The sequence below is a fragment of the Ailuropoda melanoleuca genome, chromosome 14, assembly GCF_002007445.2.
Source record: "Ailuropoda melanoleuca isolate Jingjing chromosome 14, ASM200744v2, whole genome shotgun sequence".
NCBI classification, from domain to species: Eukaryota; Metazoa; Chordata; class Mammalia; order Carnivora; family Ursidae; genus Ailuropoda; species Ailuropoda melanoleuca.
Genome location: NC_048231.1, coordinates 90,189,600 through 90,261,014, shown reverse-complemented (window position 1 = coordinate 90,261,014; position 71,415 = coordinate 90,189,600). Strand labels below are relative to the sequence as shown.

Here is a 71,415-nt window from a genome sequence, read left to right as displayed (position 1 = left end):
TGAGAAGTGGTCAGGTCTAAATGCCTTCTACAACTTTGGGTCTTTGGAGGAGCTTTCAACCTTTATCTTTCCAGATTAAGTTGTAGAAAACTGTTCCTTCCCTTTGTTTAATCAAGATTATTTTAGGATCTTTAAATGGAAAAACCACTGGAAGTACATTAAAATGTAGGAACAATTGTACAAGGGCAACTCTTCTGCTAATTCAGGCAAACTGCTGTTTCTTGGGTCTCTTGCAGGCCAGGGAATACCTGGGTCCCTCCATCCACTCCTGGTTTTCCTCTAAGCAGCCCAGCATACAGGCTGTCTGCACCCAGTCTTGGGCGTGGACATGTGACCTGCTTGGCACCCCATAAGGGCAGTAACTGTGTCAGTCTTACTCAGGGCTGCATTCACAGTGCCTGGCCCGGTCCTGGGCACCGAGAAGAGACTCCATAGATGCGAATGGATACACTGTTGTGCAGATATAAGAGCCCGAGTCCTACCCCCTAACCAGAAAAGACAATGGATTGTTACCAGCTAGAGAAAGAAACCATACCATGTTTGATTTGGCCAGTGTTGAATGAGCCCGGACAGATCCTAGCTGGGTAACCTCTTCTATGCCTTTTATTTTTTATTTATTTTTAAAGATTTTAAAAATCTGCCAGACAGAGAGAGAAAGAGAACACACAAGCAGGGGGAACAGCAGACAGAGGGAGAAGCAGACTCCCCGCTGAGAAGGGAGCCCGATACAGGGCTCCATCCCAGAACCCCAGGATCATGACCTGAGCTGAAGGCAGACACTCAACCAAGTGAGCCACCCAGGTGTCCCTCTTCTTTGCCTTTTAAAATCGTCACCACAACCCTGCCAGGTAGAGATGATTAACCCCACTGACTTAGTTAGGGGAAAGCTAAACTGCTGTGAGAAAGAAACGTCACAGTGCGATGCCAGGTTCAAAAGGCAGGCCTGTTTCTCTTTCTCGTTACAGGCCAGGGCAGATATTCTCAGTTGGAAAGTAGCCGTGTTCCACACGGGTATTCAGGAACCCGGGCTCTTCTGTCTTGTGTCGCTGCCGTTCCTTCGTGTGCCCCTCCTCAAAGGGCTGTTCTACAAGGAGGGGAGCCTGTACCAGAATGTAAATCAATGAACTGCTTCCTTCATCGAGAACATCTTACTATGTCCAGTCAGCCCTTGTCAGGGGTGAGGAACACATGGGGCCGTACGTAGCAGTGTCCACTCCACGGGGCTCAGAGCAGGGCAGTGTTCCCTGAAAAGAAGGCATGAGCGGATGGGCACCCACTGTCTCATGCGCCATGGCCCTTCTCCCCAGACCCTCAGGTACACGTTGTCTTGTGCCTGATATTCCACGGTTGGTGCTTTTCCTTTTAGCCCAGTGACTCCCAGACATTGCATCACTAAGGGCATTTTTAGAACTAATGTCTCCCATAGAATTCAGGTTGGATGGGCCTTTTATTGCGAAACAGACCATATTGCTTAGATTTCCCATTTTCACTCACCACAGACCTAAGGAACCGTCCATCAGAATTTCTAATCATGTTGAAATAAGTAGTATTACCGCAGATGATCAGTGTAATTCCAGCTTCAATCAGTGGAACATTGATTTTTAGTTAATCTCTGTTCAGCTTCATCTCGTGCAAATGTGTATTTTTAAGGCGACCTCTTGAAATATGGAAACAGGGCTCATCTCTATCATTGCCCGTCACTGCCCAGGTAGGGAGACTCTGCTTAAGATTGAGGGGCTCTGCTGGCTGTCACTGGTCATTTACACACTGGTGTCTGTGAAGGCTTTGAGGGTGGATCTTGCTGCAATGAGATGCCCCGAGATTTCCAGGCCTAGGACAGAGCAAAGGAAGAAAGGCTGAGAAGGGACACGGCCAGGAAGCGGGCAGTTGTGTGTGGCATGTGCGTGGGTTCTAACGTGGCCTCCGCCACGCAGCAGCGACTATGGGACCTCAGGCCAGCCGCTTAGCATCCACATCCTCGTCTCTTTGTCTGTAAATCGAGTTGGTGTTAAGAGGATTAAATGAGGTCATGTTGTATTTCTCGACTGGCAGCGGCTTATTTATTTTAATTAATGATGGAGAAATATAATTAAGGCAAGCTAATTTTTTTTTAAGATTCTATTTATTTATTTGAGAGAGACAGAGAGAGAGTGTGTGCACACGGGCTGGGTTGAGGGGCAGAGGGAGAAGCAGACTCCCTGCTGAGCAGGGAACCCGATGTGAGGCTGGGTCCTAGGACTCCAGGATCATGACCTGAGCCGAAGGCAGACGCCCCACTGACTGAGCCACCCGGGCACCCCAGGGCAAGCTCATTTTTATCTTACACTGTGAGCTTCAAGATAGCATAATTCCCTTGTTCAGTGCCTAACCCAATGCCCCAGGCTGTTCGGCTCCACTTAGTGAGCAACTATTAAGTACCAGGCACTGTGCCTGGTCCTCTGTACATTCACTCGTGTCATCTTCCCGGCTGTCCGAAGACATGGATGTTATTTATCCCATTTTATACATGTGGACACTGAGGCCCGGAAAAGGAACTGTCTTGTCCGACGTGCAGATGGTAATTGGCAGAGCCAAGAGTCGACCTCAAATCCATCTGATTCCCAAGCTCTAAGTTTGGTAGGTCTGGTAAAAATGGACTTCTTTGTAGTTCCAGAACTTTTCTGGGGCTTGGTAAGTTTCATCTCAAGACATAAAAAGTATACTAAAAATAATTTTAGAATGGATATTGGGGATTAATTGTGAGAGGCCTTTGGTCGAAATCTCACTGCGGACCTCTCTGTTTGCTTGTTTTCAGCTGTTGCCCACTCCCCATCCCACCCTGCCTCTAGATTTTTGCACATCGCCTTCCAGCTCGCTCGTGGAAGTGGGCAGAAGTGGTGGGAACATATCAATTTGCTTTCCGGAGAGGCTCATCGTTTTGGCTACAGCAGGGACGGCCAGAGTCCCAAAATACAGCCCACCATGTCTGAAACTGAAAAGATAATTCTGAGATCTGTCTCCTTGAACATCCTACCACGGGATCCTCCTTGAAATCCGGATGCTCCTGGTATTTCATTGATTACCTTCCATGGTCTTCTGAGTGACTGGAGAGATCCAGCCATTACCCTGGATTCCAGACTTACAGTGTATGGACTTCAGGGCTTCTCAGCCTCGGCACTATTCAGATTTGGGACCAGGTGACTCTTTGTTGCGGGGACTGCCCTGGGCATTGAAAGATATTTAGCAGGAGCTTGGGTCTCGAGCTGTTAGATGTTAGTAGCACCCCTCAGTGTGACAACCAAAATGTCTGCAGACATTGCAAATGTCCCCTTGGCAGGGGACAAATGCCCCCAGCTGAGATCTTGTCTAACCCAACTGCTCACCCTCCTTAACTATTTTCCTGCCCCATGCTCCTTGGGCTCCCCCTTGAACACCCCAATGCTGGAGAGCTCACTCTCCTCCTCTTCAGAGAACGCTGGAGATGTTCCAGAGAACATTGTTCAGAGAACATTGGAAAACGCTTCCTTATAGTGAGCGTTTTTAGCTTCCCCCATCACGTGGTCCTACTCTGCCCTGTTCAGTCCCTGAAGTGCTACAAACCCTATCATCCCTGCCCTAATTCTTCTCGACATTAGGTTTTCCCGGTGCCATCAACACTTCCTCAAATGTAATGCTTGCCCCTCCCCTCCCAATCTTGACTGATCTGGACATCCTCCCGTGTGCCTATGTTCCCTTTAAGCTTAAGAAAGTGAGAGACAGAGGTGGTGCTGAGGGTGACCACAAAGGAATCCCTTGCTTGGATCCTCCCCAGAGGGAGCTGAGCATGGGTCAAGAGGTGTGGTGGGCAAGAGGCACTATTTTCTAGAACTTTCCACAGATATTATGCTTGTCTCACTTGGCCTCCTAGGGAATGAAAGCCACTGTATGAGCTGTTGTCTGTTTTGGGTCAACCCCGAAAGGCTTGGAGGCTTCAGACGTTGTCCCCACCCCTTGGACTGCAGAGAGGTGAGCCCTGGGCTGTAGAAGGGCCAGAGTGGGGGAAGTTCTGGTGCTGAGCAACTCTCTGGCTCTTTCTCCTAAGGTCCCATCCACAGAGGCTGTGCTCTTCATCCTCTCTCCTGGGATATTTGTAAGGACAACAATAAAAAAGACCATGAATGTGAAAGCACTTTCTAGATTCTGTGAGAAGACGACTGCACCAACGTGAAGCATGGTTATCTCCAAATCATCATCCCCCTCCGCCAGCGGGCTTCTCCGGCCGTGACCTCTCAACTCCAGCCAGGCAAAGTTGCAACTGAGTTTAGTAGTGCGTTCCTAAGGAAAATATTATTCAGGAAGGTCTCTGAAATGCTATTAGTTTAATCTGATTTGGCTTATCGAATCAAGGTACGTCTATTCATCTCTCTTATGCTCCTTCTGGATGGCGCCTCGCACTGTGGCACCCAGGTATTCAGACCAATATATCACATTATGACGGGAACGAGGGTGCCTGGTGGGTCAAGTGCACACATGCAGCCTCCCAGCATGACCTCTTGGGAGGGCTGGGGAAGGGGTGGGTCCTTCAGTAGTGTCCTGCTGCATGCATGGCATTTTTCGAAGCCTGCTGACCACAGTGATGAGGAGAATAACGTCAGCTCAAATGAATTAGGTGGACGCTAAGCTGCTTAAAATGATCGATCGTGGCACCTAATATAATAATGTGACGATCCTTTCCGCCAAAATTGGAACTCTAATTCAAGTTCGAACTAGGGTTCGTCCTCTTAAGGTTCAAAGTGGGGTCCCTTTGGCTGTCAGCTAAGACAAAGGAGGGGACACTTCCATAGGTATCCAGACCAGTGAAAACAGTAGTGCTCCAGAAGTCTGGAGGTTTAACTCTATGCGACCCTCTCGTAGTCACAGTATTTATGATAAAGTGAGAATTGCTTTGTATTGATATTCCATTTCACCCTTATTAACAAGTACGTGATTTTATTTTTCCTTTTCTTGGGGAGGGAGGGTCTTAGAAAATGCAGACACGTGCCCATGGTCAAGCAGCTGGCGTTAGAACCCTGGTGGTATGGGGCAGGCCCTCCCTGTTCATCACTTTTTGTTGCTGACCCTGGTACGGCAACTTGTATACTAAGGGTCTAGAGCTTTACCTAATTCACATCTAATTTCTACCTGTCTGCATTAGTCATGCTTCTCCAGAGAGACGAACCAACGGGATGTGTGTATGTATGAATACATACCGATCGATCTATCTACCTCTCTATCCATCTACCTATCGAGAGATTTTAAAGAATTAACTCAAGCAATAGTGGAGGTTTCCAAGTCCAAAATCTGTTGGGCTAGGCCAGCAGGCTGGAGACACAGGGCCAAGTTGCAGAATCCAAATGCAGACTGCAGGCAGAATTCCCTTTTGCTTGGGGGAGGTCATTCTTTTTCTCTAAGGCCTTCAACTGGTTGGGTAAGACCCACCCATATCATGGAGGGCAGTCTGTTTTCCCCCAAGTCTACTGATTTAAATGTTAGTCTTATCTAAAAAGTACTTTCACAAAAACATCTAGAATAATGTTTAGCAAATATCTAGGTATTGAGGTCCAGCCAAGTTGACACATAAAATTAATCATCATACTGTCTCTCTCTCTTGTCAAATTTGGGCAACTGCCATGAATGCCACAGTAATCTCGAAGGCACTCTGCATTTCCTGTAGGCATTGGGCAAATACCGTTTTCCTGGAGTTCCACCAAAGTTGGAATTTTCCAAAGGAACTCGGCTAGAAACAAAGGAAACAAAAGCAAAAGAAAACATGAAAATGGAGACATGGGTAGGACTTTTCAAAATACAAACCAACTTTATGGACCTATCATTGACGTATTACAAGGCACCTGTTTTGAGGATACATTTTGTTGAATTTTGACAAATGCGTACCACCACACCAATCAAAAACTTTCCCGTCTCCCCCAGATGTACCCCCAGCTTCCGTAAATCACTGATATGCTTTCTGTTACTACAGATCAGTTTGTCTTTTCCAGAATTTCATGTAAATGGCATTTGACAGTCAGTAGTCTCTTTCTACTGGTGTCTTTCATTTATAGTAATGCTTTTGAGATTCAAACACACTGTTCCGTGTATCAGATGTTTGTTCCTTTCTTCTGATAAACAGTCTTCCATCTCGTGACTGTGTTTCAGTTTGTTTCCTTATTCACCAGCTGACAGACATTTGTTCTGTTTCTAATTGCCAGGTGAGGGAGTTGTTTTGTTTTGCTTTGTGCTTTGTTTGGGGCTATAATAAATGAAGTTGCTATGCACATTTATATCTTTGTGTAACATATGTCTTCATTCCTCTGGGGTAAGTACCTGGGAGCGGAATTGCTTGGTCATGCGGTAACTCTAAGTTTAACGCTCTAAAAAGCTGTCCAGCATCATGTCCTGATGCAAAAGCCAACCCTCCCTGTTTGAGTGATCCATCAAGTTATTACTCCATGTTTGGAATGCCTCTGATTCTATTTACTGCCCAGAAATAAATACTTGCCAGAACGTCACCCCAGTGAACATTTGAACTCCTCCATCGATGTTTGCCCCTGCAAAGGGATGACTTTCCAGAACCCATTTCTACAGTGTTAGGATTTAAGTTCCTTTGAAGACACCCTATTGAAAATGAACTATTGTGAACTATTGTGAACAGGCCCATCTCAGCTCCCTAGTGACTCACACGTTAGCTAGAGCATGTCGGCTACTCAGATCAAAGCACTGTAGGAACCCAGTTGCTTGGCTGAAGGGAAGAGAGAAGGAGAGAAGGAGGCTGTTGTAGATACACTAAGTCACTTCCAGTGGCCACTTCTCCTTTCTTTTTTGCTACCCCCAGGGCCCAGCCTCCCCCCATGGAGCATGGCGGCTTCAACTCAATCATAGCAGTCCTGTTTCCTACTTCCCTAGTCTCCTCTGCGGCAGGAGCAGCCATGTGACCTATTTTGGCCAGTGGGACCCCAGTGGAAGTCAGCCGATGGCTGTGAGAAAACTTTTGCCTTCCTGATAAAGGGAACAGATATGGATGGCACCGACCTTCCACCTTCTTCCTGCCTTGAACGCAGACATTCCCCCCAGCTCCAGCAGCCATCTTGCAGCCATGACAGAAAGGCTCAGAAATACACAGAGACGTCAGCCCTGACATTGCTGAAATGGGAAATCACCACTAGCACCTGTCCACCTCTGCCTTCTTGTTACATGTGACGAATAAACCCCTATTTGTTTAAAGTACTGTTAATAAGATTTTTCTTACAGACCGATAAATCTGTCAACAATACAGGCAAACTCTGAAAAAGGAAGTAGCTTACTGAAGGCAAATGTCACGTTTCTTTGACTAGCGCCAACAAATAGAATTTGCCTCCGAATAGAATCAAATTCTTTTCTCCAATTTGCTGGGAATCCTCTAGGTTTTCCTCACTGATTTCCTCTTGCTGAAGTTTGTTCCCCAGGGAATATGGGTTGCTAATTCCTTCCCCACCACTTACTCTGTGACCTTGGCCAAAACATTTAAACTCTCTGCATCTCGGTTTCCTCATTCTTAAGGATTGTTGTGAAGATTAAAAAAACAAAACCAAAAACACGAAAAAAATGACTCTAAGCATTTTATTTTCTTTACGGAAGTGGAATTATCATGCAGTGCTGTAGGTGTACGAGGGTTTAGGGGGACAATATAATGACTCAGCGATTCCATCCATTTCTCAGTGCTCATCACGATAAGTGTCCTCTATGACTTCAGCATTTTAAAGTGCTTTTTATATTATTCTGTTATCAGGAAGAACGAAATCTCTTCCATCGTACCAATCTTTAGCTTCCGGTTGTACATCCCGTGTAGTGCTCTTTTCTTCAGTATAAGCGTGTTAAAGCCTGTGTTCAAGGAACAATAGATGTTCACCAGCCTTTGTCATAGATTTTTTTTTAAAGCTAAATAAAGTTCTTCTGCAGAGTCTGGACTATCGGGAGGAGCTCGGTAGGTGTTGTTGTTGACACTGGTGATGAGAATGATGATGGTGGTGTTGATGGAGACAGGATGATGGCTTGAAAGCACCAAATCACAGCCAGACGAGGGTCTGGACTTCACCAGAGTTCTGTTTGCCTTTAGCAAAACTCTGTACCCCTGAACTAGGATGGCAAGGACAGCGGGTCTGTATCTGCCACTTCCCACTTCCCCTGCTGCAAAATAAATCTGCTTAAAACACAATATGCTAAGTTATTAACCTTCCAAGGTATGTTGGAGGAAGGCCAAGTTTCCTTCAGCTTCTCCTGCAACCCCCTACCTCTCCCCGGTGCCTGCTGGTTACTCAGACTGTCAAATGTAATCAAACCCAACAGGGAAATGCTTTCCCTTTTCTCATTCAATGCCATCTTATTTAGCTCTGACCAGGGTTCTCAAATGTCCAGTTCCTTTGGCAATTTTGATTTTAATTTATCTTCTGCATTTGCCATTTGTCAGGCATTTTGCATTATCTGCAAATTTAATCTAAATCTAAAGTCGGATTGACTTTCTCCTCCGGGTTGTTAACGAGCTCTGTATATTGGATAATACAGTTTCCTGTACTGAGGCCTATGGGATCCTTGATTCTTAGTCACGTTTAGATCTAATTTAAGATGCCACTCATTATTACTTGTACCGACCATTTGTCAGCAAAACTCAAAACTACATTCCGTCAAATCTTCCAGGCCCTCCTTCTTTAATTGCTCTATGAATTGCCTGGGTCAGAGGTTTCACATCAAATAAATATTTAAATGATTTCCACTGAATTCCCCTGCGGGGTTTCAAGTCCATAATTGTGTTCCAAAATGGCTGTGCCGGTATTAGAGAGAATAATTTGAGGCTTTTGAATCTGCCTGGCTTGTTGCTCATTAGATTCTCTTTCACCATGTGTGGACAGATCTATTTTCTTATTAAATTTCTTAAATTCTTACCTGGAATGGCAGGCAGAGCATGAGAACGCTCATTTCCTGAGTCATCGTGTTGATGAATATCCCTCTGCTTCTGCAGTTTGGAACCATACCAGATCCCAAGGTTCCTGTTCTCTTCACCGTGTCTGCAGTGGCTTTGAGGCCCCTGAAAAGTCTGAAGCGTCCACCGCTCTCTAAACAGAAGCACTAGAGTTGAATTCCCCCTTCTTACCTAGGTAAGTAGCCAGTTATTACATTACCTTCTAATCCAGGGGTTCCCAACCTGGCCCAGTTTTCCCCCCAACCCCAACCCCACCTCCCATCGCCCCTGCCCCAGGATATTTGGCAAAAGGTCTAGAGACTTTTGTGGCTGTCACAACTCAGAGGTGGGGGTGGGGGGCAGTGCTCCTGGCATCAAGTGGGGGGAGGCTAGGGATGTGGTTAATCGTCTTAAATGCAAGGAATCTTCTGGCCCAAAATGTCAATAGTGCTGAAGCTGAGAAACCATGTAATATCTAGGCTGTTCTTAAAGCTGGTCCTCTCTTCCACCATCACCACCACCAACCTGGCTGAGGAATAAAGAGACCTGCTCCCCACTGTGGCCAGTCCCTCATCTGTCTGGACCACAGCCCCTCATCATTAAGTTTAGGTGGGGGGTGGGGATTAAATTCGAGATAGTCTATTCCTAAATCCAATTTCAGTTCCCTTCCTTTATCCCTCCCTCCCCCTCTCCTTCCTATATTTACACTGGGTGCCAACCGTAGGCCAAGCACAGTCATCGACACCGTAGATAGATTAGTTAACCAAAGAGACAAAACCCCTCCCTATAGGGAGCTGGTGTTCTAGCTGGGGAGTGAGACTCAAGAGAGGACACTTCATAAAGGACTGGTATCCAAGATCTACAAAGAACTTCTCAAACTCAATACACGAGAAACAAATAAACAATTCAAAAAATGGGCAGAAGATATGAACAGATACTTTTCCAATGAAGACATACAAATGGCTAACAGACACATGAAAATGTTCAAAATCATTAGCCATCAGGGAAATTCAAATCAAAACCACACTGAGATACCACCTTACGCCAGTTAGAATGGCAAAGATAGACAAGGCAAGAAACAACAATTGTTGGAGAGGATGTGGAGAAAGGGGATCCCTCCTACATTGTTGGTGGGAATGCAAGTTGGTACAGCCACTCTGGAAAACAGTGTGGAGGTCCCTTAAAAAGTTAAAAATTGAACTACCCTATGACCCAGCCATTGCACTACTGGGTGTTTACCCCAAAGATACAGACGTAGTAAAGAGAAGGGCCATATGCACCCCAATGTTCATAGCTGCATTGTCCACAATAGCCAAATCATGGAAGGAGCCGAGATGCCCTTCAACAGATGACTGGATTAAGAAGCTGTGGTCCATATATACAATGGAATATTACTCAGCTATCAGAAAGAACGAATTCTCAACATTTGCTGCAACATGGACGGCACTGGAGGAGATAATGCTAAGTGAAATAAGTCAAGCAGAGAAAGACAATTATCATATGATTTCTCTCATCTATGGAACATAAGAACTAGGAGGATCGGTAGGGGAAGAAAGGGATAAAGAAAAGGGGGGTAATCAGAAGGGGGAATGAAACATGAGAGACTATGGACTATGAGAAACAAACTGAAGACTTCAGAGGGGAGGGGGTGGGGGAATGGGATAGACTGGTGATGGGTAGTAAGGAGGGCACGTATTGCATGGTGCACCTGGGTGTTATACGCAACTAATGAAGCATCGAACTTTGCATTGGAATCCGGGGATGACTGTATGGTGACTAACATAATATAATAATAAAATTTAAAAAAAAAGAGAGAGAGAGAGGACACTTCAGAGACCAGTAGGTTCTATGAAGAAAAGAAGGCGGGGTTCTATATTCTGTTTGATGACACCTGTTTCAGGGGCCTGAAACCCGGTTTTGAGGGATTAAGGCTGAATGTTGACCACAGAGATGTGTGTTGTGGCTTTTCATTTTACTACGGCCATGTTTGGATTCCATATAGTAAGACATAGCTACTTCCTATGGAGAGAACACTTTCCAGAATCAACAGTGAATTTAAGCTATAACTTCATAGGCACACGGCCATGCTTTTTATCTCAGCCCTGCAAACGCCTGCGGAGACAGAGACGCTGAGTTTGGGCCCCGGGTTTGCTACTTACGAGCTGTGTGATCTTAAGCAAATTCCATAATCTTCCTGAAGGATCGAGTCCAAGAAAAGAACGGCACCTACCTCATAGAGTTGCTCTAAGGACTCATGAAATGCTGTATATGGAGAGCTTAGACATTGCCCAGGGCTCTGCCGAGCACTCAGGGAAGGAGCTAGTCTACTGCTCCTATGGGGGAAGCAAACTTTGCACAGTTCAATTGTCTCTTACACAGCGAGCCACCGCGACCTCCTTCTTCCGCCAATGTTTACTGGGAGACAGAGATTTAGAAAATACCATTAGGGTCAATCCCAAGGCCTCCCGCCTCCAAGGTCGTGGCTTTCCATTGGACCGAGCTCCCCTGTCACCAGTGGTGTCAAAGAGAAACAGAGGCAGGCAGCTGGGAAAGGGACGGCAGGAGGGGGAGCCTTCGGCAGAGAACCGAGCTCTACTCCACTGAGAGAGAAGGTGGGAGAATTTTTAAACACTGGGTTGTGCTACAGGAACACTACTGCAGGACATGCTGGGGGGTCGGTGTGATGGGGCCATCTGCGTTTGCCATTCGGTGCGTATCCAGAGGAGAGACACGCTTCTCGTATCTTTAGGACAGGAGATAGTTCGCGAATTGGAGCAAGGCACCCACCAGACTGGGGCTCCTATTTCCGCACCAGACTGGGAGTCAGGGCAGCCATCGGCCTGGGTGTCTACGCTCCATAGGGGTGGCTCCCAGATCCTTGAGGAAACATTTCTGGGTGGTAGAAGTTTTCGATTTTAAAGGGGCAGAGAAAGGATTTATAACTGCAATTTTTCTAGAGTCAGTGCTCTAAGAAAAGAGACATCGGGGACCTGTAGTCGGGCTTTAGCTGGAACAACCAGTAAATTCTTTTGACAGTGTCGAGCTTTCTTAGATTGGCATTTTAAGAAGGCTAAGGTCATCCTAGGGACACGGTTTTGGGCTGGTAGAAGCCATGCTAGAGTTTGGTCAAGCCTTGTAGGGTGGGGGTCTGGAGAGAGTCATTTGTGCGGAGAATTTTGTGTTTTTCCACGGGCCTGGCTTTCCTGTAGACCAAGGCCTCTGTCACCTAGAAGGAGCACCTCAGAGTATCTCAAGGTCCTTGATAAATCCTCAAGGTCCTTCATTAATCCTCAGTCAGTTGAGGGCGTGGCAGGAGCTGTCATCTGTTAATAGTCCGCCTCCAGTTCAGAGACAACATTTTTTCAAAAGTCTGTTTAAACATTCTTACAAAAACTATAAAATGGCCTGGAAGTTAATACAGTAAAAATGTAAACCCCACTTCTCTCCCAGTCTAGCTCCCCAGAGTTGCTCATTACTAATAGTTTGATTATTTGTCTGAAAGCCTCGTGTGTGTGTATGAGGCAGGCACTTTTACGTGCCCCATTTTGCAGACGAGGAAAACCAGGCCCTCTCCTCGTGTCGTGGTGACTGGCAGGTAAACAGAAGAGCTAGAACCTGAACCCAGGCCGGTCTGACGGCAGAGTGCACGTTTCTACCCACCGTGGCCTATGTCGATGCTATTGTTTTTTTCACTGGGGTCGCATTCCATTCCGAAGCTTGCTTTATTCACGAGACGGTTGGCCAAGGACGTCTTCCAGCCACTACACATAAATCTACCTCCTTCTTTTGCCGGACTGTTAGCCCTGCGTGTGAAGATACAATCATTTATTCAACCTGCTCCCCACTGGCGGTCACTTACGTTACTGCCCCTCCTGCTGTCGCGAACGGCGTTCTGATAAACATCCCGGTGCATGGTCTTCGTGTGCGTGCATGAATATTTCCGCACGGTAGGGTCCTAAGAATGGAATTGCCCTATCTGAATTTGTGCACGTTGAGAATTTTCTGGTCGCTTCCAAATTCCCAGAGGACACCTGTAAATAGTGCTGTGTCCCTGGGACCTTCACGTCTGTCATTTCTGCCTGAAATCCTTGGCCTGTCGCCATTTAGGAACTTCTCAGGTAAAACAGCCGGCTGCTGTTGGTCAGGAAAGTAGCGTGCTGGCTCCAGGGTGCCCGGGGAGGCTCTCTGGAGGACCCCCGCTCACTCTGATTTTGAATTAAAATTAACTGTTAATCCTGATGAATGGAGTGGGGGTTATAAACCTGGCTTCGGCTTGGCTGGAGGGGCTCCCAGTTACCTTCTATAATTTTTGAATCGAAGCATAAATTTAATCACAGCTCAGACTCTAAGTCTCCTTGGGGTTGACTTTTTATTCTTCATTGGGGGCTTAAATCTCCTAAAGAAACAGGTTGAATTTACAGTAGAGTTGGTCATGAGGAAATTCTTTAATTGGAGCCAAAAAAAGTCATGACCTTTTAACTTTCCTATGGTCTAAAGCAACCAGATAAACCAATTTTAATTGACTTAAAAGTATGAATACTAAAGCATATCCCACTCCCCACCCCCCACCCCCAGTTAGAAGGAAGATGCTTTACTATTTTTTCCAGCCTCAGGCAAAATGATCCAGGAACGAGCTTGGGGACAGGAAGACATGAATGGGTTTCAGGTTGGCAATTTCGTTGCTCTGCCATGCAAGTAGTTCTTGTGGAAATGACAAAAACAAAAAAGAAAAACTGCCACTTATTTGTCGTTATTCAACTTAACAAAATCATAGCTACAGTGACTTCCAAAGGCCAGGACTGATATGAACTGAATATCCGCTAATGGACACGGCTGTCTACACATGCTCGATGCAAGGGAGGGAAATAGCTAGAAAACAGAGTCAGACAACACACCAGTTCAACTCTTTTTTTTTTTTTTCTGTGGGTAGACTTACTGTCTGATTTCCTGGAAGTTTGTAATCTTTATGGGAAGTTGATTAAATTATATTTTTTATTAGCATTAGGATTTGTTATTACTTTAAAGAGCCATCAGGAAACCTCCCACTCCACTTGGCCCTTCCCCAACGTCACCGTCCCTAGCTCAAGTGCCAGCTTTCACCTGACAAGACCCCTGCCACAGCCTGCCTGCTCCTCAAGCACGTCCTGCTCTCCTTGCATTTTCTGAGATGGTTTCTGAGCCCTGGGGCACCGTGCTTTGATCTTCCAGCCCTTCCGTTCTCTCAATTCTTTCCCCACCCGTCAGGAAATCAACATGTCTCCCCCTACCCTGGAGCCTGACTCTGAGCTGCACCTTGTCATCAGGGCCTCCCCCAGGTTCAGCTGGGACCCACATGTCCCTAGCAACCCCCCCCGCCCCGCACACGCAGGGCAGGACACAAGCACTTCATCTAGGGAGCAGGTCTCCCCACTGCTATTCAGGCTCCCCCTTAGTTTTGCTGTCCTGCCCAAAAATGCCACTCCTCCTGGTGGTCGCTGGCTGTCCCAGCTCCTGGGCCCCGGCTTTCAATGCACAGCGATCCCGCCCCCCTTCCCAGTTCAACCTGCCCAGTACTTATCCTCCCACTCAGACTGCATCTGGCTTGGGGGCAGTGACCAAGTCTCAACCTGGAACATATTTAATTAGCAGTTGGCCTGAGAATGAGTTTCCTCTACTCAAGCGAAATATCCACAGAAATGATCCGAAGCCGAGGCACCTGTTTCAGGAACTGACAACAGGATAATAATCCCTCACAGAGTGCGCGCAAGGGAACCGGGAGTGCCTCTGGGCAGGGTGGGGGACCCGTGCTGTCCCTCTGCCTTCAGTTGCCAGCCTTGGTGGTCTTTGCTAATTTCCCCCTCTTCAAGTCCCTCAGTGTTTGCTTGTCCCTTATATAAATAGAGACCCTGCCACTTACGTGTTGGTCAGTGACCCTTTTCCACTCGATTGCACGGGTGCGTGCCCAACAGTCACTACTTGGTGCTGGTTGACAAATGTGACTACACAAAAAATGCATTGGCGCCTTTAATCCCGACAAGCATCCTGTCAGGAAAGTGTCAGCTGTGGGTCCCAGCTTGCAGATGAAGAGGATGAGGCCCAGAGAGTGATAGAAGCTGGGAGGGATCCCTAGCCTCTGTGAAACCCACAGCCTGTCCTTCTAAACTCCACGTGGGGTTGGCCCTGTCAGTAGCACCTGCCGCATGGGACGCTTTACCTCAAAGTACAGTATAAAACGTATTTGTCTTTGCTACAGACATTTTAGGCAAAGACCAAAAGAGACATTACCTTTTCATGGGGAAGAAGAGGGGGACATAAAGAGGTTTCTTTCTGAAACAGTTACTGGCTGAGCTTTGGGGCTGCATCTAAACCCCATGGATCGCCAGGCCCTCCTACACACAGGCCCCTGACCCACTAGGAAGCCCGTCTGTGACTAGGAACCCCTTCTCCTGGGATGATGGGGGAACCTGTGGCCTTTTCCATGATCTCTCTCAGCATCTGGGGGGCCCTCCATGCCCACCCGCCCCCGCACTCCCTCCTCATGGCCACACCCCTCCATCCCAACACCCCCAGTCGCTGGTTCAGATATCAGGCCCCTTCCTCATCTTCAACCCAAACCTGCCCCCCTTGCACCCCCAGATTCCCGGAGGCCAAATGCTCACTTGCACGTGCATGGGCCTGTGATCCCACGTTTACAGATTGTTGCTGTGGCTCCCAGGACACAAACACAAACACACTGCCCGCCCCACTCTCTCTCTGCCTCCTGTCTTGTCTCTCCCTTCGCCCAGGACATTTCTCAGGGGCAGGCCGCCCTGGCAGCCCAGCCTGCCCGTCAGTTCAGGAAGCTCGGCCTTTCTCTTGGGTCCCCACAGCCACGCGCGGAGAGTGCGGGAATCGAGCAGGAGCTCAATAAACACCTCCTAGGGGCGGGATGGACCACAGCTCTCAGGGAAAGCGGGTCTCTGCTACTGGCTGCACAGCCATAAAACCTGCACACACACAGCCCTGAAGTCCGAAGAAGAAAAAGCCGCAGGAAACACATCCATTTATGCCCCCTAGTCAGTGACGCAAAATAGATTGTCAGCCTGTCCCCGCACACTGCCCAGGCCACCAGGCTGGGCTGGGGAGTGGGGGTGGGGGGTCTGCTCTGAGCTCCTTCAGTGGCTGCGTCTATGAGAACCCCTCCTCTGACTGGCATCCTCAGGGGGCAGGTTTCGGGGTATTGATTACCAGCCCTGCGGCTCAGTAAGTTCCTGAGATAAGTCTTTCCAGTCTACAGACACCATCTGTTTGGGAGAAATGGTACCAGAAAGGGAGAGGGGGTTAAGCGGTTAGAGAGAGGCGAGCTGCGGGTACGGGGGTGGGGGGCTTGTGCAGTTGAGGGGAAGCTCCAGAGGCAGGCAGCTGCGAGGGGGTTTTTGCAAACTGGAATCCCACCAATGAGGCAAAGGTGGGGGAAAGCAACGGCATTGAATAACCTTCACTGCGACGTTGAGCTGGTCCACCATCAATGAGGGGAATGGTTTCCTATTGGGAGGACATGGGGAGGGTCTCCATGTGTGTCCCATTCCTTCCAAACCCATCAATTTCGCCCCCCCCCAACTGTATAGAGCAACTATGTCCCCAGGGGGCTGTTGCTCAGGCTTTGCCTCCCACCACACCCCTGAAGCTGTCCCAGCACGGCGCAGAGTGGGGACCCAGACACACATGGACTCCCCTCCTCCGCAATCATCTTTCCCAGGGGCACTGTGCTGGGAACCTGCATCCTCAGGCTCTGTCCTTAGTCTTGGGTTTTCCCCAGTGGCATCAAGAACTCCGCAATGAGAGCAAACAGGTGCTTGTCAGAGTTCTTGTCACCTGGTGCTAACAGGAGTCGCTACTATGTGGAATGACATGGTGGGAGTTGAAAACACCCTCCCAGGCTAGAGCTTGGGACTGGGTTCAGTGGGATGGAGGGAAGAGGGGGTTTACAAGGAGCAATGCAAACTCCATTGTGCGGAGACTGATGACATCACAAGTATATCCATAAAACAAAGAGATCTGGGGGGCCACCCACTAACAGACCCATCTAAGACACTACAGGACAGGGTCATGAGGCTGCTAAAGGAGCTACGGCTGTTTTTGTCTATGTACTAAAAATTACAATACTTAAATCCCGATTAATTAGGATGGGACCTGTTCTTAAGGCCAATGGATCCGGATTCTGGATCGCGGAGAGGCACCCTGGCACAACTGAAAAGACCGACATTGAATGCGAAGACTTGGGTTTGCACCTCATTCTCCCACGCAAGGGTTGGTTCATTTCTTTGCACCACCCGCCTTCCTGAGCCTGTTTCCTGATCTGAGTCCTGAGCGAGTTCAGATGCCTTTCTCGCATATTCTGAGGGTTGGAGAGAGGATCAAATAAGCTACACTATTACAAAGGGCCTTTAAGCTCATTATGTCACGTCCGGTTCTCGGCATCCCATCTCAGGAGCTACACCCTAGGGCAGGAGAAGCAGGGAGGGCTGCAGCGTCTCCCGAGGACCTGCGTCTCACAAACAGCGAGCTTAGTCAGACTGACTAGCTCTGCGGCTTTATGAGCCTTGTGATTGTCAGCTAAGTTACTTCAATTCCCTGAGCCTCAGTTTCCCCATCTGTGATGTGGATAATCACAGGGAGTTTGAAGATTATATAAAACCCTGGATATAAACCACTTGGCATAGAAAGAGATATTCAAGAATTGCTAGATTCTTTGATTTCTGATGGAATTGAGGATGCATTACCAGGAGGAGGGAAGTCTGAAGAGGGACCAGATTGTTGTGTTCAAACACTCAAAGGGCTGTCATGGGGAAGAGAGTAAACTTTCTATGTGTCGCTTTAGAAGTTAAAGCAGTGGGTGAGAGTCACAGGGGCTTCTGTTCAATAGGAATTGAGCACTTTCCATGCTGTCGCACAGAACACGCTGCTCTGGGAAGGAGTGAGTATCCATCACCACTGGGCATAGAAGAAGGACTTGATTCACTAGCTGTCAGGGACGTTGTAAAAGATCTCCCTGCCATGGGAGACAGGGTGAACGCGAGTTCCCTTTCCACGTTAAAACTCTATGATCCATGACACTATGTTCTTTTAATTCCCTCGTATATGTTCTCACTCACAGAGATAAAACCTGTAAAAGCAATCCCTTAGAAGGTTATGAACAGCTACCTCCGTGTCCATGTAGCTCCAGAAAATAAACTCCCTCGGCTCTACTAGACAAGGATTGCCAGAGTAATTTGGGGACATTCTTCTGCCACATTCTCTATGGCAAGAACAGCAATCTCGATGTCTCTGATGAAAATCTAAAGACAAGATAGATCAGGTAAGGAACCAATGGCCAAAACCAGACTCCACCATCGAGAATTTGGAGTATAATCAACCTTGGCAAATCGTGATCTGCAAAAGTGTATATATATATATATATATATATTAAGATTTTATTTATTTATTCAACAGAGATAGAGACAGCCAGCAAGAGAGGGAACACAAGCAGGGGGAGTGGGAGAGGAAGAAGCAGGCTCATAGCGGAGGGAGCCTGATATGGGGCTTGATCCCATAACGCTGGGATCACGCCCTGAGCCGAAGGCAGACGCTTAACCGCTGTGCCACCCAGGCGCCCCTAGGCAAAGGTATATTTTACCCCCTCACCCTCGGGATTTTAATTTACATTTTTTAAGAATATAGAAAACTACAGAATAATATAAAATATATTTTATGTGCATATCAGGCAGATTGAACCTATCTCAACATGTGCCATATTTGCTTTCGATCTTTTTTAAAAAAAACTAAAATATCACCGATACCTCTGAAGCTTACTTTGGACTCCTCTCCAGTCCCATCTCCTTTTTCTATCCCCAGAAGTAACAACTCTCCTAAAATAGCAGCCACAGCCACGCATGTTGTTCTCTGTTTTTATTACATATGTATGTATCCACCAGCAACGCATATGTACCAGCTACCCATTTCTGTGTAAGAAATCGCCCTAAAACATAGTGGCTTAAAATGACACTAATCATTGATTCTCTCGAAATAAATTCCATGGGCTGGGAATTCAAGAGTAGCTTGATTGGGCCGTTCTGGTTTGGGCTATCTTAAGGTTGTAATCAGATGTTGGTGGGCCGGCAATCATTTGAAGACTTAAATGATGCCTTCCCAGGTGTCTCCCTCCCAGAATTAGAACGTTGTTAGCCATTGGCAGAAAGCTTCAGTTCCTCCTTATAGGGCCTCCTCACAGGGCTACATGCCATAAGTACATGGGAACCAGCTTCCCCAGAGCAAGTGATGAGAGAGAGAAGGAGGTGGGGGGCGGAAGATTATACTCCTTTTTTACTTAGCCTTAAAGTCTCATGACTTATTTCCATTATACTCCATTGGCCAGAGTAGCTCCATGTCCCCACCCAAATTCAAGGGAGGAAACATAGACCCCAGCTTTTGGTGGGATTAGTGCTATTGCAATGGGGATAGATAGGGTTGTGCGACTGGATTTGTCATGTGAAATCTGCACCCCCTCACTCACCCCCAAAGACTTTCCACAAGAAGGGCCAGAAGACCCTCTCAACCAAAGCACTGAGAAATACAGAAGTGAGGGGAGAGCCTGAACCCGTGAAAAGTGTGTGGTTGCTCTCCTCGTAGAATAGGTATGACAGTACTGGAAAACACCACTGCGATGGGCTCCACGATTTCAAGGGGAGATGCAGGAACCCTAGGGGAGCAGCAAACAAGCAGCTGTATTCAACTAAACCAGTCACAGTGAGCACATCTGTAAAGAGCAGCATGGATGTACCAGTAGTAAGAATGCCTGGAGCCTCCAAGATCTTTAGTGGTGGTGAATTGATCTCAGTGTCCCCAGCAAGACAACAGATAGACAGCTTACTAGAGTATCACTGGTTTAGGTAACAAGGAAAAGTCTAGGTCTGATAGCCCCAACCCTGACTTGAGTGCTCACCGTCATGACCACTCACCGAATCTCCAGATATAAGTCAAATATCAGACCCAGTCCTTGATTGGAGGGAACCTTCTTGAGGAAGTACATATATATAAATGTATATGTGCAAAATGTACATAAAAGTACATCCTAGAAACATACAAATAATTGATGCACGTGTTCTAAATTTTCCTCAAAGCTTTCTCCAAAAGGACCTGAAACCATTTACTAGAGAGAATGGTGCATTGGGGAAATGGAAATATCTAGACCTTTGGGGACTTACTAGACACTGGCTCTGAATTGACTTTAATTCCTAGGGACCTAAATGGGACTGTTCTCACACATCAAGGTGAGGGCTTATAGTGGTCAAGTGAGTGATTGAGTCTTAGCCCATGTCTGAGTCACAATGGGATTCATTGATCTACAGACCCATCCCGCGGTTACTTCCCAGTTCCTACATGTATATTCGGAACAGATGTACTTGACCCCTTCCGAATCTCCAAATTCTCTCTGAGCGTACAGTAAGGGTCATTAGGGTAGGAAGGGTGAAAGGGAAGCCTATAAAATGTCCCCTCCGTACCAAGATAGGGGAAGGGTAGAGATCAAGGCCATCATCAGAAGATTAAAAGATATGGGGGTGGTGATATTTATCACCATTTAACTCACTTGTTTGGCCTGTGTGGAAGTTGGGTAGGTCTCGGGGAATGTCTATAGACTCTTGTAAGTTTAAGCAGGTGGTGATTCCAATTACAACCCCTATCCCAGATGTAGTATCTTTACGTGAACAAATCAACAGAGCCCCTGGCGCTTGGTATACATCTGTTGACCTAGATAATGCCTTTTTCTCCATCCCAAGGTGCAAGGACCATCCAAAGCAATTTGCTGCACCCTGGAAGAGCCAGCAGTACACCCTGACGTTCTCGCCTCGGGCCTTCATCAGCACTCCTGCCCTCTGCCATAATACGGTCCAGACAGGGCTTGGTCAGCTTGATGGTCCACACAATGTCACGCTGGTGTACCACACGGCCATGCTGATTGAATCTGATGAGTAAGAAGGAGGAAGTTAGTCTAGATGTCCTTACTAAAGCCACGTGCACATTAGAGGGTGAGAATAAATCTCACCTCATTCAGGCATCCACCACTCTGGGAGTTCAGTGGTCTGGGACACATCAAGCTTTTCCCTCTACGGTGAAAGACGAATCCCTGCACCTTGCACTATCTACTAGGAAAAAGGAGGCGCGATGTTTGGCCTTTTTGGATTTCAGAAGCAACATACACCGCGGGTTGAGTGTGCTGCTCTGACCAACGCACAGAGTCTCCAATTAGGCTGCTAGTTTTGAGTGGAGACCAGAGAAAACTAACATTTTGCAGCATATTTGACCGTGGTGCAAGCTCCCCTACCATATATATATGGCATGTTGACCTGTCAGAATCAAAGAATTCTGAAACAGCCAGTTGAAGCCTAACACACTTGCATGAATTCCAAGGACAAAGTTAACTGGGTTTCAAGCAGCCTTCAAATATGATTTCATAATCTGCAATTAACTGCTATGCTCTAGACTCTAATACTTTTTATTAACATTCCATTTTTCTCCCGCTACAGGGATTTGTGTCATTTTTAATATTTGTCCTTTAGTTGGGGCTGTCGTTAGTTATTTCCTTGTGATTAGAGATGCAAATAGGCTCAGCCTTCCTCAGAGGGTGGCCGAGGCCCTGCCTGGTTCTTCTGCCGGGGACAGGCTTATGGAAGAGACTGAGAGCTCCAAGCTAAGAAAGCCAGTGTTGGGGGAAGAACCCCCAGGGTGGTAGCTATCGTGGAAATGTGTGCAACAGGGGGCCCCACTTCGTATTTCCTGCTCGATGGCACCCCTGCGTCCTGATGCTGGTGCCGCGGAGATACGGAGTGGAATATTCAAGTGATTTTATTCACATTCACTCAACAAATGTATTTATTGAGCACCCACTGTCAGCTCAAGACTTTTCTGTACGTTGCTTCCTATGATCTCTCCCGGAGCACTAAGGAAGCAGGATAGGAACAGGCACTTGGGGAAAGGACGGGTGATCGCAGGTGATCGCCGTACAAGCAGGCCAACGTGAGCACGATGGGAGCCTTACACGGGTAATCAGAGAGTGCACGGACAGGAGAGGGACTAGTCTTCCTGCTGCCTGGAGGTCACGGTGCTCTGTGGATAAGCCCCACAGCTCAGCTACCTCGTTAGGAGACGACACCCCTTCTCACCAGGGCTCTCGTTTCAGGGTAATATCGAGACTGCGACCTTGTCTGAGCCAAATCAGCATAGTCACATCCCACGCTACCCAGGCAAGGACCCCAGGTCCCCCTCCATCCTGCTACTCTCACCTATGAAGCCACACAACGCAGCTGGTCCAAATTTAAACCCCAAAAATTTCCAAGGAAGGGTAGAGGAAAGTAGCATCTTATGGCCTTGCTGTTCCAAGTGGGCTCCAGACCGGCACCACCAGCAGCTCCTGGAAGTGTGTTAAGAATGAAGACTCTCGGGCCCTGCCCTTGGCCTCCTGAGTCAGAACCCACATTCTGACAAGACCCCGCCGCCCAGGCGATTTCTATACACAGTCAAGGTTTGAAAGCGCTGACCTGGGGACACCTATATGGGTGGGGAGCAAAGTGCTGGCCTCCCTCCCCTCCCGGCTTCTTCATATACACCCTCCCCCCCTTCTTGTGCTGCTGTGGGAAGAGAGGGGCTTGGTGATAGTGCCCGAGGGGGAGGAGGTGAGTGAAAAAGCAGCTCTCTGGGAAAGGTGTTTACCCCAAGGTAAAGGCCAGGTGGATAGATCAGTTTCCAGAAATTCTGGTGAATTGAGGGGGTTGGGGACGCAGGGCTCTCTTGCCCTGGAAATATCCTCCGGAAGAGGAATTTCTGACCTGCTTAATGGACACCCTTGTCCCACACAGAGGTGAGAAAGCCTCTCTCAAGTCCATGAGCGGCAGCCCTGGCCGCCTGTGACAGTCACCTGGTCCCACCTGCAAGAGCCTCTTTCAGATGTGGGGGCGGGGCCCAGAAACTCAGATTGTTCCAAGTGCCCAGGAGATTCTCATGGGTGGCCAGGCCTGGAAATCACTCATGATAAGAAACTTGAAACACGAAATATAAAAACTTAAGTTAGAAAAGCTCTAGGCCTACCCCAGCTGCTCCCTTCCCACCACTGGTCTTCCCTCCTCTCCCTAACTCCCTCCCCACTTGGCAAAAGCTGGAAATGGCAAGAGACGGGAGAGAGGAGGGAGCTCCACAGAGCAAAGGGGTCTCCAAGATTTGGGTCTGAGCAGCACGAGGCCTGGCTGCAAGTTGCAAGCGAGAGCCATTTCTGACGGGAAGAGCCATCAGATCCCGGGGCGGGGGTGCGGGCAGTGTGGCAGGGAGAGCCTGTGGTTGCTGGCACGGCCCAGTCTGGAGCTGGAAGAATTACAGGTGCTGTCTGGATCTTCACTCCTGCATAGTTTTGTACTTATCTTTTTTATCTAGGACTGTTCGTTTTTCGAATTTCCTCTTAAACCCCTTAATCTCCATTTTACATCTTACCTGTCAGAGTGCCCACTGGGATTCTCAGTTAGCAAGTTCCTATCAGTTGCTGGAATGACACAAGTTTGTTATTTGGGCCACAACGTTAAACTGGCCACTCCATCAAACACCACTTCAAGCGCACCTGGGGTGTGTGTGGAGGGGGTGGGTCTACGCCCACTGAGGGAGAGGTTGGGGCTGGGAGCTTGGTGCAGGGTACCTTATAGTAATCCCTGTTGTTTAATCGAAGCAGATGTGATTCCATAGGCCTGGGGAATCTACACCCCCAATGTTTCTCCCTCACCTACCAAGGCATCTGCAATGACCCCATTTGTATTCACTCTCTGGATATAGAAGGCCCTCTTGTCTAAATTTTCCACCTCCAGGATCTCAGTCTGGGAGGAAGTCTAGAAAAATCTAAGAGAGACCCTCCTTAGGGGAAAAATACGGTCAGACTGGTTGTCTATGAAGCAATCAAGAGAGTCTTTGAAAATAAAATTCAAAACGGCAGAGGAGCATTTCTTCCATGGGAATATTTATTCCACTTAGTTTCTGAGTAGCCAAGACTACTCACGATGGCCTTTAAGATAGCAGCCGTCCTCACTCCCAACGGGCAGAGGGCAAGTGACAAGCACGTGCTTGGAAAACACCAACTTTCTACATACACGTAAGGAAGCTCTTTTATGGGTCTTTGGTCGGCTTTAAAATGTTTCACAGTGGTTCATTCGCTTTCTATTAAAAATTGCAAAGTAGAGGGGGGCCTGGGTGGCTCAATCAGTTAAGCATCTGACTCTTAGTTTCAGTTCAGGTCATGATCTCACAGTGGTGAGATCGAGCCCTGCACCAGGCTCTGCGTCGAGCATGGAACCCACTTAAGACTCTCCCTCCTCCTCTCCCTTTGCCCCTCCCCCTCCTTTCTAAAAAAAAAAAAGTTGGAAAGTAGAAAATATAACATTGTAAGCATAAAAATGTGAAAAATGATCTTTTACCGCTATTTTTCATTTTTGGTTCCCATGTTGACTTGAAAAGTCATTTGGCCTATGTACAATGCATGAAGTGGGACCATGAAGCATAGCTTTGCGCTCACGGGGCTTACATTATCCCATCTTAAGGATGATCTGTTAACTCTGAGAGTGAATCACCAGGCTCCCTTTGGGTCTCTCATCCACTATTGAGCTCCAGTCCAATGCTCCCAGTGCTACCAGGTAGGGGCTCTAACTGGCAGCCTGATTCTGTTATGATGCGTTTTTTCCTTAGTGAGAAGCCAGAGTCAATCTATCTGCCTTTAAATCCACTGATCTAATCAAGTGCTCTTGAAATTGATAACCAAGGGGGAGGGGGAACATATACGCAGCCACAGCAGATAAACAGATGCTACGGAGGATATTGGACATGTCACAGCAGAACAGAAAAATAACCAAGGAAGCTCCCAGTGAATGTCAGGGGAGGAACAGGCTCAGATATTCCTATACCAGTGCACGAATCAGGGACGGCGCATAAAAATCAACTTGAGATGTTAAAGAAGGCAGGAATTCTTCTTCACCGTTGGGTCTGGGAATGAAACTTACCAAAGAATGCAGCAGTAGGAGACTGTGTGTTTTTTCCAAATACAAATACCCAGTAAAAATCCTGCGGTATGGACACTGAGGAATGGATTCTAAACTTCATATGGAGACGCAAAGAAGACCCAGAATAGCCACCCGGTGTTAACCGTGGGAGTTTGTGAAGTGCAGGTGCCCAGGCACGCTCCCCCTCATTTGAAGATTCTCGTACTTGCTCACTTAAAACGGTCAGACTTCCTCCACTCCACAGCAATGCTTCGTTTGCTCAGCCTGGCTGGGGACAGCGGCAGGCCCACAATGTTCGCAGAGCGGTTTAAGGCCCACAGGCTGGCTGCTGCCGTGATCGTGTGCGCGTGCGTGTGCGCGTGCGTGTGTGTGTGTGGCATTTGAGTAAGACGGACACATTCACCGTCGAAGGAGAAAAAGTCCGACTAAGGCCCGTGGGCTGGGAAACCAGAGGTTCTCCCACTCCCTTGTTAAAAACACTGAAGCTTACTCCCATAGCGGAAACTTCCCAGTTTTTGACGGAAACCTGTATTGATTTAAACACAGTAGAGCAAACACCGTTTAACTTCCGAAGTCCTCCTAGAACACCAGGAGGCCTCGGTGAGCTGAAGGCTGGGCTGTCTGTCCCTACCCCAGGGGGCGTCCTGACATCCTTGCTACCCGCTGCCTTCTCCCTTCTCAGGGGGGATTTCTTGTTTGGCCAGCATCCACCAGCCACCTTCCGTTTTGGAGACTTCGAAGACCTTGAGAAGTGGAAAAAGTTGTCCAACTCATAAGAAATGTGTGTCCCAGGAGTACCCAAAAGCTCCCAGCAAGCGGGTTCTTCCTGAAAACCCCAGTGTAAGCTGTTTGGGTGTCGCAGTGCCCCTGCATCTGCTTAGATGCTGGCCTGGCTCTTGTGAATGTGTCCCCGACAGTGAGGCTGCAGCAGAGACCCCCCAAAAAAGGACCTTCCATCCAGCATCAACGCCCATCACTTCTACTGCCGAAGCACCGACCCATTGAAGAAGCCCAAAGCGCTGGGCTGGCGGACTAGCCACAGATGGCACGGGCCGAGCCACAGTCGGGTTTATACCAGGATGTCAGGCACGCGGAAAGAATTAACGATCAGCTCGGCCACAGTAAGACTTCTTTAAAGTTTCTATTAACCAACGGCAGTCCCCCAGGAAGATGATAAAATAATAAAGCTTTGACCCAACATTTTGACATTTCATTTTTAGTTAAAGGAAGGAAAATCTCTTTTTCTTAAGAAAGGAGTTTATGAAAGGGCACAAGAGAATCACGTTTTTAGAAAGCGTCCTATAATCCTTTTTCTTTCACTTTGCTGATTTCGACAGGATGAGGGCAATTGTTGTTGCCACAGCCTATTTCAGCAGAAAGGCTAACGCGGCAAGCTGCCCCCCCCGGATCACTCCTGCCGCTCTTTCCCAGATCGGGGGGCTCCGTGACAGAGGGGCTGTGCAGGTGGGTGATGAGGCACAGACTCACACTGAAAAGGAACACTCACCTAACAACGGGTGACGGCGACGGAGCGCGTACTGCGCACACGTCAAGCACCGTGCTAAGAGCATTCGGTGAGTTAGCTCCCTGTCCCTGGGGACGGCCAGGGAGCTGAGTGCAGTTCCTACCCTCCATTCGATGCTGAGGGAACTGAGCTTGCTCAAGGCCGAGAGGGGCTTAAGTGGCTTTTAGGGATTCTAAGCTCTTCCACCAGATTTGGACAGACCTCAAAGAAAGACGGAGACTTGTAAGTTCTCACCGAAAGGATGTCAACATCACATTGTTCGGTGAAAAGAGAACATTTCTGTTAACACTGAAGAGTGCATTTGAAAACATCATTGGCCTCCCTTCTACTCCTCTAACACTGCTGCACATACCGTGGTCCAGGCCCCGGCAGCATCTAGGGATGGAGCCTCGGGCCCCACCCCAGCCCTCCTGAGTCAGAACCGGCCTTGAACGGCAGCCAGGCGCTCCGCACGCTCACTAAAGCTTGAGAGCACCCCTCCCTTCGCTGGGCCCCCACACCTGGCAGGAATGCTCTTCCCCAGGATTTACCTGCCTGATTTCTTACCTCTGCTCAAGGTCCCCTCCCCAGAGGTCTTCCCTGGCCTCTACATGAAAAGTAAGGATTCTCTTTGGCTCTCTATCAACTGACCCCGTTTAATTCTACTTCAGAGCAACTGTATTCCTGAAATCCAAGTGTTCCTCCCACACGCTGCAAACTCCATCCAGGCTATGACTTCACAGCCTGGCCCCGAGGGCGGCGGCTGGGACAGAAGTGCCCGACATAGTTTCGTGAAGGACCACGTTCTATGCAGGACTCTGTATCGTGCATGTATAACTCACACAGTGGAGGTCCCTGGGAAACTACAGAGGGACGTGCCCCTCTCACCCTTCTGCGCTTTTTGTCAGTTTTCAAAGGAGGATGCACTGTTTTTCTAATTTATGAAACACTTCTCAAATAATTTATCCACCTACCTCAAGATGGATTCCACCACAAACACAAAGCAGATTACATCTTTCCTTTTAAAAAGGTTTTAGACTTTATTAACTTATCAGAGTCTACTTGTTTTGAAACTTAGACATTACGACTACATCGTGGGGACCATGCACTGTATGGTCCCCAGCGACAGGTCCAGAAGTGGCCCAGACCCCCGTGCTTGGCTTAGAATGACCACGAGTGGCACAGAGACTAAGCAGGTTCGAATCAGAGCCCACAAAAGAAAGCAATTTTTACTGATGAATCATTTATTTGGACAAGACAAAAATGTCTCCACATTGTTTCCTTTTATACAGAAAGTGGAACATTTCAAATATATTAGGTTTCTCTTTTTCAGCAGAATTCATTTCAATCTGGTCCTAGGAACTTCTTCTCATTTTAGGATTCACGTTTTAGTAACACATATGCACCCATTACAGCCAAAAGAGCATACTGTAAAGAAAACACAGTGGGAAATTACTGTGAGCTCTACAAATTAGGTTGGTCTCTAAGTGTATTCAGACGAAGTCTGCTCAGTGCTAGACTGAGGACAGAATCAAAAGATGACCCTTCCCCCATGCCTGGTTCTCCAAACTAGCTGTTCAATGCCACAGCATGGTTTAAAACCCCACAAACATATTGATGGACTAAGGATCAAGCACCCAACAAACACGGCTAATTCACTGCTCAATCTTGCGTAGGTTCCCTATTGTTTTTCAAGTGGTTTTTAAAAAATATAGATGCCATCTTTATTGAAGTTGAGAGATCATCATTACTGGGTTTATCATACTATGTTTTTTTGTATGTTTAAAGATTTCCATGATAAAAAGCAACTAATATAGAGGTGCCATTCTAGAATACACTATGAACACAAAAGATGAAAGTAGCTATTTTAAATAACTGACTTAAGTGTTGATAATTTAAATGGTTATGCTAATTTGCAGTTAAATACAAACACTCTGCGGAAAAAAAAATAAACAGCGAAACATTTTAAAAAGACTGCATCTTTACAGCTGCATGTGCAAAAGCTCCAATATATACACATTTTTTTTAACGCAGACATACATACACATTCCTACCTTGAATTTTGGGTAGTCATTCATTATTATGGTGACCATACCAACATATGGTAAAAACCTAAATTGTGGGATGAAAAGCCAGAAATATAAGGACTGTTTGTAATATGGTGATAGCAACATTTAAAAACACTCTAACTCAGTCTGAGGACACAAATCTTCCTCGGGAATAGCCCTGACTGGGGCTGTAAGACTAACATTCACTCCTGCCTCAAAAGGCTTTCTTAATCAAAAGCATCACCACTAACAGCAGGACAATTTTTTAAGCAGCCACATGATTTCAACTAGAGATGCTGCTTGTCTTTGCTCGCTGCATTCACCGTAACAGAATTAAAATAATTAGTTGAGCCACTTGTACAAATGGAACCGACAACTGCCATCAAGCTAGTTTTTAATTTTTTTTTTGGTGGAGAAGTCACATCCAGACAGCCTATATAAGNCGTAACAGAATTAAAATAATTAGTTGAGCCACTTGTACAAATGGAACCGACAACTGCCATCAAGCTAGTTTTTAATTTTTTTTTTGGTGGAGAAGTCACATCCAGACAGCCTATATAAGATTTTTTTTTTAAATTTATTTATGAGATAGAGACAGCCAGTGAGAGAGGGAACACAAGCAGGGGGAGTGGGAGAGGAAGAAGCAGGCTCACATCAGAGGAGCCCTGATGTGGGGCTCGATCCCATAACGCTGGGATCACGCCCTGAGCCGAAGGCAGACACTTAACCACTGTGCCACCCAGGCGGCCCCTAGACAGCCTATATAAAGACGGCTGTTAGGGAAAGCTTTCAAAATACATGGAGAATTAGTTTGTAATTGGAAGAACCACCATCATTTTCATTTCATGGGGCTTTTCAGATGTAACAAACACGCTTATTGGGCAATGAACACAGATGTGAGTCCCATAACTTATACCCACATGTGATTATGATCACAGAAACAGAAGGTCTGGGGCATAAGCTAGCCAATGATTCTGCTGACAAAATTCATGTCAAGATGTGATCAGTAGACCCAAGCCTCCCATCACTAATGGGAAACCAGGGAAGGCACCCCGTACCAGCCAGTCCTATGTAGATCAGCAGCTCCAACCTCTCCTTTATACAAAGCCTGTCCCCAGGACGTCTAAAAATAGAGGACTGGGACACCTGGGTGGCTCAGTTGGTTAAGCAGCTGCCTTTGGCTCAGGTCATGATCTCAGGGTCCTGGGATCAAGTCCTGCATCAGGCTCCTTGCTCAGTGAGGAGCCTGCTTCTCCCTCCGCCTGCTTCTCCCTGCTTGTGCTCTCTCTCTCTGACCAATAAATAAATAAAATCTTTAAAAATAAATAAATAAAAAAGAAAACCGACCAGCTAGAAGTCTCTCCCTTCTCCCCACAGATATTCCAATGGAAATGCAACAGGGTAAAGGAGTTAGAAGGTGAGCAGAGGGAGAAAAGGGGGAGAAAGAAACCTCAAAACACAATCTAATTGATAAAGCTAAATCGAGAAAGCGGTAATCAAGTTCTCCAGCCTTAAAGAGCTGGTGGGATTTAGAGAAGATAAAAAAAAAAAAAAAACAACACTTCTAAGAAGGGTTAAACATAAGAAAGGGTCACTAGGAGAGGGCAAGAATTGCCTTTTTTGTTTTTTTTTAATAAGAGGATACATGCTCTGCTGTGTCAGTCAGAAGAGAACTCATCACTGGAACAATTATGCAAAGATGAATATTAAAAGATTTATCACATAACTGTTTCTGGTAGAGAAAAACAGGAAATAGTCTAAATGTCCACCAAAAGAGGATTGGCTAAGTTATGATTTTATGGTTCTCAGTGGAACAACAGTACGTAGCCATTTAAAAATACATGGGTGTAGGTTGACAAAGAAATCTATTTCCAACTTCTTGTTGGATGAGAAGATAAAATAAAATTCTACTATGTAAAATTATATATTACATATGCACACACATCTGTATAGGTACAGGGAATGTCTAGAATATTCACTTAAGTGTTAAACAGTGGTTATCTCTGGGAGGATTTCTTGTAATTGCTGTTTAAAACCAGAAATAACTAATCTCTAAGTGATGATTTCTTTCAAAAACATAATTAAACCAATGATATAGATAATATACTTGCATTCAGTTTTAGATTTTAGGTCCTTAGTTCTGAGTGGTATTTACACAGTAAATGCAGTACACAGTACTGCACAAATCAGACTACTTACAACTCTCCTGACATGTAATATTTGTAACAAGTGATTCTATTATCCTATACACTTTGTTTCTTAGTTTCTTTCTTTTTTTGAGGGAGGGAGGGAGGGAGAGACAGGGAGACTGAAAGAGAGAAAGGGGAGGGTGGGGGGGGGAAGGGGCAGAGAGAAAATCCCAAGCAGGCTCCACACTTAGCACGGAGCCCAGTGTAGGGCTCAATCTCACAACCCTGAGATCATGATCTGAGCTGAAACCAAGAGTTGGACGCGTAACCAACTGAGCCACCCAGGCGCCCCTAGTTTCTTTGTTACTTTTTCTGGTTTCTGAATCTTTTATATAACTTAAAAGTTAATGCTCACCCTCTGGCTCTTCCCACCACATCCTTCTTCTCAAGCCAGTTCTGGCCCTCTTTGTACAAGCCTCTGTCGTCAACTTCATTATTGTCTCCTTTAGTCAGAAATTTGATGTCCCCATTATCTCTAGAAAGCAAAATAATGTCCTTTCACAAATAATTTTCAGCACAGCATCATTAGAAAACAATCAGTTTACCCAGCATGTCAGAGTCCGATACGGGCATTTAGACAAACATTCGACAGTAACTTGATCTTTCCTGGTCTAAGGCGATCGCTTACAGATAACCACCTAACTAACACACAGGGCCGCCGGCGATTCTGCAGACTCAAACTCTGAAATGCTCAAGTCACCCTGATAACCAAAAAGCACGGCAAAACATGAGGGCGCCATCAAGGCAGCGATCAGCTTCCAGCAACTGTTTTCACTCTCCTCGTCCTCAAAGACCAACTTGTGAACACGGATTAGATTCCCCTTCACTCTAGACAGGAACTTGGTCCCAGATCACACAGATCTGAGCCCCAGCTAATTGAAATGCGCGTGTGCCCTTACCCCTCCTCAAACTTTTCCTTGCCAAATGTAAAATGTTAATGCATTATTTCCTTCAGCACTGAGCAAAGTGGAGTAAAATCTGGTTTGCAGAGAAACAGGAATCACAAATGGCACAAAACCAGTGTGTTAAAGAGACCCATGGGATTAATTCTAAACATTCTAAATCGGTCCTTACATAGCCTTGACGCTAGAAACACAACATTACAGCATTACAGAGCTATAAAGAGGGTCTTCTTTCAATAAGACAAATGAAAAAAGGCACTATTATAATTAGATAAAATATAAAAAGCCCACAAAGATTTGAAACCACGCCAAAAGGAGCAAGCTGATTTTCAGCTGCAGTTATAAAGGATATCAGGAAGATAAAACCCCCAAGCAGTCTCCCCCGCAACTCACGCAAATTACAGAAAATCACCATTACTTCCTCAACTTTGAATAATTTCTCATCTGTAGAAATTATGTTTAATCAGCTGTCACATTACGACCATGCATATTTCTTTATCAGTCAGTTAACAAGTGGACATCAAGTCCCATTGTGCAGTACCACAAACGGAAACAGGGTTATTCCAATGTTTATAGCAAAACGAAGTGATGATTTTAAGTATCGACTTCTTTGGGGAACCCCTACAAGCAGTGACTGGAATGGGAACCTGATACTGTACACGGACAAATAGTTACAGTCCACGTGTGTGTACACACCCACACCCACACGATGAGAAATGCTCTGTTATTTAAAAAAAAACATAAATACACACATCTCAGTTTAATTCCGTAAGTCAGGCAGGTAAAAATGCTACACTAAGCTGCAAGAGGTAAATGAATAACCCAGTATACAGAAGGTCACATTTTCACTAGTCACGTGACTGTACCCTCCCCTGGGAACTTAATACGCAGGAGGTAGGAGTCACTGTTTCCAGTTCCCAAAAAAGTGTCTTCAGAAGCCTGCACTGGCATTTAAAGGAAAGGAAGACCATTTGTGGGGGAGAACTGACGCAGGACACACAATGACTGAACCCCGGGCCGGAGACAGGGACACGCCGCCATCCAGGGCTAAGGCTACTGCTGCGAATGCCACTTGGTCCGAAGAGACACAGAGAAACAGGCAGTTTTCTGCATTTCAGAAAACAGTCCTCACATCACCATAATCCTCAGCTGCAATGGGGCTGGATTTTCTCTGAGACTCCTTCAAATAACTACTACGCTCTCGTACGTTCCACCTTCCATTGCGCAGCAGCTTAGTTACTGAGTGCTTCCAGAAACACCTGTCCCTTCAGTTCTCATAATCGCCCTGTGAGTCCCGGTGGGAAATGATAATGTTATCATTCCGTCTTACCGACTGGGTAAAGGAGCAGGTCCAAAGTCACCCAATTAGTAAATGGCGGGACTAGGAGCATAATCCAGAGTGTCTGCTATTTTCTAACCAACCAAGAAAACTGGCTACCGAAACTGAATCACTAAATTCCACACCTGAAACTAATATTACACTGTATGTTGACTAACTGGGATTTAAATAAAAACCTGAGGGGAAAAAAAGTTGGATAACAACCAGTGCTAAGGAAATTAATTAATTAATTAAATCCAGCAACCAAAATTTACAAAACAACACCAAAAAGAAGTCAAGCCCCCTTACTTTTCATGAACTTTGATCACTCTGTGAACTATTGGAATGTCTCGTCCTTCGACTTTAAAGACCACGATTTCACCAGCTCTAATGGGGTCTTCCCGGAAGTTTGTCAGGAACAGAAGGTCACCCCTGTGAAAGGCTGGCTCCATACTGCCACTGGGAAGAAACGCAAAATCACATCCTATTAGCGTGGGTTCACCAGGGAACTTTTCAATTCATGAAGAACACAAAAATAAACACATCAGTGAAAGTCTCAGGCTCCATCAATCGTCAGGTAGGTCTGGGAGCTATCGTACAAGCCACAGTGGTTCCCTTCTGACTGCTCACGATGATGACATCAAGACAGGAAATGATTGCTTCTTAGATTAAGTATGAAAAGGATAGTAGCAGGCCCCTCTGTACTTTGTATAAGGTAGAAAAAGAATCGAGTATAATGTGAACTTTCTGCAGTAAAAGCTGCCAATTTTTAGCCTCAAATATAAAAAAAGTCCTACATCTACAAATACATGACTATTTTCATTCAGAAGTACAGACTCAAAGTTGGTTGATACTCTAGGGCAATTCTCACGTTTCATGGCTCATCTCCAGCACCTAGGACGTGGGCATTCAAGGAAGAGAAGCAAACAAATGAATGCCTTGGAAGAGTGATCTATCCAAAAACCGAGCTGAGGGTTGGGACAAAATTCAAGCCCAAGTCTTGGGACTCCTGGGGCATCATCCTTTAGACCATATTCTACAGAAAGTCCAATTTTAACAAGTGTTGACTGCTTTGGAAGTGGAGGTCAATGAAGAATCCCACATGGTACTGGTTTAAACCCCTGCCAAAAATCTTCAATGGATTCAAAGTAAATTGTAATCTAGTAGAAGCTGAAATTATCAAAACAGAATTCATTTTGCATATGCTCATGCTTTGTCTTAATGCATCAGAAAATAAGTAAGACCAAACAATATTGCAATATAGGGACCGTATGCTCAAAAACCAGTGAGAAGTTTGTTGAGGTCAGGACGCAGGGAGGAAGAACCAGACTGGCGAAGAAATGGAAAATGTGAGTTCATAATGGGAGTGGCTCAAGAAGTTGGCCCTCCTGTCCCTCCCGGCCCTGGACCACCTTAAACTTGTCAGCACACGCAGATCAGCAAGGAGAAACACAGCAGAGACTGGCCTGTCACTAAGTACCTGCTGACGAGTTTACTTTTAAGTGAAACCAGTGACACTAGTATCATAATAGAGCTAGCATTCAAAAATAGGAAATCTGAATAAAAAATATAGTGAGGGCTAGAAATATAAACGACTATGAGGGAAAGAAAGAGCAAACAATTAAGAACTACAGCTAGAAGAACCCTCTGGATAAGTCTGAGTCAGAAGAGTACAGTTTGTCATCAAGAGTCATTATTGTGTCCCGTGAGGAAAGCACTTCTCTGACATGTTTCACTAATACCAACTTACACTTGCTTTCCTCACGAGCCAGGGATTCCCCAAAGGTCAGTGTTCCCCAAGATCACACATTTCTTTTTTTTTTTTTTTTTTTAAGATTTTATTTATTCGACAGAGAGAGACAGCCAGCGAGAGAGGGAACACAAGCAGGGGGAGTGGGAGAGGAAGAAGCAGGCTCATAGCGGAGGAGCCTGATGTGGGGCCCGATCCCACAACGCCGGGATCACGCCCTGAGCCGAAGGCAGATGCTTAACTGCTGTGCCACCCAGGTGCCCCAAGATCACACATTTCTCATGATGTCAACAATTAATGTTGACAAACCAAATTTAGAACTATAAAGGATGCTTTAAAAAAAAAAAAAAGAGTTCCCTACAGACCACAATGTTACAACAACTTCTGTGTATAAGTGTGTCTGTGTGATTTAAGGAAAACCAGAACATCTGGGATCTAGTTTTGGTTTTGCCAAAAGTAACTGTAAGATGCAAGTGGCTTGGCCTTCATGGGCCTCAGGCTCTTTATCTGTTAAGTGAGAGGGCCCATCGAAATTAGAGTTTTTAATTTCTTTTTTTTTTTTAAGATTTTATTTATTTGAGAGAGAGAGAGGGAGAGAGAGAGAGAACATGAGTGGGGTGAGGGGCAAAGGGAGAAGCAGGATCCCCACTGAACAGGGAGCCAGATGTGGGACTCGATCCCAAGACCCGATATCATCACCTGAGCTGAAGGCAGATGCTTGGGTGACTGAGCCACCCAGGTGCCCCAGGGGTTTTTCATTTCTAATGAAAAAAAAAAAAGCCTTAAAATCCTTCCTTCAGATGAATCTTACCAGGATGCATAGCTATATAGAATATATAAAAATGGAGCTGTTATAACTGAAACAAGGCTGAGGAGTCTAGAATCCATGCATTTGATCCCCTTCTCCTCCTAACTGACCCACTGGACCCCAGGGCACTCCTAGAGCACAGTGTGAACACCAGTGAGTTAGAAACCAGTATGTTCTCCTAAGGTTCCTAAATTCTTGAGCGTAGTGTACCTCTAGAACAGTCCCCTTGGCCAGCCACACAAGGGCACCCGGGCGAAGCCAGGGCCACGGCCGAAGCCCCATGATGTGGCAGCAGGGCCCGAGGAGGGCAAGGGCACTGTCTGGGAGCCACGAACCCTGCGTGCTGGCCTTGGCTCCTGCACCAGCCAGTGGTGAGCCTGCCCCAGTCGCTGCTACAGCCTGCCGCTCCACCGGTAAAACACACGGGCTCCACTCCCACCCACGGTAAGGCTCGATGATGGTCTAGGGTGCACTGGACAGAGAGCATCCTGAAGCATCCAGGGCTCCCAAACACCCTTCTTTAACTTCAAATTGATCACGTTTTCTCCTTGCATGACTTCATGGCTATATGAAGTTAACTAAAGTATTAACTTTTCTAAACTTAACGTCCAGTGCTTTAGAAGAGTAACAGTGTCAGGGAGCGAGCAGTCACCAACAGCAGCGCCGCGGATGCCTGAAACAACACAGCACACGCTGCCGCGCGCTGGGGAGACACACTTTCTGTCTGGCTGGCACCGAGAAAGCCGAATCACAGTTTTAAATGACTTATGTTTAAGGATCAGTTTGCACACACATAATCACACAGGATTGTTATCTTCGGTGGATTAAAGCACGAAAATACAAAAGCAAATATACTGTCCTGCAGTGTTAGCATCCCCACCATCAAAGCTCTAAAGTGTGTGTCGAAAAAGATCCGATTTTTCAACAAAGGCCAGAACGAAATGAAAACGGCATCAACAAAGAAAACCCTAACGCTCTCTCCAGGGACAACCCTGAGTGTGGGCTTTCACTCAGGCGACCCTGCTCCTCTGTGGCGGGGCGGAGTGCGACACTTACCTCAGCACCACCACGATCGGGCTCTCGCTGCCAGTGAGGACGATCAACCCCTTCCAGATCATGAGCGCAGAAGACACGATCATGGCGAAGTTTAAAACCTGGTAATACAGCTGGAACGCAAAAGGCCAAACCCAAAGTGAGAACCAATGGAAGAATATGCGCGAACCCTAAGCTGGAGACGAGCTTGTTTACAAAAACAAAAAAGAAAGAAAGAAAAAAAGCTAAGTTCTGATTTTAGGACATTAATTCACACAACCTACAAACTCAGCTAGTATTTCAACTTTTGTCCCAGGAATGAGCCTTCTGTATACTGTCTCTCTTTCAATGAGCAATGAGAGAAAAAAAAAAAGAGCAATCCATGGGCCCTACTTTGCTAAAGCCTCGATAAGACTCTACTTACCCCTCTGGGATTTCCCAGAGCCTTCAACCCTGAAGAGTCCCATTTTTCAAGTTCTACCCCAAAGGCCTTCTGTTCTCGTGTAGAGAGTGCCCGTAAGACCCGAGAGCCTGGAGTGCACAGTGCGGTTTACCTAGAACCACTCATTAGCCGCCTGGCCAAAGAGGCCTCAAAGGAGGCTTCAGAACCCTATAGTACTTAGCAATGAGGCTGTCCTGCGTCTGAAATTACATTTCAAAGTGAAATTTAAACACATAGGTGTTTAAATTTTCCATAAATGTTTTTTTAAGGTTCCTTGAATCTTTTTTTTTTTTTATATATCATAGAGGGAGAGAGTGAGCGAGCACAAGCAGGCGGAGTAGCAGGCAGAGTGAGAAGCATGCTCCCTGCTGAGCAAGGAGCCCGATGTGGGACTCATCCCAGGACCTTAGGATCATGACCTGAGATGAAAGCAGCCACTTAACTGGCTGAGCCACCCAGGCATCCCTAAGTTTTCCATAAATGTTTTAAAAAGTAAACAATATCTGGTTAAGAACATAGGCAGAAAGCCACGCAAGATGGTATCTAGTTCTAAGATGCCCTCGTTCCACCTTAAACCACTGAGTTAAGACCCATAGGGCTTGTCCTGCCGAAGCTCAAGGCTCTTCCTTGCCGACAGCTGCCTGCTACACCCAACCCCTGGTGACAACAGGGGGGGAAAGCAACACGTGCCCACATCACAACACCCTATCCGGCTATAGCTGGATTGTTGGGCCAGATGTCTCCAGTCTTCCAAGAGGCTTTAGGGACAAAAGTCACTGTGCCTACTACTACTTGGAATGCAAGTCCCTCAGGGCATCTGCCCTTAGTATCCTCCAGGATGGTCCTTACTCTAGTAGGGGCGCAGTCTTCCTCCTCACAACCCCTGTCCTGGGTGATCCGAAGAGCCATGCAGATGGCCTACCCAACACTCTGGTGTCTCGATTCTTGGACAGCCTCATATCCAAAGTCCCTCTGCCACCTGAACCAAACGCTCTCAACAACATACCTGGAACTGAACCTGCTCAGCCCCCCCCCGTCTCTAATTCAATTCTTCCCCTCTATCTGCCACGTACATCTGTTCTTCTGCCATATGTGCTCACCTACATGGCAGGACTCTTGTCACCCCCCTCACCACCATTTGTTCTATACATTCTACCTTCTAAACATTTCTGGAATCTGTTCCATTCTCTCTATTCCCACTGGCACCACTCTCATCCGAGTCACCAACAGAGCCCACTGGGCAACTATAAGAGCCTGCTAACCAGTCTCCTGGCGTCCGTACACACCTCTCCCAATGCACTCTCCTCGTTACACTCTGCACTCATTTGCAAATGTCCCTCCGGCCGTCTATCATCTCTATGCCCTGCTTCAGCTGCACTTCAATTGCATCCCTTCAACTGCATGCCACTACCCTGAGGATGAACGTGGTCCCTATGGCCCTGTCTGGCAATTCCCCCACTCCCTAGCTTCGGCTGGAGCAGCTCACTGCGCTCCAGGTACGTCAGCGGTATCTGTCAGTGCTCCGGAGAGCACAGGCTCCTACACTCCGGGATCTTCACCTGGCTATTTCCTCTGCCCAGAGACTCTCTCCCTAGACTCCTTAGCATACCTAACGCTCACGCATCCTAAATCCTACTAAATCAACACCAGTTCCCCAGGGAAGCCCTCCCTGACCCACTAGACCAGGAGTCGGCAAACTTTTTCTACCAAGGGCCGCATAGTAAGTATTTTACAAGCCATACAGTCTCTGTTGAAATTACTCAACCCTGCCATTGTAGTGAGAAAGCAACTAAAGACAATATGTAAAAGAATGAATATGGCTGTGTTCAGATAAAACTATATTTATAAAAATAGATGGGGGGTGCACCTGGGTGGCTCAGTCAGTTAAGTGTCTGACTCTTGACTTCGGCTCAGGTTATGATCTCTGAAACGTGAGATTGAGCCCCGCATTGGACTCCACACTGGGCATGGAGCCTGCTTAAGACTCTCTCTCCCCCCTTGGCCCCTCCCCCAAACCTACCCTCCCCCATCTCTAAACAAACAAACAAACAAACATAGATGGTGGGCTGGAGTTTGCTACTCTCTGCTGTAGACCAGCCTAGGTCCTCCTATTACATATTCTCACCGCATTCTCTACTTCTTTATATCATCCATCACTATCATAATTATACATATCATTTTCAATGTGTCTTTTACATTAGATTTTACGTTCCACAAAGGCAAAGATCACTTTGGCCTTGTTCACAGCTGTACCTCCAGTGTTCAACACAAGTCTGGCAAAAAGTAAGTACTCAATTTGTGGAATAAATGTGAGAAAATAAACATCTTTAATATATGGTGGGCACAAACAAACTATTAGTAAGAAAAACACTAAAATCCCCAAAACAACAACAAAAAAGGTAAAAGTTTAAAACAATTAATTTTCCAAAGAAGAAATACAAGTGGTGAATAAACAGAGTGTTCAAACCCAATCCTGCCTCCTCCCTCCCTCTTCTTTTTTATGCCTAGCAAATTTCAAGTTTGGGGGTTTTGTTTTTTGTTTTTTCATGCTAAGACTCGGTGCTGGCCCAGGGTGCACTGCGGTGAGAGGGCAAGCAGACACAGTCGTTCTGAGAGCAATCTGGCACTAGCATCACGAGGCTACTTCCAGCCCAGTAACCCTACTTTAGGAATTCCGTCTACAATAAAGACAGATAGGGAATTACGGCCCAACAATATGCATCATGGTCCTATTTCTAGTAAGAGAAAAAAGGAAATAAATGAGCAACAACAAGAAATGATTGAGTAGGGGCGCCTGGGTGTCTCAGTCGTTGGGCGTCTGCTTCAGCTCAGGGCGTGATCCCGGCGTTCTGGGATCGAGCCCCACATCAGGCTCCTCCACTGGGAGCCTGCTTCTTCCTCTCCCACTCCCCTACTGTGTTCCCTCTCTCGCTGGCTGTCTCTCTCTCTGTCAAATAAATAAATAAAATCTTTAAAAAAAAAAAGAAATGATTGAGTAAAATAACGGCAAGTTACTGCACTATTTAAAACAAAGTGTGGGCTGCGGTAGAATCTCCACTAACTGCAAAACAGTTTGTAAAACAAGCACAAGGAGCCGCCCTCAGAGGCTAACAGAGGCCATCCTAGCATGGTGGGATTACGAGTGATTGAATTTTCTTCTCTAAACTATTCTCTATTCTTCAAAATTTCTGTGATGGGCATGGATTAATTCCCAAGTCTGGGGAAAATAAATGTTTCAAGGAATTTGACAGAATATTACACGGCCGTTAAAATAATTCCTCTGAAGAGTGTGACAAAACAGGAACACATAGTCTGATGTGGCGCTAAGGCAGGAAAACCAGAGCTCGTAGCGCTCCTATCACACGTCTGGGAAATTATGTCACTCCAGGTATTTACGGAGGAAACAACTGGAAGTGGGGACATAAAAATGAATTAAAGTAACCGTGAAGAGGGACGCCTGGGTGGCTCTGTTGGTGAAGCGTCTGCCTTTGGCTCAGGTCATGATCTCAGGGTTCTGGGATCGAGCCCCGCATCAGGCTCCCTGCTCAGTGGGGAGCCTGCTTCTCCCTCTCCCTCTGCTGCTCCCCCTGCTCATGCTCACTCTCTCCCGCTTTTCTCTAATAAATAAAAAAAAAATTTTTTTTAGGGTTGCCTGGGTGGCTCAGTTGTTAAGCGTCTGCCTTCGGCTCAGGGCGTGATCCAGGCGCTCTGGGATCGAGCCCCACATCAGGCTCCTCCGCTATGAGCCTGCTTCTTCCTCTCCCACTCCCCCTGCTTGTGTTCCCTCTCTCGCTGGCTATCTCTCTCTCTGTCAAATAAATAAATAAAATCTTTAAAAAATTTTTTTAAAATAACCGTGAAGATATTCTGATGTAATAATTGAAAAGAAAAAGATAAATGTAATTCAAAATTAAAGTTACACACCATTTTAAAAAAGAACAACAACTCTTTGGCTACTGTGTCAATAGCAAATGATGAAACTATCACTAAATCCCCAGAAGAGCAAAGAAGGAAACTGGAGTGCCAAGTGGATACTGTTAAAGTGTTGGGCTGTAATACATTAAATTGTTGCTTCTGAAGTAAAACTGCCTTGCAAGGCTCATCGGTCTAAAGCAGAGGCTGTTCACTATAGCTTGCATTCGAAAACTTCTCCACCTGCTCTGCCTAACTTGAAGGACTTGATAAAGAAATGTTTCATTATGAATTACAGCTCTGACTGGGAAAGCCCCAAGCCACAGTTTTAAACAGAAATTGTCATTTTTAGACAGGTTTTCAAACCATCAGGCTCCACCCTGATAAAAGCAAAGTATAAAACCTTGCCATTTATGTAATAAAGGCCTGGTACTAACAATATTTTTTCCAGTATGATCTTCTATGCTTGAAAAATTCATCGAGGGGAAGTAAAATCAATTTCTCAAAATAAAAGTCCTTTGAGCAAGACATCAATTGGCTAAAGAAAAAACCGATTCTACAAAAACCTAGCCATCAAGCTAATTGCAGAACTGCAGATCCTACTTCAATATCCTACTGTAAGGAACCTACTAATCTGAGTCTAGGACTAAAATCCTGGAATCTAGAAACATAATTTTGGTTGAACTACCGACAAACTGACGGGGATGTAAGAAATACACCAGTACGTTTCACTGGCACCTTGTGTTTGCTCATCTTCACCTACCAACTTTCTACGCTCGGCAATTCATAGCCAGCAAAGTCCAGAAGCAAGCCCACACTCAGCCTCTGTCAATCAAAGACGAAAAAGCCAATGTCGGAGAGTTTCAAACAAACATTTCAGACCCAATATTCTGGCTGACAAAGCAGCAGAAATGCCAGTAGCTATGTTTCTTCCTTCCTCTCTTCCTCACTGCAGGAACAAAGAGTCCTTGTTTTTGCACGTGGCTCTTGCCTTACTTTATAGCAAGCTGGGGCAGCAGAGAAAGGAGGTCCCACTTCCAAGATTGGCGGGGCATGCATGCCTGACAAGGTGTCAGAGGATGCTATTTTGGAGGGAAAAAGAAAAAGAAACAAAAGGACAAAGCTTAAAAGAAAGAAAAAAAGTACCAGGAGGCAGCAGAACTGAGCTTCTGCATTTTAATTAGAAAACTAGCAAAACATAGACAATGCAACAGCTACTGACAGGCCTTATCACCAAGAGTGGGAATATACAGATCTTTCAAAAGGCAAACTAGTTTAGGAACTGAGACATTCATCAGAAGGCTTTCTCTGATAGTCTGCAATTATAACCACCAGCAATCAGTACTAGTTTTAGAGACATTTTAAAAACCTAGCCAATTAAGTCTAGAGTTTTAAAGAACGCTCTATTTTCCGGAAAGTTTTCTTGGGAACAGCATCAGTGCTCAGGGAATTAGCTCTTGGTTTTTCAAGCTGGTGATAATCACTGCCACAACTCATCTTAATCACAGAAATTCCTAAGAGTTCATCAGCTACGCACACCTAGAAACAACCAGATTCTAAACAACAGTTTAGACTTGGTGACTTGAGTCACCAAACTCTCCCACACTACTGCACTAGTATGAAATCCTATTTGGAAAACAAAACAAAACAAACCCCATATGTCCACAGGCATAAGTTGTGCTATGCCACAGGCATCATCCCACTCCACAATATGGTGGCAAAAGTGACAGGATGTGTCAAAATCATGAGAATTTATATCATTTTCAAATTAAGCGTTTTTGTTTGTTTTAGAGAGAGAGAGAGAGCACAAGGGGGTGGGGAGGAGGGGAGAAGCAGAGGAAGAGGGAGAGAGAGAATCTTAAACAGGCTCCACGCCCAGCGGGGAGCCCTATGCGGGGGCTCCATTTGGGGACTCTGTCCTGAGCCTAAATCAAGAGCTGAACAATTAATCCACTGAGCCATCTAGGAGCCCCGCGACCATTTTCAAAAACAATTAAAATTACCAATAGGATGGTTCCATTTTTCTTAGCATAATTTATTGTTCTATCAATAAAAGTATTAGGATTCATTAGGATCTATCATGCCCTACAGGTCCCCTAAATTCTCTAACCAGAAGCTTAAGCAATAGCATTTTTCCTGGCTGAGAGGGCTTCCTTTCCAGTCCCCACTCACTCTTGCCTTATATTGAAGACTCAAAGACAGCGATGCTGGCCAAGGGGCTGACCAAGGAGAGAACAAGAAGGAAGTTTTCCTCTGAGGTCACAGAAGAGTGAGAATTTAACCCCAGGTGCCCAGAGACCCCACGCTAACTGCTTCCTATATTCAAGGTGCAGCCAGATGACAGAATCTAAGAGATTAGGGAAGACTTTGAGGGTCCCCTCTGGAACCCTGAATCAGTCTAAAACGATTGCGATCACCCCCAGTGAGATCGCCAGGCACAAGGAGCTTTATTTAGTCCCGATGCATGGTGGGGAGAACACGTCCCCGAATGGGAAGAAATTACTTTGGGAGGCATTACCGGACAGTTCTCACTGTCAGAAAGTTCTTTCCTTTCGCCTGCCTTCCGCCCCTTCCATCCGCGGGCAGCCTTCCTCGGGGTGTCAGGCCTCCAGAGCCTCACAGAGAAATCTATTCCCTCTTCCAGAGGCTGGCCCTTCAAACCCGTGCAGACAGCTGTCACTCACGGCCCAGTCATCTCTCCTGGCTTTCTCAACCACATTTGACATCCGTAGGACTAGATTCCTATTCTCTTCTCCTTCCTGGCCAGCCTCCCCTCGCTGCGCTCTTGTCAGTGCAAGACAGCGCACACCTGTGCCCACAAGTGGGTTTGCGCAAATTTGAACCCAGGGCCTCTGAGAGCCGGTGGGGGAGCCTGCGGGCGCCGGCGGCCCCAGTCGCCAGGCGCTGTCCTTGTCGGAGCCCTACCCAGAAAGCCCCGACTCCCCGCAGTCGCAGCCAGTTCTCGCTCCCGGGCGCGCCCCCCTGGCGGGCCTCCCTTACCTGGCGTTTGTTCATCTTCCTCAGGTCCCCGAAGATGTCCAAGCCGGACGCCGGGAGATGCGTCCCCACGGCGCCGGCGCGCACCATGACCGGCTCTCCTGGGGCCGAGACGGCCCGCCTGCTCCGGGTGTCACAGACAGCTGCGGAGCACCGGCCCGACCCGGCCCCCGCCTACCAGCCCCCTGTCCTTTGCGGGTCACGTGACCGGCAACTCGCTCGGGCGTCTGGGAATGGTAGTCTTCTGCGAGTCTTAGCCAGCAGTCCACCTGGAAGGAACTGGGAGGAAGAAAACTACCACTCCCAGAATGCCGCGGGGCGAGAGTCTCGTCCAGTGAAGACCCAGGGCTTCTAGGGAGGGCAAAGACGGGACTGAAAAGCCTTGTCCGACCCTTCCGAGAGAACTTGGGAGAGAGGGTGATCTTGCATATGGCAGGGGCAACTCGGGGAAGTGACTATTCAAGAGGAACTGAATTCCTCAAGACTCTGGTCAGGCGCCAAGAGGACACCTAAAGCTCCCCGGCATTCACCTAGCCGTGTATCTTAGCCATTGGATAACTGCGCCGAGCGGAGGCGGGGCCTCCACACAGGCAGCCAGCTGGGCTGAATCGGGGAGGAGTCTAAAGAAAAACATGGCTGGTGGGCGGGGCTTGGAAGAGGCGGGATTTTTGAAGTCTGCAAGAAGTAGTAGGGTTTGAACGCAGGAAAGCATCGTTGTACCCTCTTGATCATAGTCGTGTTGTCATAAATATTAATTGAATGAATAAATAACCATCTAATTTTATACACGAAGAAAGAGAGGCCCAGAAAGTCTAAAGGACATGGCGGAGGTTAAGGGTCAGTGTCCGAAATAGAACTCAAATTTTACAATTTCCAATTGTAGATTGCTAGATCATTCATTCACTCAGTTATGCATTATTTATTTCATTCATTTGTTCACAAGTCTTTCTGAAGCATCTACAATGCGCTTCGTCCTTTTCTAGGCACTTGAGAAACATCAGTGAACAAAATAAAAGATCACTGCCCTCATAAAACTTACATTCTATACATTTTAACAGAAGTAGATATAATACATGAGTAAATTATACAGCACCTAGCGAGCAGTTGTGCTATGGAAATAAAAGCGAATAAGAGGAATGAGGTGCTCTGGGGGAAGGGAGCAGGTTGCAATTTAAAATATCCCAGGGGCCCCCCAGGGTGGCTCAGTTAATTAAGCGTCAGACCCTTGATTTTGTCTCAAACGTGATCTCAGGGTCATGAGATCCAGCCCAGAGTAGGACTCTGCACTCAGTCAGTGCAGAGCCTTCTTGAGATTCTCACTCTTCCTCACCCTCTGCCCCTCCCCCTGCTCACACTCAATCACTCAATCAATAGGTCAATAAGATCTTTTAAAAAATCTTTTAAAAAAAAACCATTTTATTTGTTTGACACAGAGAGAGCACAGCAGGGGAAGCGGCAGGCAGAGGGAGAGGGAGAAGCAGGCTCCCCGCTGAGCAGGGAGCCCCATGTAGGCCTCAATGCCAGGACCCTGGGATAATGACCTGAACTGAAGGCAGACATTTAACCGACTGAGCCACTTAGGCGCCCCTTTAAAAAATCTTTAATTAAAAAATAATAAATAAAAATAAATAAAATATCCCAGAAACTAACTCACTATAAAGCTAATGAAAGGTAAACTTTGGGACACTTTACTTGCAAAGGCCCCTTCCAAGGACCTGGAGAAGAAAGGGGCCATAGAGTTTCGAAAAATTTTCAAAAGGAAGATATTTGAATTGCTATTGGTTGAATCTAGTTTCTTTGCATTCCAACCTGCCCTCCATCATACTTCATGCTGGAGGAACAAGGAGCATTTTGATTATCCACCTAAGGAGAAGTTGAGTTGAAGATACATTTAATTTGGGTTTAGTAGACATATTCATGTGGTTCATGGTCATTCCCTGCCATCCTGGTGTAGGAATGGCTCAACACTAGGCTCTTAAAAACATGGAGAGAGGCCCTTTGAAGAAGGAGACAAAGCAGAAGCTGAGACACCCAACCAGCCATCCTTCCAACCTACCCCTGACCAAGGGCAGGGTCCACATTCAACACCACCTGTTCCCTCCATGTGATGTGGTTGTGACAGGTGTGATCTTGGACAACCCTCGGGAATCAACTCTTGACGCTCCTGGGCCTCCAGTCTTGTCTGCTTGTCTTGTTCTTACAAAGGAAGTCATTAAAGTCAAGTGAGGTCTCAAAGTACCACCAAGCAACCCAAAAGTCTTCGACTCCACCCCCAGACCGGGGCTCAGCCTTTGTCTCTTTGTCTCTGTTCTCAGCTCCTTTTTCACCATCTCCATCAGAGCTGTGATATCAAATACAGAATCTTAGCTCCTCCAAAGACCTAGGAAAAGGAACAGAGTTTAATTCCTGTAGATGCTGCTGCCAATATCCGGGGAGAGCTAGTTTAGTGCCAGAAGTCAACCATGCCTCTGCCTAGCTGTTGATTCTGGAATTGTCTTTGATTTATTGCGTATCTTAAACCAAAACATAGCATTGCTTTATCTATCCTTTTTCCATGGAGAAATAAGCATACTAGTTTTCTGAATGAAATCCCCCAAACACAGGCTGATGCCATACACCCTCCCTTCCCTCAAGTGCCATAATCAGAAATAAAACTTAAAGAAATCTCCTATACCACAATTGGATCACTCTCTTAATTATTGATTTGTCTGCTTCACTGAGCACTAGGAATCGAGAGGTGAATAAGACACAGTTCTTAATTCCAGTTGAAACTGTAAATGTGCAGACATGATTATCATATAGGGTAACAGGTGAACGGGGTGGGACTTTTATTAAAAGTACGCACTCTACTTTAGAACCTTCTTAGCACCCGAGGGTAGCCCCCGTAAGCGGGGTGAGGAATTGCTACAGAGGCAACACCCGCTAACATTCTTTCCGTATTTACTTTGCATCAGATGAATGCTTCTTTATGCTTGCATCAATGACAAACACTGTATTTTACAGAAAATGGAAAATAAGTCTCGGAGATGATAAGCAGCTTGCCCGATGTCACAGAGCCAAGAAAAGACAGAGGCCAGAACCTGAATCCAGGTCTGCCAAATCCAAATTTCTGCTCTCATTCCTTACACCGCACCATCTCTCCTCTGTTCTTTCCTGCCCTTCAAAGCCCCTGGGATCGCGTGAACAGACACAGTTCCAGGTGGGAATTTCAACTTTCAGTTTCTAAGTTCAAGCTACTGCCTCCAGACTTGTAATTTAGTCCATTCCAGCAGGAACCCTGGAGCTCGTCTGGCTGGGCACGAATGAGTCGCTTCGTGTCAGATGTGAATCAGCAGTACCTGGGTAACAGTGCCGGACACCAGCATTCTGAGTCGCTCTGTGCCTTTGCCATCTCCTGCATCTGGGGAAGGATATGCCTCAGGAGAGCTACACTGTTCCTCAGGGATGTCATCATCAGGGCGTGGAAATTTGGCTACCTCTCCCTCCTCCATCTATATCCCACCTGCTGCCTAAGTGCTCTTGTCAAAATGAGCCATTTCTCCAGCTGCCACGTCTTCTCTCCCACCCAGCCCTTCTGATTCCTTCCCTATGCCTCACAGTTGTTACAAACACCCCGGAGGGATTTCATACTAAGTGTCAGGAATAGTAAAAGGAAGGGGGGAAGGAAGATGACATTCACTAACCGCAGATGCTCATTTCCATCTATGTCCCATGCTGCTTGGCTGTCATGTGAGAGTAGAGAGCTTTTAAAACTTGGCCTCTCGGTTTTACACTATTTAAAAAAAAAAAAAAAGCTAGGGAGACATTTTCTTACATTTGCTCCATCCATGAGGCTCAGTACTTTCTGCAAGAGTTTGATAGACACAGGAAGGTAATTCCCTGTTGCTGGGCACCCCGGAACAAGATTCAAGAGATCTGTGTTGTCTTCCTTGCTGTGCCTGTGCACGGCATTATCACCTCGAACTGCCGGTCTTTCTCCTCGGGCCTCAGTTTCCTCGTCTGTAGAAAAAGTTGTGGCCTCTCATGTTCTGGGGCAGGTATAAATTTCACATTCCTGGCTCCCAGGGAGCAAAATGTAACTATCTTTTCCTATAGCTTGAAAAAGTTCTATTAAAGGGGTGCCTGGCTGGCTCAGCCGGTTGAGCATCTGGCTCAGGTTGTGATCGCATGGGTCGTGGGATCGAGTCCCTCATCGGGCTCTGCACTCACTGCTTGACGATTCTCTCCCTCTACCCCTCCTCTCACTCTCTCAAATAAATAAATAAATCTAAAAGAAAAAAAAGAAAAGTTACATTAAAACCCCCTCTCCCTGGTTTGCAGCAATTTAATATAGTCACTTTCAGTTTCAAAACTGGATCAATTGGAGAGTATTTAAATACTCTCTCCTACCGCTCCCTTTCCACCCCAGATGGCAAGTGAGTTAAGGGAGGCAAAGCCTGACTTTCAGGGGCTGTTGTTTGCATGCGCTTCTCCCTCTTGGTCTGTCTCACTCTTGTTCTAGCAATCTTGACAGTGTAGTTTGTCGTATCTGGTGCTTGGATGTGAGCTCTGCCACTACTAAGTCACCGGCTTTTGTCCTTGATGCCCCTTCATTGAAGTGCCTGACGTCCTGGCATGGCCTTGGTCTTCGTAGGCACACGCATCACCTCAAGCCCCAGGCTTTGGGGGTCTACCGGTTCTGCTCTATGGGTCCTTTCTTGGCTAGCTTCCCAAGTCTTTCTGACTTCCAAGTGAGTTTGGGTACATCACTCAGCATCATTTGGCCTTGAAACCCTCCATCCACTTCTATTCTGTTATCTTCCATCATTGCAGCCCAGGGGACACAGACAAGGTGCTCGGGGTCCAGATGATGCACTTCCATTCTGGAATTATCGATCTAGAAACCAGCACGTATCTTTATACCTCACTCCGCCTTCAGGACTCAGCTGGAAGGCGGAAAGCAGAGTCAGCTCTTGTAATCTGTCCCAGGTCTGTTCTAACTTTTTCCTCTCCATGCCCGGGCTTAGAGTTTTCAAAGGGATTCAAAAGAAAAAATAGAAAGCATCCCCATTCATATCTTTTTGTTCTTACATCTGAATGGTACCTTTGATCTTAGGAAGTCAAGAATTCACCACCTTAGTTTCAGATTCTGAAGTGAACCCTTATTCCCTAAAGGGGGTAATTCATCTTTGGCTGTCTATGTGATGTTGGGGCAAGGACAGAATCTTGGGGTACAAAAGAAGACATTAAGAGGTAGGACATGGACAGAATGGCTAAAATTAACAACACAGGAAACAACAGGTGTTGGCGAGGATGCGGAGACAGGGGAATGCTCTCACACTGTTGGTGGGAATGCAAGCTGGTGCAGCCACTCTGGAAAACACTATGGAGATCCCTTGAACAGTTAAAAATAAAGTTACCCCACAACCCAGCAATTGCACTACTGGGTATTTACCCAAGGATACAAATATACAGATTCAGAGGCACACATGACAGGGTTATGCTTGCATGGCATTTCCTTGTAGCAGGGAGAGAGAAAGACAATAAACAAGCAAATTTAAAAAATTAGGATAATTTTAGACATGGGTAAGGTTACAAATGCTGAGGAGCCAGCCCTGCCATCTACATCTCAGGAAGATTTAGAACCTGTTTTTATGTCTACCCTCTGGGGCAGGATACCTTTGGGGCATGGGAACTCCTGGAAGACAGTTTAGGGCAGTATAGGCACAGACCCATGTCCAAATAAGCCCTCAGCTTCTAAGAACAGGGTTTGGAGACAGGCAGGGGGCCAGGAGCAGCCCCTATGTTCAAATAGGATCCTGATCCCAGCCACAGGTCCTGGCAGATCCCCGGCCACAATGGCGACCTCAGGGCCTATCCCGTTGTGGTGTTAGTGGTCCTGTCCAGGTGTGGGCACCATATGCATTTTGCACTGAAAGTCTTTCCCTCACTATCTGGGTCTACATGCAGCCGTGAATCACACAGAAGAGACAATACACTTACAGAAAGGAGAGGAGGACGGAGTGGGAAGCACAGGGCAGGACAGAGCTGAGAGATGGAGAGCCCCGACCACGTTTGAGTCCCATGTTCCAGAGGTCCCCTCATTCCTGTCCTGGGCTCCATGATACCTCTGATATTTTTATAATAAACTCCCCTTTTGGTTTAACCTGGGTAAAACTAGGTTTCTGTCACTGGTTACCAATAAAGTCTTACCCGATACAGAACATTCTTAAAATTATATGGGTAGACTCACGTGGAAATGGGGAGAATGGGAAGGAGATGCTGGCTTCAATAATAAAAGGAAATGGTGGGCTCTCAACACTCCTCCCTGACTCCTTCTCCCCACAGAGGCTCTCTGCAGCCAGAAGCAAGAAGGTGGTAGGCTGTGTCTGAGGACAGGCTCAAGGGCCAGTTCTCTCAGAAGCTGGTAAATTGGTCACAGAACAGATGCTACATGGAATGTTACTTAGTTTCATTAGCGATTCTGCATTTGCCAAAATAGGTTTTTGCCAGAAGTTCCCGCACATCAGGGGTTTGTGTTTGTTAAAATTGCACACGATCCCAGGGAGCCCTGGACAGGGTCACCGGCCACCTGGCAGATTGTCCCCCACCTCCCCACAGCAGGGAGGGAACACAGGGGGGCCCACAAGGCTGGGGCTTCCTGGGAGCCTGCAAGCCCCTCCCCGTCCCACACTGAGCTGGGTCTGCCACGGTGATGGCTTGTCATGGATGGATGAGAGCCCGCAGGTTCAGTAAGGCTCCGTGGGACCCCAATCTAGCAGTCAGCCACGGGGGGGGGGGGGAAGAGGGGTGGTGCTACCTGCCCAGCTTCATGGATAGAAAGAAGAGGAATCACTTAATTTGGGCGGGAGGGAGGGGGTTATGGAGGATTCTAACTGGTTTGAGATATATGCCACCCCTGAGGCCAGGAGTAACGGGAACGATGACTGTAGCCCCCTGTAGAACCCCGAGATTGGGAGGCTGCAGTGGGAGAGGGACTGTTCTCCAAATGGGTATAGTGTTCCCTTTAGACAGAGGCGGTTCCAGGCAGAGCCAGAGGACAGACATTTACGGGAGGCAGGGGCTGAGAGAGTAGGTGACTCGTCAGTGCTTATTTAACCAGTAAACAGCAGATTCCAGATTAGAAAGAACCGATACGGTCTGGATATATTACATAGTTTCCAGTCCAAGCATGGAGACAGAGTTCTGACAACTAGTTTGACTTTAGGCCAGAAGATTTGAAAGCAGGACCATCTTGGAACTCTGGAATTTTTCCTTAAGAACCGATTACTCTCAGAACAGCCCCTCCCTTACAGTAAATGCTCAAACACACTGCATTTCACAACGTGGCAGTGTTTTGTTGTTTTCTCTTTCTTCTTAAGCTCTCTTTGTCTCCGTGCTGGCATTTGCAACGCCATGCACAGGGCCAACGCAAGCCTCAGAGCTCCCAGGGAGTGCCATCAGGACCGCAAGCCCAATCCTCCAGCTCCTGCGGGCTCAGTCCACTGGGCACAGGCAGCTCCCACATCCTGAGGAGCAAGTGGGACTCTTGACAGAGTGAGCAGAATGCAGTGCAAACCCCGCTTTCGGGGTTAAACACCCAGGGACGGTGCCTCCAGCCGGGGACAGCAGCAGTCTCCACTGCCCACAGCTCAGATCACGGTTTTGGGCCCGAGCCTCCTCTTCACCCTGGAGGAGCTCCAGGCGGATGCAGTCCTGAGTTTCACTACAGGGAAGCCCCTGGGCGTGGGTCCGACCTTCCCCTCCTACGGGTGTGCCCTCCTTCCTTTGTCTCTTCCCTCAGTCCTGTGCCCGACACACCCACAGCCTCCGTGCTGCCCCAGGGCTACCCAAACCCTCCCTCCGCGCCCCCGGCCTAGGCTCAGAAGGAACCCCCCCCCCTGCCCTTTCCAACCCTGGCCTTACTCACATCCCCCAGGGTCCTGAGACACAGGAAGCACAGATGATGGGAAGCCTAGAGAGTGGAGAGGCATTTTCCTGGTCCCGGAAGGCCTCGGTTAGCAACATATAATGAACCGCTAGCGAATTGCTAAAAAATCAGCTGGAAGCATTTCCATTTTGATAGATATGACAGACTATATTCGGAGAGAACCCCTTCAATACAGCACACTGAATTTGGTTTTTTAATTTAATGCACAGTTGAACCATCAGGAAAGTAAAGAAATTCCTGAGAGCAGAAATAACCATAAAACTTGAACTCAGAGGGCAAGCGATACAATGGCTGGTATTTTTTGAGCCCTGGTGGCCTAGAGCTTGGATTTTATTGGGCACACACACAGGGCATAGGAATATCAAAGTATACTTTTCAAAATGTTTTTAAAAACACACAAATACATAATGAGCACACGTCAAAGTTTCATTTAACTTGTTAATGAGAGAACCAGCAGAATGACAAAGCCAGTTCAAGGGAAGCTACGAGAAATTCCTGTGTGTGTGGATAGATAAGTGGTAGAGATAGATAAAAGGTTGGGTTGTGATTTCTAAATTATACTTTTCAAAAAACTTAATATCCTACAGGGCAAAAAAAAGTCAGAACTTTTATTATTTATTAAAAAGATTTATTTGTTTATTTGAGAGAGTGGGGGGGGCAGAGGGAGAGGGAGAGAGAGTCTTAAGCAGACTCCCCGCAGAGCTATGAGCCAGACAGGCTTGATCCCACAACCCTGAGATCACGACCTGAGCTAAAACCAAGAGTCAGACGCTTAACCAACAGCACTACCCAGGTGTCCCAAGTCATAACTTTTAGAATTATCTCCTTTACCAGATAAAAATCTGCATCTCACCAGCAAGTATTTTTATAAACATCTAACTTTACACAGTTGTAAGGTTTCCGGGTCCTGATCAACAGAAGATCGGAAAAGGAACAAAGTTGCATTCTCCTCTCTGGAGAGTCAGATGACCTTGAGGAAGCTTGTCAGACAATGCCCTAAAAGGACAGTGCTGTGAGGCCCTCTCACTGGTGCGTTTGTCAGACCAGATGCCATGACACGGATTCTCGGGTAGAATGCTCCAGGCTTGACCTAGGTTGCACAATCAATTTGCCCAGTTATATTCTGGTTTAAAAATAAAAACAGAGGACATACTTTTGTTCGACCTGTGTCAATCACTACATTGCTACAAAATGTAAGAAGACTCCATAAAAGTCTTTGGTTTGGGTTGGGTTTGGTTTTTACCAAATGGGGGCGCCTGGGTGGCATAGCGGTTAAGCGTCTGCCTTCCGCTCAGGGCGTGATCCCGGCATTATGGGATCGAGCCCCACATCAGGCTCTTCTGCTATGAGCCTGCTTCTTCCTCTCCCACTCCCCCTGCTTGTGTTCCCTCTCTCGCTGGCTGTCTCTATCTCTGGTTTTTACCAAATGAACCGTATATAAAAATAACCGGGTATAGCTTAAATCGTGTGTCCCTCCCTTGACAAGCAATGGGGTAGAAATCGTTAGAGAGTACTTTCCTTCTATCATAGTCATCTTGCTTTTAGACTCTTCCCTGGATCTTCTGACTGTGTTGGGGCGCCTTCCTCCCAATCATCACAAACGATTTGGGGGCCGCAAGGGTCTAAATCCCCACGTGCTCTCAGTAGCTGACGAGCAGATCTTCCCCAGCGCCTCTCATCAGCTGAACTTTATTTTCACTGGCAATATAGTGTATTTCCCAACACTTGCTGCTTACAAGGTCTCTGCATGAGTACAGCCTTCCAGCTATTTATCTGGCAAAGAAAGCAAACAAGGGATTCTAGGTCTGTTTGTCTCCACGAAGGCCGCCGAAGTGCTATTAGCAGAAGTGTTTTCCTGAATTGAAGCGTGGAGGTTAATAGGGACCAAACTTTGCGAACAGCAAACACAGTCCAGCTGGTGAAAAGCAGGGATGAAACTATGTTTTGTAATTACCTGTCTGTCCAAAAATTGTGTGGGTGTCCGGGGAGCGCTTCGTTGAGAGGGCGCTCCCCACATGCCTGCTGCCCTTCTTGGCGTCCGTCGTCAACCTTGGTGGCGAGCGTTTGTCTTCTCACCCCCCCCATGCCGGCAACACAGAGGACATGGTAAACAAAGCCTTGAGGGTCCATTCGCCCAGCATGGCCTCTCCTCATCCCTAGTGGTTCTTCTAAAACCCTCAGAAGTAGATTTTTAATGTGTTGTTTAGGACTCCCTTTTTCCAGCAGGCTGATGGCATGGCTCGTGCTCCCAGTCTGAAGCAGGTTCATCGGAGCCCAGCCTGGATTTGTTGCCTGGCTGCAGCCCATGCCAGGTGTCTTTGTTGGCTGGAGCTACCACCCCAAAGAGTGACAACAGGGGGCTTAAACAACAGAAATGTATTGTCTCCAAAAAAAACCCTTCTGGAGGGGCGCCTGGGGGGCCCAGTCGGTTCAGTGGCTGGCTCTTGATTTCGGCTCAGGTCCTGATCTCGGGGTGGTGAGATGGAGCCCCATGTCGGGCTCCGTGCTCAGCAGGGAGTCTGCTTGAGATTCTCTCTCTCCCCCTCTCCCCCTCCCCCTGCTCACTTACTCTCTTTAAAATAAATAAATAAATCTTATATAATAGATAGATAAATGTTTCGGGAAAGATCAAAAGTCTTCAGACTCTGCCCCATGCCCATAAAGTAAGCACAGTTCCAGAGCCTGTCATTCAATCCGGGTGAGAGTATCAGCAAAAGTGAGAACAGGACGCTGAGCAGAAGAGAGGGAACAATGTCAAGAGAAGCCAGGATCCCCAAACACAAGGCTTTGGGACTCCGTTGCTCAGCAGGGGGTTCTGGGGCTTGGGGGACTATGGGATCTGTGACCTCTAGTGGTTCAAATTCTTCCTGCCCAGAGCATCCGTGTAACCAACCCTCAAAGACAACTCCAAGGAAAAGAATGCCGGTTCTAACACAGTTCAACTAACCTGTTTCATGGAGAAGGCCAAACCACCCATGTAGATCAGATGACCTTTTTCAACCATGACTGAGGTGAGCCAGGATCCATAAGAGCCTTGCGAAGAGGGAACCAAGGCAGATCAAGTCTTTGGGAGCTCATTGAATGATCTCGAAATAGAGACACATGCTGATCGGAAGCCAGGCTTCAAACACCACCAGAAGCCTTCGGAAACCACTCCGCTTCAGCAGGCAACTCTCTACCTAGTTCATCCAGATTCACCGTGTGTGGTTTCTTGCTACACCCACACCAGCCCCAGCTGTCTCTTATCTTGGATTTTTCTCAGACTTGCGATTTTCCCATTTCTTTGGCTCAGATTTCATCATCGATTGTTGACATTTCCTTCTGGACCAAGGTCCTTCCCCACGCATGCTTGACTCTTCAATCTGTCTACGCATGTCTGACTCGGCACTGGTGTCTGTCCCTAACTTCAATATTTCTGGCCAGTAGACGGATTCTAGAAAGACTCTTTCCTGAGCATTGGGATGATCAAAATCAGATTAGCTACCAGGGCGCCATGGAAATGAAGGGGTTTGAGGCAAACCAGACAGAAAGGTGAGACAGAACCTGGAGAAGAACATGGACATTGGGAAGGAAGGCAGGGGCGTCAGGGATTGAAAAACAATAGGAATCCTGGATAAGCAGGCCAGCTAGACTTCCCTGAGGTTCAGGAGAAGCAGGTCAAGAAACGGGGAGAAGTCTGGCCACAGCCCAAATCCAATATTGCATGCACTGCTTTTGAAGACAAATGACCCTGTAAGTGAAAAGTAAGAAAGCCTTGACCCTAAGGCAAACAGCCCATCAGAGGAACTCTTCTAGAACTCTTTCTTGGGGAATGCTCAAGATGATGGAGATAGGAGGTGGGTAAGTTCACCTGCCTGGACATGAAGGCAGGGCACGGGTAGCAATGATGGGAGGCTATGGACACCAGCCTTCTCCTTGGTCCCCTCCACCCCTGAGCACTCAGCCAGGCCACATGGGTGGAGTTGGAAGCAGCCTTGCGTGCACAAGTGAGCCTCCAGCCTTCTTCTGAATGGGGCCTCTCGGCTACCCACGGGGTGCCAGCCTCTTTCAGATCATCTCTCCTTGGGCCCCAACAGCTCCACTGATTGGATTTTGAGAAAGGGGCATTGCCAGGAAACGTCAGCAATGTTCCATCCCATGGACCTGTTCTCCTGCAGCTGCATTGCGTTTCAGAGGACCATCCAAACAACGGCGCGTGTCGGAAAGCCTGTATCAGACACACCGGAGAAGCTGTGGCCCCAAACAAGAATGACCTCCCTCTGCAGGGCCCTGTGTGCCTGGCTGAGCCCCTGCGTAGGTCTGCGGCGGAAATGCTGAGACCGGGCCCTTACCAGCAGGGAGAGGAGAAGAGCGCCTTCCCACTGCTGGCTTTGAGCAGACAATGGAGCCGGAGTGAAGGGGGGAAGGAAATTCTCACCACAGCAGTAGTTTCTACCGCCTATTTCAAAATATGCTGCAAAGGCTTGGCGGATGAATGTGCCCTCGGGTCCCCGCCAGGGCTGGCTGTGGCATCTCATAGTGTGCAGAGAATGGTGCGCTTGTGGGACAATTTTGTACTTCCCTGTCTTGAATGGCAGCTCTCTTTTGGGTAGCAGTCCCTCCATTTTTGTTAAAGATATCTTTTTTTCTTTTTTTAAGATTTTTTTTTTTTATTCAACAGAGATAGAAACCTCCAGCGAGAGAGGGAACACAAGCAGGGGGAGTGGGAGAGGAAGAAGCAGGCTCATAGCAGAGGAGCCTGATGTGGGGCTCGATCCCATAACGCCGGGATCACGCCCTGAGCCGGAGGCAGACGCCTAACCGCTGTGCCACCCAGGCACCCCTAAAGATATCTTTTATAACATCCTCTTACAGTGGAAAATACTCTCCCAGGAAGCCTCTGGAAATGCCTTATTAGAAACGTATTTTGGGGACGCTTGGGTGGCTTAGTTGGTGAAGCGTCTACCTTTGGCTCAGATCATGATCCCAGGATCCTGCTCCACGGGGAGCCTGCTTCTCCCTCTCCCTCTGCTCCTGCCCATGCCCTGCTTGTGTGCTCTCTTTCTCAAATGAATAGATAAATAAAATCTTGGGGCGCCTGGCTGGCTAGCTGGTTGAATATGTCTTTGGCTTGGGTTATGATCCCAAGGTCATGGGATCGAGTTGGGCTCTCTGCTTGGTGGGGAGCCTGCTTCTCCCTCTCCCTCTGCCTGCCACTCTGCCTGCTTGTGTTTTCTGTCAAATAAATAAATCAAATCTTAAAAAAAAAAAGAATCCCTTCTTTTAGGGGCACCTGATGGCTCAGTTGTTTAAGTGTCTACCTTTGGCTCAGGACATGAGCCCAGGGAGCCTGCTTCTCCTTGTCCTTCTGCCTGCCGCTCCCCCTGCTATCTCTCTCCCTGTGTCAAATAAATAATAAATGAAATCTTTAAAAAGAAAAAAAAAAGAATCCCTTCCTTTAAAAAAAAATTAAAATTAAAACTAAATAAAATCTTTTTTAAAAAAAGTAAGAAAGGTGTTCTACAATAAATTGTGTCTCTTGCTCCCCGTGAATTCATATGTTGAAGTCCTGACCCCTGGTACCTCAGCATGCAGCCTTATTTGGAAATGGGGTCATTTCGAAGGTAATTAGCTAAGATGATGTCACACTGGAGTTGGGTGGGTCCCTAATCCAGTGAGGCTGGTGTCCTTATACATTCAGGGAAATTTGACACAGACATGCACACAGGGAGAAGGCCTTGTGGAGATGAAGGCTGAAATCGGGGTAATACAGCAGAAGCCAAGAACTGCAAAGACTGCCAGAGGACTTCAGAAGCAAGGACATTGGCATGGAACAGATTCTCCCTCCCAGCCTTCCCTTTTTATGGGGTTTAACTTTTTCAGAAGTTTCTTACAGATGCTGTCTCATTTCCTTCTTTTTTTTTTTTAAATTTTATTTATTTATTAGAGGAAGAGAGCACAAGCAGAGGGAGCAGCAGGGAGAGGGAGAAGCAGCCTCTCCACTGAAGCAGGGAGCCTGATGAGGGGCTCGACCCCAGGACCCCAGGACCATGACCTGAGCCAAAGGCAGACGCTTAACCGACTGAGCCACCCAGGCGCCCTCGTTTCCTTCTTATTATAACAAGACTGTAAAGCAGGAAGAGCCAGTGTTAATAATGAGACTCACTGAGGGCTCTGCCTCGGGGGTCTGATGCCTGACTGGAACCCTGCCTCTGTCATTTACTAGCTGTGTGATCTTGGGGAGCTCACTCAACTCTTCTGAACCTCATTTCCCTCAACCATAAAACAGGGATATTGAGAGTGTCGACTTCAAAAGGTTGTTTTCTACCTAGGTCAAAGGGCTGTTGTGAGGATTGAGGAGATAAGCCTGTCGGGCATGTGGTAATAAGCACCTTACAGATGGGGAAACTAAGGCCCGGCTCAGGTGCCTTGCTTAGAGATTGAAAACCAGGATTTCTAATTTCCAACTCTATACCTCAAGGCAGAGACTTCATGGGGTTCAAACAAGATGGTCAAGGAGCTTGCTGGATTAATTTAAGATTGTCAAACAGCACAAAATATGTGGATTAGAGCAGGAATTTCAAGGAGTGGAGATGGCCATGATACAAAACAGAGCAAGGGGAGCAACGAGAGAAGAGAGAAGGAACAGAGAAGGGCAGAAGGGCCATATGGCCGTCAGAGGTATGGAGGCCCTGAAGTTTTCATTGTCCAGAAAGGGAAACTGAGGCACAAGGCAGCCATACAGACCTCCCGAGGCTGGAGCTGCAGAAGTCTGGACGGAATCATTTCACGCGGGAGAACTTTCTCGTTCTGGGGAGAACTGCTGAGCAGCCAACCGTCTGCATCAGCTTCAGCCTCCAGGGCTCGTGGTGATATTTTCTGGAATGACTTCAGATTCTTCCCACCCGCCGCCCACACCCGTGGCCAGACAAGTGGAGCTAGTCGAGGGAGGACAGCACACAACACATCATGATATGTTCTTCTCTCTTTTGTTTTACTCTAATCTGTCTAGGCACAGGACACAGATGACCTTTCAATAATCCAGAATCCCAATAAAAAGAAATTCTCTCTGAAAAGCACACAGTGTTTGGGAAGGCTTTAGTAGTTGGCAGGCTTTAAAGATTTTCATCAGCCCTGCAATCTCTCTGTGTGCTTTGGAGGCCGTAGGGGAGCAATATTAGCCAAATAAAAGGTCACTACCACAAAAGTTGTTTTTAGCCAAATAAATCTGACACAGTAGAGTGGAAAGCTCTAGACAGATATGAAGCTGCTGACGGTACCATGGAGCAGATACCACGAGCAGTTCCCACACACCCAGGCAGGGTAGGAGAAGCCCTTCATTCTACGCTTGCTTCAAAATGTCTTTTCGTCTGTTTTTGTTTTTTTTCTATACTCTCTCGCACGTTTCCTCCATAATTTACTTCAAGCTTCCCCTGGCTTTGCAACCATGAACATTGCCACTGAAACGTGGCTTTGCTGGTTCTCAAGCTTGTGCGTGGATCAGAATTATCTGGAGGCCCCGTGACGCACTGACTGATGGGCCCCAACCCCCTAGTCTCCGATGCCGCTGGCCTGGGGTGGAAACTGAGCACTGGCGTTTCTAACAAGTCCCCAGGTGCAGCTGCTGCTGGTGGTCTGGAAGCCATGCTAGAGATAAAGACTTACAGAACCTTCCCTGGGCTCTGCCTCGGCCAGGGCCACTGAGGCACTCTGCACTCAGACCTGCCCTCACTCCCAAGGGGGTTCAGGTCCTCGGGTTCGTGATATCTCTGGGCTGGCCCCACAGTCGCATCAGATCACGGGTCCTGAAACCCCCAGAGCAGCGTGGAGCTGAGCAGTCCTCCCCGCTGCCCTCTGACCCAGGAATGCCAGCGCCCACCCAAAGGGGTTTCCGTCACCAGCCAGCAGTGTCCCTTACTTAGGGTGGGGGAGGCGGAAAGGGCACATCTGGGCGTTTGTCTGATGCACTGGGTGTTAAAGATCAGGAACTCTGAGGTCAGGCATGACAGACAGTCCTCATCTTCACAATTGAAAAAATAAATGAAACGTAAGGTTCATTTCAACTTGTTCAGAAACAAGGCAACGGAAATCGCGGAGAAGATTGTGAAGTGGTTTTCGGTTGAAGATAATTAGATTAGAAATAAGAGATACATTTCCGAAAGGATTCAGTGGAAACCTTATTCTGGTCCTCTTGACGACGGTCTAATCTTCCTAGTAGGCTGGCCATTTAAGAGGAAACCATGAATGCTCGGCCTCTTCTAATTAGCGGTTCAGCAAGGCTACGGTTTTCCTGGGAAGCTTCGGGTGAGTGTCAACAAGGCAAAGGGACCCTGCGCTGCTCTTTCAGGTGCTGCCCTCTTGTGGCCGCCCGAACGCATGCAAGCTAAAGCTTGCTGTCGGAGCCTGCACGTCTATTCCTTCAAATCAAAGGGAGCTGAAACCAGAACTGACTTCTCTCACCGAAGGGGGGAAGAGGGGTGGAAGTGGGCCACAGCACAGATGTTTCCACAGGTCTGAAACTGTTGCCATGGCTGTCACTTCGTAATGTTTTGTGCACAAAGGAGATTAGAGAAATCATCGAGGCAGGTCATACTGATTTCCCTAGACTTTGTTAATAGGAAATTTGGAAAGTAAGGGGGAAAAAAACCATGAGTATGTGTATGTCGTCTGTGTATGAGTATATGTAAGGAGAGAGAGGGAGAGACAGGGACAGAGATAGAGGGAGAGGCAGAGGGGTCTATTTTGCTCTTCTGTTCTGCTCCTACGGACAAGCAGGGAGAACACGTTTTGGTGTGGGATCCATGATGACAGGTGTGTGAACCCGGATGGGTAACAAGCTCTCCGGGCTTTAGCTGCCTCCCTGTAAAATGCTGTCATGGGACAGATAATCGCTGCAGTCCCTTCCTGTTCCAAATTCTGAAACTACTTAAAACAAAATGGAAGAGAAACCCCTTCACTTCACTCATTGCAGACACCCGGCTGATACACTTTGCCTCCCCTTTACCTTCCTTCCTTCTGGCTTCTCTTCCCATATTCTCTAACAGAGAACTGATGCTCTCATTCTGGCTTAGTTTTGTGCTGCCCTCTTTTTGAGATTTTCAATATTATATAGGAAAGTTCCATTTTTCTTTTTGAATCTCACTCAAGGGTAATCCTGTTGTCTTGTCTCTGCTTTTCTCTTCTTCTTTTCACACTCCCCTAAAACTTGTGTATCTTACCACGCCCTTCCTTGTTGTAAATTAGCAATTCCTGCTCAGAAACTGCTGGAGTCAGGCTTCACCACGGAGCTCCTCTTTTAGGCAGGCTACACACCAGGCATTCGTTGCTTTCATTTACATGCTGATTTAGGGCAGTAATTCTCAAAGTGTAATTTAGGTACCCCGCCCCACAACACCCCGAATTCCTGAGAGCCTTCCAGGGGACCCACAAGGCCAAAACTATTTTTGTAATACCAAGACATTATTTCCTTTTTTCACTCTCTCAGTCCCTCATGAGTATACACTGGAGATTTCCAGAATCTATGTGATGTACCATATTGCAGCCAACTGAAAGCAGTAGCAGATATAAAAGAAGCAAATGTATTAAGCTGGACATTAAAGAGATTTCAAAACTGTAACACAATGACATTCCTCTGACTCTTATTTTTGGTTTTTAAACTATAGATATTTTCCATAAAAATTTGTTACGTCCCGCTTGTAATAGATTTATTGTTATGTTTGAATACATTAATAACTAAGCATTTAAAATTTCCTTCCGTTTTAGTTTCTAACACAGTGAATATCAGGAGCTAGGACCCCCATAATAAACAAAGGCTCCGTGGGGTCCCAAATAATTTTGAAGGGGTGAAGGGGTCCTGAGACCAAAACCAGGGATAGTAATAGTATCTAGTTCAAAGAGACGAGCAGTTTGAGAGCCTGTGGGTCAGAGGAGAGGGTTAGGCTGGTTACCAGTCCACCTACCTAGTTCCGAAGGGTGGAGAAGCAAGGTCAGGTTCAACACTGCTAGCCAGAAGGGTAGTCTTTGGTCCCACTCAACTTTCCCCGAGCCCAGGAAAAATGAGGCTGCTTTGCATTGCATCTGTGCCGAGCGGGGAGAAAGCTGAGGCCCCAGTGGAGATGCGCCTTGTGTGATGCTGATGGAGCCCAGCCAGGCTCCCGCTCCAGGCTCCCGGCTCCCAGGTGAGCGCCCCAGCCCTGCGCCTCCTCCCAGCAGCTGTGCCTGAGAAGCCGGGGATTGGTGGGAGTTATCCCTCTCCACCTCCAGCTACTGTTCTGTAGAATCTAGAAAGCCAAATGTGAGTTTCCTTAGCTTTGTTTGCAGCTAGCGTCCTCCTAGGGTCTGAATTATGTTCCCAAGAATTCATAGGTTGAAGCCCTAACCCCCTCATGGGACCGCATTGGGAGACAGGGCTTTAAATTGGTCATTAAGTTTGCGTGGGGTCATCAGCCTGAGGCCCTCATCCAGTAGAATTCGCATCCTTACAAGAAGAAGGAGAGAGGCCATGGGAGAGCCCGGCACGGTGGCCGCCCACAAGCCACAGTGGGGGCGGGGGGGCTCAGGAGAAACCAAACGAAGGGCACTTCCGTCTTGCATTTCCAGCTTCCAGAACTGTGAGAAAATAAATGCCTGTTACTGGATTGAATATTTGAGAATTGCTAAGAGACAAGATCTTTAAAAAGTTCGCACCACGAGAGGGGCACGTGGGTGGCACAGTTGGTTAAGTGTCCGACTCTTGGTTTCAGCTCAGGTCACGATCTCAGGGTTATGAGATTGAACCCTGGGTTGGGCTCCATGCTCTGCACGGAGTCTGCTTGAGATTCTCTCCCCCCCATCTCACACAATCAATCAATCAATCAATCTTTTTTTTTTTTAAGTTCTCACCACGAGGAAAAAATATAGCTGTGCAAGAAGATGGTTGTTAACTAGACTTCTTGTGGTGGTCATTTCACAACATATACAAATGTCGAATCTCTGTATGGTGCACCTGAAACGAATACAATACTATAGGTCAGTTATTCCTCAATTTAAAAAATTCAGTAAGTAAAAAATAAATGTCTGTTGTTTAAGCCCCGCAGGCTTTGGTATTTTGTTATGGCAGCCCTGGCAGACTAACACAGGAAGTGACTGTGATTTAGATTCTGTCAAACAGCCATTTGGGTGAGATCTGGAAGGCAGAAGGGAGGTAAACACGAAAACTTGCTGCTTCTTCCGGAAACTTCCTGGCCATGGCTGTTTCTGATCGTATTGGCTTCCCGATCGTGGCAGGTCCCTAGCTGTACTGGCTTCCAAAACATGGCAGCGGAAGCATGGCTTGGGGGTTAGCAGCTGCAAAGCTGAGTACCCATACCGACAGGTGACTTTCTGGTCACAGAAGAGGAAATAGCTCTTGTGGTACTGACGTGTGCCTTCGAGAACTGTCCATGAAAGTTCTGAGCAAGAGAAGGCTCTGCAGGGATCTCGTTTGCCATTTGGCCCCTGTGACCCAAGGGACCTGATGGTATTCCAAGCCCCTGGGGCAGCCCAAGATGCTCTGTGGAGCCCGTGACGAGCGCTAATAGGCCCCAGAGGTCAGGGATCAAAGCCACGGTCTCTCTGGCTGTTAGTATCCTTGAGAAGTAGCTCCTAACTTGCTCTGTGTCCTGGTGAAGCTCGACCGCCTGGCCGTGCGACGCTGATAGCCACGGGCCTCCAGCGCTCCATCATAACTCACCTGTTCTCTAACCCAGCAAGTCGTAAGGTCGGGTGCATACAGGTACCCCATCATCGGGTGGCGTGGAATGCACAAGCAGGTCCTGGGGTGCCGTTAGGCTGCCGGCACGGGTGCTGCACAACCCCAGCACAAAGCCTTCTGCCACGTTGCCGCCTGCCTTCTACCCTCGGCCAGGACCTCATGGCGGGGGGCTGGGGGGAGGGTGCCCCTGGGACCAGCTGACTGAGAAGAAGGGGCGTCTGGTTTTCAGAAGGTTCCACACAGCAGTCTGCAACAAGGCAGGAGACTGACACCCGCTGTGGGGCAGCCCATAGGGCAGAGGGATCCTTGCAACGAGCGGGACTTTGGGGTCCTGGAAGGAGATGTGGTCAGAGACCCTGCTCTTCACTCACTCCTGGGCAGCTACTAATCTGCTAGCTGGATGGCTAGAAGCTCGGAAGGAGTGAGACTAGGGGAACTGTCGGCACATCTGGGAAAAAGTTATATACAAGATCTTCACCGAATGAGTCCCAGTGTGACGATAATTGTATCCCATGTGACTGTCACTAAAGAGCACGACTGCACGTGAAGCTCTTAATAATCAGGTGAGAAGACGGCACACGCCGCGGGTGTCAGCCAGCCTCTCCCTTGGCAGCCAGCGTGCCACCTGCTTCGTGGCCTTGTCAATGAGCCGGCACTGAGCAGCTAGAGAAAGAGGTGGAAGCAAGGCAAGCTTGAGCTTTCGGTCCTGCTGTTGCGCGGGTAGCAGCTACCACGGGTGGAGGCATCGGACTGTGAACGCTCCTGCGGGGCCCTAGCCCCATCACCTGCAAGGTGGAGCCTTCAACCACAAGGGGCCACACGCCAGGGCAGGGGAGCCTCAGCGTTCCCGTGAGAAACTGTCACGTCTGAGAGTCCGAGCAGCGTCCTGTTTGTCATCCCAGAAGTTAATCGGTTGATGAAGTAGGCAGGCGGCTGGAGAACAGAAGGCTGAGATCACGCATTAGCAGCCACTCCTCCCGAGGAGCCGGAGGGGATGCGACTCCTAGACTCCCAGCTGGGAAGGCACAGTCTGGGGACAGAGAAGCGCTCCACTGCGAATCCACTTCCAAAGTAGAGAGAGTGTCCTCCTGTTCCCCCCGGTCTCAGCCCGGTGAATGGCTTCCCGAAACCACCAGGCAGCTGCGGCTGCTTCCATTCCCATCTGGTCCCTCTGTCGCCCCCTTTCCACCTTCTCCTCGATGAAACTCTGCTGGTTTTTGCTTACACCGAGATACGCTCAGTCTGTTTATCCTCTGCAGCGGGATCACGACACCTGCTTCACTGCCTTGTACCAAAGAGTAACTCGCAAATCAAATTTCGGCAACTGGGGAGAGTTACTTCACCAACCTAATGTCTATACCTCAGGCCCATGACGCAACACGATATTTGGGATTTTTAAAATGTAACGAATGGCTGATGTATTTCCCCAACACTCCCAAGAGCAGGCACTGAAGCGTAGAGTATCGTTGACACTTCAGAGGTTTGAAGCACATTTGTCTTAGGTCATTCCCTGTAAATTAAGACATTTCCCAAGAAGGGGCTTCTCCATGTTTCAGAAGGCTTTATGAGGCCACGAGCTTCATTTGATGCCGGAGGAAGAATTACCAGCGCTCAGGGCACAGGGCCATCCCACTCCCAGTGCGGATCTGGAAGTCACAGGCTGCCAGCCTCTGGAAGAGTCTCCATGGTTTCTGGCTCAGATTTGTGAAGTCCCGGGGCATGCTTGCAGAACCTGGAGGGAGCAAGGGGGCTTTCTGGGGAGATGTAGGAAGACTGAGTGAGGCTGCGAGAAGCAGCACATTGGAAGGAGCCTTGAGTTGCCACGCCTGGTTATGAGACTCTCCCTTAAACTTCCTTAGTCCTCATTTTCCTTCAAGTGTGGACAAGAAAGTCCCCTCAGAATCCACAAGGATTCTGCTTTCTATCCTCACAACTCCCATTACACTCCAGCTCCCCATTGTCTCTCTCCTCCCCTCACAGCCAAACTTCTGGAAGGAATTTTTCATAAAGGCCCAGCCTGATTAACCTTTCTCATCCTGAAAGCCTCAGAATGTGATAGCTAAGAGTGTGGGCTCTGGACTCAAACTGTTCGGGTTTGTATCTGGGTGTCCCCACCTGGCTGTGGCCTTGGGCAAATGACTTATCCTGTGCCTCATTTTTTGGGTGTGTAAGTGAGGATGAGAACAGTACTTCCCTCAGGGTGCTATGTTAGGATTGAATGCCTTGGTTTCTACAAAGCGCCTAGAACAGTATGTGGCATGTAATAGCCCTCAATAACTACAGCCGTTATTGTCTTTCAAATCTCAGCTTCAGGCTAGTTTCTCAGAAATTCCTTCGGCAGCCTCCCAGTTAGAGTCAGGCTTTCATGGTTCTCCCCTAAGTTGTGATGAGGTATTTGTGGTGTTATTATTACCCTCACCTGGGATACTACAAGATCAAAGAGCGGAAAGTACCTCTGTATTCGTCAACACTGTATTCCCAGGGCTAAGCACAGTGCCTGGCACACGACAGGAGCAAGTAAGCATTTGCTGAACATATAATTCCCGAAGGAATGGGGGAGTGAATGGGTGAGTGCGCACTTGCATGCAAGCATGAAGGGAGGCTGCCTCAGGGAGCCAGTGCCCCCAAACCCCTTGATAAACTCACTATGGAAGACATCTTTGGCCAAAGGATACCTGGTAACTTGACAGACTACGACTCCCAAAGGGAGCCTTGTAGGGAGTCCCTTTGAGCATGAGAAAGCTCACTTTGAGCCAAAGATGGTGCATGTCTTGGAGAAGTTGCTGTTTGCTCATGAGTGTCATTAATTCAGACGGTGACATCGAACAATCCCATCACTCAGCGGGTCTGGTGGTTCAAAAACACGGTTGGCTACTTCCTAGAATCCTTCGGGAATTTTTGAGAGCAGTATAGGTGGCTGAGTCCCAGCCTACCTGCAAACCCCCGGAGTTACCCCGGGGACCGGAATTTGTGCAAAGCTCCTCAGGCGAGTCTGCGGCCTGCACAGGCCAGCAGCTGAGAACCTCTCGTGCTGCCAAATTCCATCATTTTACAGAGAAAGAGGCAGAGGCACCCTGACACCATGTCAAGATGGATAGCGTGATTTTTTTAATGAACGATGAAGCAAACATAATTTGGTTGGGACGAGAAAATATGGTGTGCCTTTTGAAACAGTGCAGAACAGAAATAATGCATGCTGGGGTCATTAGCATGGCAACAGGCCCTGATGAGAAAGCCCTGGCAGCACCCCCTCCCCCTCCTATTGTGATTTGAGCAAAGATATTAGGTTGTCTGGGAGACTCAGTCAAGTTTCCACCAGCAGACTTGCCACACTTGGCTGGGGTGTATTTGCCAAGTTCAACACAGAATGACCAGTGTTACTTGTCTAAGTACGGACAGCCCCGGACACAAGGCCAAGTCCCTCCATGTAGGCGCTCTGCACCTGACTGTTTCCGGTTTGTGAGAACACAGCAATCAAAACGATCATTCCAAACTCAGACTTTCTCAACGCGGGCACTACTGACTTTTATCAGATAATTCTTTGATGGGGGAGGGGTGGCTATCCCACGCACTGGGGTTTTTGTTTGTTTTTTTTTTAAGATTTTATTTATTCATCTGAGATGGGTGGGGGGAGAACAGGAGCAGGGGGAGGGACAGAGAGAGAGGGAGAAGCAGGCTCCTCACTGAGCAGGGAACCCAATGTGGGACTCCATCCCAGGACTTGGAGATCACGACCTGAGCCGAAGGCAGATGCCCAACTGACTGAGCCACCCAGGTGTCCCTGTTTTGGTTTTTTTTTAAGTAGGCTCCACACTCCATGCAGAGCCCAACGTGGGGCTTGAACTCATAACCCTGAGATAGAGACCTGAGCTGAGATCAAGAATCCGACACTTAACCGACTGAGCCACCCAGCTGCCCCTGCTTTGTAGCATGTTGAAGAGCATCCATGGCTTCTGCCCTCAAAAGAACAAGAAAAATGTCTGCAGACATTGCCAAAGCTCCCCTGGAAAGACAAAATCGTCCCCTCTGCCCCACTGAGCAGTATTTATTTATTTAACCTTACAAATTTAGTACATTGTTTATCTAATCTCACAAATCCACCTTACAATGAATCAAAGGACTTATAGCATTAGATCAGGAATTTTTACTGGAGCCTTTTCCCCTATGAAGAAAATATTTTTAAAATATTTCTATGGATTTCATGAACAAAACCCAAAAACTCACAAACCAAAAGGAAGAGTGGTAAATTTGCCTACATAGAAATGTAAAGAGTTAATCATTTACAATGTTCCCACAATGCAGAGAAAGTATTTGCAACACAAAAAATCAGCAAAGAATTAGTCTTTGGGATACATAAAGGACATCTTAGAATCAATAACAACAAGAAAAACACTCAGTAGAAGAATGGGCAAAGGATATGCTAGGCAGTCTCTGAAAGAGAAGTTCCAAGAGCCATTAAACACATGGAAAACACTTGACCCCATTGGTAGACAGGGAAATGCAAATTGAAGTAATCAGACCCTACTCCTCAGGGATTTAACAGTAAATTAACAGGTGACAGAACCAAGTGTTGAGGAGGGTCTTTTTTTTTTTTTAAGGTTTTATTTATTTATTTGACAGAGACAGCCAGCAAGAGAGGGAGCACAAGCAGGGGGAGTGGGAGAGGAAGAAGCAGGCTCCCAGAGGAGGAGCCTGATGCAGGGCTCGATTCCAGAACGCCGGGATCACGCCCTGAGCCGAAGGCGGATGCTTAACGACTGAGCCACCCAGGCGCCCCAAGAGGATGGTCTTGACTAATGGTATCTACTCCCCTCCTCCGCTAATGGGGGTATAAATTGACAAAATCACTTTGGGAAGCTGCGTGGCATTATCAGGGAAGTCTGAATATACATACACCTGATGACCCTACAATTACTCTCCTGACTAGATACCCTGGAAACTAACATATCTCCATGAAGAAACACATACAAGGAGTTTGTTACAACTATGTTTGCAAAAATGAAAAACTGGAAACATACCAAATGTCTACCTACCAACTGGTGAATGGATAAATATTTAAGGCATGCATGCACTCAGTAAAACTCTATGAACATCAGAAGTGAATTGCCAGCTATATGGACTATGTTTAATGGGGAAAATCATATTCCGAAAGGCTATTACAGCATGGATCCAATTACATAGTGCTTAAAAACAACAAAGTACATAACATTTATAGACATACGCATGTTATTAGTAAAAATACAAAAACATGGATGAAACTTGGATAAGAAGAGAAGAAGGAAATGGGATGCAGGAGGTCTACAATTGTGTTTACATGTTTTATTTTTTAAACAGAAACACTTTAAAAAGAAAAATGGCAAAATGTTACCCTGTGTTTATTAGGGATGATGGATATGCGGGCTATCAACTATTTCATTTCTTTAGCCTTGTTGGAATGTTTGAAATATTTTCTATTTTTAAAAAATAAACTTTAAAAAATAAAGACATCTGGAAAAGGCAGAACTATAGGGATGGAAAATAGATAACTGCTAAGGGCTGGGGGTAGGTATAGAGGTTGACTACAAAGGAACCCCAGAAATGTTGAGGGGTGATGGAATTCTGTATCTTGCTCATGGTGGTGACACCTATGTGCATTTGTCAAAACTCGCAAAAGTGTATACTTTTATAAATTTTTATAAATTATATCTCAATTTAAAAAAGAAAAAGAAGGGGCGCCTGGATGGCACAGCGGTTAAGCATCTACCTTCGGCTCAGGGCGTGATCCTGGCGTTATGGGATCGAGCCCCACATCAGGCTCCTCCGCTATAAGCCTGCTTCTTCCTCTCCCATTCTCCCTGCTTGTGTTCCCTTTCTCGCTGGCTGTCTCTATCTCTGTCGAATAAATAAATAAAATCTTAAAAAAAAAAAGAAAAAAAAATTCATTTAGTAAATGTAAGAACAAAAGGTGCAGAACTAGACATTATTTTATGAGCTTATCTAATAAAAACGAAACACTACAAAAAATTCGATTGTTACTTAAAAACATTTATTAATACATTCCTAGTCATAATCAATACATTTTTTAAATTGGCTTTTTACTGAGTATGAGTCTTTGCCTCTGTCTGGGTAACTCCATGCTCGAATGTCAGAGTTCATTTAGCAAGAGAGGAGCGGACAGGAACGTGGGTAGGCCAACAAAAATGGCTGCCTCTGAGCGTGTTTTAGCACAGCACTATTTTAAGGCCCAGTCGGGGCCTAGGGACTATAGTTCTAAAGGCTTCTCATCCTTTTAAGTACTTTGGCGCCTCTGAACTTTGACCTTCACTGGAAGGGGGTCTGGTTGGGCCATCTGGGGGGAAAGGTTCTTATAAAACTGAACATATCTAAGACCTGGCTGAGAGGTGGAGCCTCCTGGAAAAGAATTCACCTAAAAAAAGAAGCAGTTGATTCCATCACTGTTGTCAGTAGCCATTTATTGAACAGCTACTGTGTGCCGGCCATGGCGGTCAGGGCTAGTGGTGAACGGGGCATTTATGTAAAGAGGAAGAAATTGTCGCTCTGATCGCCGTCCATCTCAGCACGCATAGACTCAGTGTATCCAAGGGAGAACGACCTCTATTACAATAAGGAAAATCTGCAGGAGCCGTTTCTATAAAAACATGCTGAGCACTTAGCAGCACTGCATCAAAGCCTGAATGAGAAAACACAGCTGGCACAAGGGGGGCAGAGGGGACTTATCTGTGTGTGCCATTTGGGGAGCTCATTTGTGCTCTGAATGGACACAGTGGCCTGAGCACCCAACCAGCCCAGCCCACCTCCTGCCCAGAGAAGTTACAGGAGGAGGCAGCGTGCTTTGGAGAGTGGAGTGGGGACAGCAGGTGTAGGAAGCACTGACCACCCCGCCCCCCTGGCAGCTCTCAGCAGTCTGAGGGCAGGGTGGCGGGAGGGCACAGCTCTAAGGAGAGCCAGCACCATTAGAAAGGGAGCTAGGAGGGTCCAGCGGTTCACAAGACAAGCGAGATATTCCTGCACTCTCCCAAGACCAGTCAGGAGGAACTTAAGGAGAGCTGGAGTTCCTTTAGATCTGCTGGGGGTGACTGTACTGTCAATAGGACCTATTTTTATCTGTGGGTTGGTATGTGGGGATGAAACATGGATTTCAGAATTTAACAAGAATTAGAGGAGGCTCCCATCAATTGATGCTTTCTCTATGCTGCTGTCGCTGCCTCTATAAATTTGAGTGAGTTTATTACTATTATTTGCTTGAGTTTATTATATAGAAAAATAGGAAAAAAAAAAAAACAAACCCAGTATAATGAGGTCCCACATACCCATCACCCAGCTTCAAAAATTATCACTACATGCCCAATCTTGTTTCATCTATCCCACTTCCTCCTGATATTATTTTGAGGCAAATACCAAATTTTATCATTTCGTCCATAAATATTTCAGTATGCATCTAAAACATAAGAGCTGTTAAAAAAAAAACATGACCACAATACTACTATCACATTAAAAAATGAATAAATCCTTCATATCATCAAATATCCAGGAGGTGTTCAAATTTCCAACTGTCTCATAAATGTCATATGCTTTTTTTACAGTTTGTTTCAGAATCAAAGGAAGGTCCCCATATTCTATAAATCTTAAACTCCTAGGGAATTCCAGATCGAAAAAAAAGCCAGAACAAAATTGGATTTTTGTATCCCTACTTTATATTTTATGAAATTGCAATACTAGAGAGGGTATTTTTTTTCCTTATTAAAAAAAAACTTTGAGAGGCAATGGCGCTCTCAGTTATAAAAGCTATTTCCGTGGGCCCCAGGTTTCTAGCCTCATAACTAGAAGCACTTGGCAATTTGGCTGCTCAGCAATGTTGGAAGGCGAGTCATTTCTCACTGGGGTCCGGCGGGATGGTAATGTTCCTCCTTCTGTAAATGCCACCC

General features: G+C 47.0%; 1 protein-coding gene and 1 long non-coding RNA gene across 4 annotated transcripts; both read right to left on the bottom strand.

Moving 5' to 3' along the window:
• Nucleotides 1-5,741: 5,741 nt before the first annotated feature.
• LOC109490624 lies at nucleotides 5,742-13,506 on the bottom strand. 2 transcript variants are annotated; one of them, XR_004620245.1, is made up of 3 exons: nucleotides 11,302-13,506; nucleotides 8,911-9,080; nucleotides 5,742-7,851 (listed from the first exon to the last, which is right to left on the bottom strand). It is a non-coding gene; the product is annotated as an uncharacterized LOC109490624 (long non-coding RNA). The 2 variants fall into 2 exon arrangements; XR_002143968.2 differs by having other exon boundaries at nucleotides 12,587-13,506.
• A 14,169-nt stretch (nucleotides 13,507-27,675) lies between these two features.
• Nucleotides 27,676-44,055, bottom strand: SEC11C (SEC11 homolog C, signal peptidase complex subunit). 2 transcript variants are annotated; one of them, XM_002925721.4, is made up of 6 exons: nucleotides 43,854-44,051; nucleotides 36,524-36,633; nucleotides 33,219-33,368; nucleotides 31,045-31,164; nucleotides 28,507-28,564; nucleotides 27,676-27,880 (listed from the first exon to the last, which is right to left on the bottom strand). In XM_002925721.4, exons 1-6 carry the CDS (start codon nucleotides 43,938-43,940, stop codon nucleotides 27,827-27,829), a joined length of 579 nt encoding a protein of 192 aa, XP_002925767.1. In that variant the 5' UTR covers nucleotides 43,941-44,051; the 3' UTR covers nucleotides 27,676-27,826. The 2 variants fall into 2 exon arrangements, with proteins under 2 accessions (XP_002925767.1, XP_019662003.1); XM_019806444.2 differs by lacking the exon at nucleotides 33,219-33,368 and having other exon boundaries at nucleotides 43,854-44,055.
• Nucleotides 44,056-71,415: the final 27,360 nt, after the last annotated feature.

Coding starts and splice junctions, on each gene's coding strand:
- SEC11C (XM_002925721.4), bottom strand. CDS start 43,940: ATGGTGCGCGCCGGCGCCGTGGGGACGCATCTCCCGGCGTCCGGCTTG. Junction 33,369..36,523: donor CCGATCGTGGTGGTGCTGAG/GTAAGTGTCGCA, acceptor GTTTCTTCCCAG/TGGCAGTATGGAGCCAGCCT. Junction 27,881..28,506: donor ATGACTACCCAAAATTCAAG/GTAGGAATGTGT, acceptor TTTTCTTTACAG/TATGCTCTTTTGGCTGTAAT.